Source organism: Anolis carolinensis, chromosome 1 (assembly GCF_035594765.1).
Source record: "Anolis carolinensis isolate JA03-04 chromosome 1, rAnoCar3.1.pri, whole genome shotgun sequence".
In the NCBI taxonomy this organism is placed as follows: Eukaryota; Metazoa; Chordata; class Lepidosauria; order Squamata; family Dactyloidae; genus Anolis; species Anolis carolinensis.
Window position 1 is genome coordinate 236797361 of NC_085841.1, and position 72089 is coordinate 236869449.

A 72089-nucleotide genomic window follows, 5' to 3' on the forward strand; every position below is an offset into this window, starting at 1 on the left:
GAACCAACATGTATAACCCAGGAACAAACCCAGATAAAAAATCCCAGGTTTTCCAAATGCAGGGACATACAGACATTCAAAGATGAGCATTTTCAGGCCAGAATCGGGATATTATCGCACCTGAAAATCTCGTGTTTTTTGCCGTTTGTAGAGATTCCTCCTACGTTTTGAGGGAACGGCGTCTGGCCACCCTCCATTTTGATGCGGGAGCTCCTGGGATAAAGACGCTGTCTGGCCAGGCCCCAAGTCACTTGTGGTGTTACTGTGAATGTATGAATCTCATAGGGGTTTGTTAGGCAATTTGCCTGCAAGGAGGTTTCCCTCCCTCTGCTATTCCCTGCTGGTCTCCAGATACTAACCACTCCTTCTCAGCATCTCCTTTTGTCCTGCACTGTGGCAGTGAGAAGAACAATATGCACTGTTTTGCCTGAAAATGTTGACATAATCCACATTCCACTTTTGCTTTGTTTTGCTTTATGCCAAATGAGGTGGTTTCGGCATTTCCAGGACAGATATTTTTGTCTTGCATGTGTACTAAAAATATTTCTCTTTTCTCACTTTTCCTCTGCATCTTCACTTGTTTATTTGGCAACCACATAAAGAGCTGAATGAGAAATAAATAGTTCACCCGACAGCTGCTCAGCCTCCTAAACACACAACGTTCTGACTTGCTATAAGGCAATTTCATATGGAAGAACAGCTGAGCAAAAAGTGAGCAGTTCCTTCTTCCAGCTTGAGACTCCATTGTTTCTTATGTCTGGGGTCTCCAAGAGAAAAAGAGAATGACAGGCAGCCCCTTCCCCAACAGCTGCTATCTTCCAGGAGTAGTGTATCATTTCTAGACTCCCAACATCTCCACACACCTCCTGCAGATGTTTTGCTCCTTGTACATCTATAGTACAGAAGTCTTACAGCAAAGGTAGACAATCTTGGGTTCTCCAGATGTTTTAGGCTACAGAACCATAGTCCTTTACCACTGGTCATACTGACTGGATCATATGCAGGTTGGAATCACGGTGGTGGGACAAAGGTTCTGTTCTTCATCCTAGACTGGAAAACCTATGAGCAAATGGTGGGAGGAGAAAAGGCCAGGGTTAGGATGGCTGACATCACATGATAAACCTTTTAGTGGTCAATGTTTTTGTAGTCAGTGGTTTAAATTCATTGTGATATTTTGGTGGTAAATTTGTAAATACAGTAATTCTCTCCTTGTGGAGAGAAAAAGTGGGGTATAAATAAACATAATAATAATAATAATAATAATAATAATAATAATAACGATCTCAGCCGGCATTTGGAAACAATAGACATTGACAAAATTACGATCTGCCAGCTGCAAAAGGCCACCCTGCTGGGATCTGCGCACATCATCTGACAATACATCACACAGTCCTAGACACTTGGGAAGTGTTCGACTTGTGATTTTGTGATATGAAATCCAGCATATCTATCTTGTTTGCTGTGTCATAATAAAATAATAATATGATATGAAATCCAGCATGTCTATCTTGTTTGCTGTGTCATAAAATAATAATCTATATATATAAAAGAGTGATGGCATCACGGCGATTCACAAAACAACAAAAGTACAGGCCCCCCAACCTCAAAATTTGACAACACAACCCATCATCCACGCCTCAAGGTTGATACAACAAAAAGAAAAGAAAAATAAAGTCCTAATTAGAGGGAGAGCAATAATTTTTTTTATCCAATTGCTGCCAGTTTAGAGGGCTAATCTCTGCCCACTTGGTTGCCTAGCAACCAAGGGACAGCCAGGTTTCAGTTAGGGGACAGGCAGATTTAGGCCTCACTTAGACGTCTTCCACAGATTATCTAATTTGCACTGGATTATATGGCAGTGTAGACTCAAGGCCCCTCCACACAGCTATATAACCCATTTATAATCTTATATTATCTGCTTTGCACTGGATTATCTTGACTCCACACTGCCATATAATCCACTTCAGTGTGCATTTTATACAGCTGTGAAGAAGGGGCCTCATATAATCCAGTTCTGAGCAGATAATATAAGATTAGAAATACACAGTAGAGTCTCACTTATCCAACGTAAACAGGTCGGCAGGATAAGTGAATATGTTGGATAATAAGAAGGGATTCAGGAAAAGCCAATTAAACATCAAATTAGGTAATCGTTATACAAATTAAGCACCAAAACATCATATTATACAACAAATTTGACAGAAAAAGTAGTTCCATGCGCAGTAATGCTACGTAGTATTTACAGTAGAGTCTCACTTATCCAACACTCGCTTATCCAACGTTCTGGATTATCCAACGCATTTTTGTAGTCAATGCTTTCAATATATCGTGATATTTTGGTGCGAAATTCATAAATACAGTAATTACTATATAGCATTACTGTGTATTGAACTACTTTTTCTGACAAATTTGTTGTCTAACATGATGTTTTGGTGCTTAATTTGTAAAATCATAACTTAATTTGATGTTTAATAGGGTTATCCTTAATTCCTCATTTTCCAACATATTCGCTTATCCAACGTTCTGCCGGCCCGTTTATGTTGGATAAGTGAGACTCTACTGTACTGTATTTACAAATTTACCACTAAAATATCACAATGAATTTAAAACACTGACTACAAAAACATTGATTATGAAAAGGCAGACTGCGTTGGATAATCCAGAACATTGTATAAGCGAATGTTGGATAAGTGAGATTCTTCTTTAATATGAAATAATTACTGGGATAGAATAATGCAGAACAATACAATCTCTAAAACCAGGACAGTAAATAAACAGGGGAATTCCAAACAGGAAACAATCAGGGCCAGCTAACACCTCCCAACAAAGTATTCCAATCATCAAAGTCTGGCAAATCCTGTTTTCTCAGGGCCACAGACAGTAGAAGCACATAAAATATTGCAAACAATACCACTCTGAAAACAAGGGAATTCCAGACAGGAAACAATCAGGGCCAGCTAACACCTCCCAACAAAGTATTCCCATCATCAAAGTCTGGAAAATCCTCTGTTTTCTCAGGGCCACAGACAGTAGAAGCACATAAAATATCGCAAACAACACCACTCTGAAAACAAGGGAATTCCAGACAGGAAACAATCAGGGCCAGCTAACACCTCCCAACAAAAAATTCACTCAGGGAGGAAACAGCCAGGCTTTAAAGCTGCAAGGCCATTACATCCTACTCATTTTTCCTAATTGCAGCATTCATACTTGCCTCCAACAAACAAACAAAAAACCAATCAGAAATATTGTATATTCACAACCTTTAGTAAATAATATCCCCTGATGGCGCAGCGTGTTAAAGCGCTGAGCTGCTGAACTTCTGGACCGAAAGGCCACAGGTTTGAATTGGGGGAGCTGAGAGAGCCCCCACTGTTAGCCCCAGCTTCTGCCAACCCAGAAGTTCGAAAACATGCAAATGTGAGTGCATCAATAGGTACTGCTCCGGCGGGAAGGTAACGCCGCTCCATGCAGTCATCCCACATGACCTTGGAGGAGTCTGCGGACAACGCCGGCTCTTCGGCTTAGAAATGGAGATGAGCACCAACCCCCAGAGTCAGACATGACTGGACTTAATGTCAGGGGAAAACCTTTACCCTTGACCTTAACTACCACCAATTCCTCAATACTTTATTTCCCAGACCACCAGACTTCGCCACAGCAACGCGTGGCCGGGCACAGCTAGTAATAATAATAATAATAATAATAATAATAATAATAATAATAATAATAATATGCTGTCACCCTAAGGCAGAAAGACGCTTGAGTGTAGGCATCACTTGGAGCTGAAAAGTCAAGGACGAGGGGACAGTGCTAGGCTGCCCTCCCTCATGATAGCTGTCCAGTGAAACTTGCAGCACTGCAGGCTACTTTGTGATTGCATACAGCATGAAGCCTGACCCGGATTTTGTCTTTTCAAATCAAAAAGCCTTTTGTGGAAAGTACAGAACTTACTATTTCTGTTCCTTTAATCATTCAGAAGTATGGCGGTAACAATCCTATAGGCATGTTTCCCTTGCTGTTAAGATCCATGAGCAGTTTTTTTTTCTGTTGAAACAAATAGGCATTGGGCTTTGAGTGATGCCTCCCCACCAGACAGGTAGTTAGAATTTAACAAATATGTTATGGATATGCCCTAGTCTTTTCTTAGACACATTTGGCTACATGTCTTTAGAAAATATTTTCTGTTTCTTATTTGTCTCCAAAAAGATGCATGCAGGCCCTAGGTAATTTTCAAGTGTAAGCGCAAACAGTATTTCCCCCCCGCCCCTCCCAAATGCAGTGAGAATGGAAGAAGAGAGCCATGGAGATATTAAATAGCAAAGATAATAGGCTTCTTGTGGAAGAATAATCACTCAATTTGTTGTATCCAGAACAGAATAATAGAGTTGGAAGATATAGATATGTGTATTAATGAAATAAAAATAAATCTCGTTTGCACTTGTGTGTCTTGTACTGTTAATCTGTGTCGTGTAATGTTTTATGTCTTTTAAATTTGTTTTAATGATTATTTTGTGGGTTTAATTCTATTATAATGCTTATAGTTTGTTTTGAAATATTTTAAGAGGGAAAAAGTGGTATACAGTATAAATTAATAGTAATATCAAAAATAAAATATAGTATCCTAATAATAATTCTAATACTATAATCAATATAGCACAACTTCTAGTTTTTAACAACATTTTCTACATTGTTGCTATTTTAATCCTTATGGTCTGCTTTGGAGCATTTTTAGAGGAGAAAAGCTGAATAAATAAATATAAGTAAAAGGTAAAGGTTTTCCCCTGATATTAAGTCTAGTCGTGTCCGACTCTGTGTGTTGGTGCTCATCTCCATTTCTAAGCTGAAGAGCAAGTGTTGTCCATAGACACCTCCAAGGTCATGACTGCATGGATCAATACCTATTGATCTACCCACATTTGCATGTATTTGAACTGCTATGAAACCCGAGAGGTTTCCTAAGGAGTCATAGGATCCTAGTATGGGAGAAAGCCCCACTCTGGGATTAACATAGTCAAGAGGTGGCCATCCAGCTTTTGCTTTAAAGCAGGCATGGGCAAACTTCAGCCCTCCAGGTGTTTAGGACTTCAACTCACACAATTCCTAACAGCCAGTGGGCTGCAACACGCCCCAGGTTTCCCTAGGCTATGAGGGCTCTACATTGCATACCTTGAAATAGGTGAACTCTGGAACCCCTGCAGCCCCCAAAAACAATGCTGCTCATTCACGTCAATTGCGCCCTCTAGAATTTGTGCGCCTTCTGCAATTGCGTGCTTTGCCTAGGACTTGAGTCGCCCCTGGATGCATGAAACCTTGGCTGAAATCCTATTGTTTGGAATACAGACCTGCGCCTGGTGTAGGTAGTGGTGGCAGCATTGGTACAGTAGTGAAGTAAATAGCCATAGACACTACAATGATGCATTTGAGACGACAGCAGCAACATCTGTTTTTGTTAGGAGGGAAAGTAGCTCTGCCAGCTTTTGAACTGCTTGGGAGCTGGCAGGACAGTATCTTTGGCCACAGAGATGGCTTTTGCTGCCAGGTCTCCTGATGCTGCTCTGTACTGTTCCAAAAAGTGCCAAAGCTAATGTAATGGTTTGTTAATGCTGGGATAAGGCACTGACAGAATTCTGGCCTAAACTGGGTACTAAATTATAGAATTACAGAATAATAGATTTGGAAGAGACCACATGGCCCATCTAGTCCAACCACCTGCCATGCAGGAAAAGCACAATCAAAGCACTCCCAAAAGATGGCCATCCGGCCTCTGTTTAAAAGTTTTCAAGGAAGGAGCTTCCACCACACTCCGAGGCAGAGAGTTCCACTGTTGAACAGTTTTTTTAGTTAGGAAGTTCTTGCTAATGTTCTGGTGGAATTGCATTTCCTGTAATTTGAACCCATTGCTCTGAGTCCTATTTTCTAGGGCAGCAGAAAATAAACCTGCTCCCTCTTCCTTACGACATCCTTTCACATATTTATACATGGCTATCAATCTTCTCTTCTGCAGGCCAAACAACATACCCAATTCTTTTTAAAAATAATTTTGAGAGTCTACTTTATATACACATTGTTAAAAACATAAGGAGGGTAAAGGGGCAAATAGAAAGAGTAGATAGGTGGAAATTTTAGATATTAAGGGGGGAGGGGTGGGGAGGTTTGGGTTTAGAAGGGTATGGTCTTCAATGGTGAAAAAGCGATTGAAGAAGGCAGGCATGTCCCCCGGCAGTTATCCATCACTTATATTTTTCCCCATCTTCTGCTAACAAGTGTATATTTTGGGCAGGGATGTAGCCGGGGGGGGGGGCCTTGAGGGGCTTCATCTCCCCCCCTCCCTGAAATTCTCAGGGTGGTCCGTGAGAAGGCCTTACTGGTACGTGGCACGGTGGCATCCTTGTCTGTGCCTGGGCCCTCAGCGCACTCTCTTTCCTTTTCAGTGCCCCTGGTTTCAGCCTTTGGTGCCGGGAGAGGAAGGGGAGTATGCCGAAAGCCCAGGTGCCACAGATGATGCCGCTGCACCACAGATAATTAGGAGGCCGCAATAGGCCTTCGTGCCTGTGCAGTCGGCAGGCCTTCGCAGGCCATGCATTGAAGTCTCGCCACACTCGTGGCTGGGAGTGGAGTGCGTCGAGCCCATCGGCTGCCTTTTGGGACTCTCTGGATCCAGGTAAACAACAACTCCCATTTGAAAAAGGGCAATCATTCCCCAATCCCTTTCTCTATGCATGGTTTGGCACATTGGCTTTATGTGCCAAGTTTAGTTCAGATCCAGCGTTGGCTTGGTTCAATGCCCTCTGGATAAGGGCGCACTGCAACTCCCAGATCCAAGGTCAATCACCCCAATCCCCGCCTGTCCTGTATGCACAGTTGGCCATGTTTGGTCCAAATATAATGGTGGCTGCCTTCAGTGCTTTCTGGATCCAGGTAAACAACAACTCCCATTTGAAAAGGGCAATCATTCCCCAATCCCTGTCTGTATGTGTGACACCTCAGGCGGCGTGAGCACTGGGAATCAGACACAAAGGCCAATAAACAATCTAATATCTTTATTAAGGAAATAAAGGAGACAACTAAAAATAAGCAGAGTATATAGTCCAGCAATAGACCTTTCAGGAAAGGTCAAATATAGTCCAGTAATATGAAAGTAGATGTCTAGTATTAGAGTTCAAAGTTTTAAATCCAATAACCGAAACACACTCAAACCTTTAGGCTGTTTGAGTGGGGATTAAGGCAAGATCTGTCAAAGGGTTCCAGGGCTCAAATCCAAGGCTAGGATGCAAGGCAAGGCAAAGTTAGTCGGAGTAAAGCTGAAACGCTGTCCAGGCTTGACAGGGAGACGAGATGCAACGCCGGTCTACTCGAGAGTAGCGCGCTGCGGGACTAGAGACGATGTGAATTCTTCAACTGACACGTTGAACACCGCAAAGGCCAGTTGACGCCCAGAATTTTTATGGGACTTTGCTCTCCCCTCCAGCCAGGTGTCTGAACTCTTTCCCAAGGGAAAATGACTAAAGTCAACAACTTGCCAGATGCAATCCTCCCTGAGAACTCTCAAGGGAACCGGCTTAATTAACACTTGCTCTCTCCGCTAATCGAGCGCTTCTCCTCAAAATCTGCTTCTCCGCACGCGAAGTTTCCCAAAACAATTTGCGGTCAAACATAGCGTTCTCTGGAGAACCGGGCTGTGAGTCAAGGCCCTTTTTAATTAACTGTGGGCTAAAACTGTCAACAGGGGACATCTGGAAGGGAGCGGAATCGTGCGGAAATGGCAGAAACCCCATCTCTTCTTCGGTCTGCTCTGTAATGGCAACGGGGTCATGACTCGGGGGTCTCTGAGACACTAGACTATGCACTGTTGGGCACATTGACTCAATGTGCCAAGTTTGGTCCAGATCCAGCATTGGCTTGGTTCAATGCCCTGTTGTTGTTGTTATTATTATTATTATTATTATTATTATTATTATTATTATAAAACAGTTCTTCTACGTTAAAATGAAATTAGTTATGCTACTAATATAATAATACTAATAAGGCAGAATATGTAATTTAGAGCCTGTATCTTTAAGAGTAGGGGAGGGGTAAGGAGTCCTAGTTTTAGAATGACAATTAGAATGACAGTTGGTTGGGGATTTCTGTTCAGTTTAAGTTTAAGGTTAGGCTTGAAAGGAAGCAGAAAGTTATTGGTAGAGCATTAAAATCCACATCAAGTTGAAGTATTAGAAATATGGTGAAAGGTTAGCCTAAGCCTAACCTTTCACCATAAGCCTTCACCATAACCCTACCCCTAACTGTAATGCTAACCCAACTACTAACCCAAACCCTCACCCTAACCCTAACCTATCCCTAGCTCTATGCCTAACCCCTAAACCTAACCCGAACCCTATCCCTACACCTAACCCTAGCCCTTCACCATAAGCCTTCACCATAAGTCTAACCCTAATCTATCCTAACCCTAACCTTTCACCATAAGCCTTCACCATAACCCTATCCCTAACCGTAATGCTAACCCAACCTATTCTTGAAGACAGGGACAACATTTGCCCTCCTCCAGTCTGCTGGAACTTCTCCTGTTATCCAAGAGTTCTCAAAGATTATTGCCAGTGCTTCTGAAATGACTTCTGCTAGTTACTTTAATACTCTTGGATGTACGAGGGATATCCGGAAAGTAAGGTTATACAATATTTTAAATACAATGAATGAATATATTTTAATAAAACTTCCATGGATTATAGCATAGGTATTACATTTTTTTTCCACATAATCACCATTCAGTTCAATACATTTAGTCATCTGTGGGAGGAGGTTTTTTTTATGCCTGTGTCTAGAAGTCTCCCACTGCCTTTTTCAGCCAGTTCGTCTCTTTGGTGGTGGTGGTGGAAGAGGGCGAGGAGGAGAAGGAAGCAGTAGCAGCAGAGCCGAAGCTGGGAACGGGCAGCAGAGCTGAGGCCGAGGCTACCTCTTAGCTGGAGGAGCTCCCCGAATTGCCAAGCCCCCTGACGAAATAGACATAAATAGTATTCTACTACATATTTCTTGAACAAGGTTTCCTTGACATCTCCACTGACCATGTACAAGGAAAGGTCTTTATCTTCATCTAGCTCTAATGCTCAATACTTTAAGACTGTATTTGTACTGTCAGGTAGTTGAGTTGCAATTATCTTTTCATCCAAGGATATGCGCACAAGGTTCATTAAAAAAAAATCACCTGAAAATGGTTCAGCAGAAAAAATGTCTATTTTGAATTTGCTATCCTTGTCAAAAAAGAAGATACCTTCAAGTGCTACTGATCTTGTGGACACAGGGCAAGTCTGGCCTTGAGTAATTTAGATGTGTTTCCCATTTCCCTATCCCATGGATTCCTTTTGAATAGTGTATGCGCTGGTAACCCCAAGGTTGGATTTCTGCAATGTGCTTTACATTGGACTACCAAGTTTGGAAACTCCAGTTGGTTCAAAATATGGCAGCCAGATTGGTTACAGGAACACCCTGGAGTGAGCATATTACATCCACACTAAAGTCACTTCACTGGCTGCCAATTAGTTTCTAAGCAAAGTATAAAGTGTTGGTTTTGACCTTTAAAGGGTCCAGGTTACCTACAGGATTGCCTTCTCCCATACAATCTGTTCTGAACACTTCAGTCCTCTGGGGGGCATCGACACCAACCAGCCAGAATACGATTCATGACTATCACCCAGAGAACATTTTCATTGGCCTCCTCAAGACTCTGGAATGTCCTGCTGGAAGATCTCTGACGGTAAATGAACTGTAGGAATTTAAAACACATCTGAAGACCTATCTCTTCCAGCAGGCCGCTAAGTCAGTAAATTCACATCTTGTGTTCATTACATTTTAATCTTCGTTCTGTGCATTTTACTATATGTGTGTGTGTGTGTGTGTATACATACAGTACAAATACATTTTAATATGTGTATTTTATATAATGTTTATGATAATGATGTGTATTAACTACGTTGTAACTTGCCTCAAACCATGAGGAGAGATGGATAAGAAATAAAATTATTATTATTACAGCACTTGATTACTTTCCAAAGGATAGTGAACAACTATATGCATATAACTAGAAAGGCATTTTGAAATAAGGATGTAATTTTATTTTTTAAAGGCTTTGCTAATAATATTCATGCTGTGTCTGCCTTGGATCTAACTTTTTAGAGAAAGCGAGGAAAGATATCAAACCACCAACCACTTTCCTGACTTTGAGAAGGGCTGTGTAACTTTCTGCATGGCCAGACTGCATCTCTGGATGGCTTGCTAGCTTGATGGCTACTAATATTAAATTAATTATTTAAATGGAATCAACATAATATGCAAATGTTGAATCTGTTATGACTTGGTATAATTTGATTCCTTACTTAACCCACTTCTTTTTCTCCCTTTGGGCTATTTTTCTAACTGATCTTAGCCAACAGTGCATATCAAATTGCTCAGTTTCTTCTCTTTCAGGAGGGAAATGATCAATTTTAACTGAGGACGAGTGCCATACACTCCCATAGTTTTGGATATGTGATGAAGGGTGCTCTTTCCTTCCAGTGTTTCTGAATATACATAATTGCAGGGTGTTGTCCGGAAATACATTTCTTGTATCTACAGGAAGAAATAATAACAGCCTCCTCTATGCCCCCATCTTTCTTTGAATATGTCATAGCAAATGACATATTTTGCAATGTTTCAAAAATTATTTCCAGACATTAATCTATAGTTCTGTTATGTTGTTGTTGTTTGTCTCCAAAGTCATTTTTCACTTTTGACAACCCTGAAGAGAACTTATCTTGGGTTTTTCTTGGCAAAATTTGCTCAGAGGCAGTTTGCTTTTTTAAAAACTTTATTTTGCTCTAAACGTGAGAGAATGTAACTTACCCAAGATTGTCCAGTGAGCTTTTATGGCTGAGTACAAATTCAAACCTTGATCTTTGGAGTTGCAGTCTAATGCTCAACCACTGAAGTCCTTATCATTTAGACTGTCCCAAATACAAATTATTGAAATACAATGTGTTGCATACTGGGTCAGAAACACCTTTTCCCCCAGCATCAATCAGAATCCAGCAGATGGTAACTACAGAAGTTTATTTACAGAAGGCAAATACAAAAGGAGAAAAAAGTATTTCCCGAAAGGCAGTAGAAAAGGTGCTATAAAATAGCAATAGTCCAAAATACCAAGATCAAAAGTCCAAACAGGTAATGTCCATGAAAATCCATGATATCAAAAGACAGAATATCCAAGATATGTGAGTGCCAATATAACAAGGTACATGAGAATCCAAGGAGTCAAAGCATAGTCAATAATCCATATCATGAAAACAGGAACTTAAGCAATGTAAAATCTATTCACCAACATAGGCAAAACGAGAGCTGTTCATGAACAAGATGGTTTCTCGAAGTTGTCCACTCTGAAGAGCTCAAAGAGACAGAACCTAATTTAAGCTCAAACCTGACCCAACAAACATGAGATCATTTTTTTCCCTGCTGGATCGCTCTTCTAAGGTTTTGCAAGGAGCACACCTTTCCCGTCCCAAAAAATGGTCGCCATAACCTTCCTTGCTAGCATTTGCAAAACAGAAGAGCATTCCAGGACGAGCGTGGGGGAAAGTTGAGTGCATGCACATGCGCAGCTGCGGGAAGGGACACCCGCCTGGTTGAGGACGCAAGCCAAGCGGCAAAGTTTGGTGGGGAAGGACTTTCCAAACTCTTTTATCGCTATGATAACTGCCTAGATTTCAATGGGGACTATATTGAGAAGTGGTATTTGGGTCTGGCTTTCAACTGCATATGGTAAATGTTTTCTCCTATACTTTGTTCATTTTTAATTCCAAAATGTAATCTACTTTCTGGATAGCCCTCATAGAAATGCAGCATCCCTGAGCAGGTGGGTAGCCATGAATATTAATAAAAATTGTAAGCATTTTTTTTAAAAAATGAGCCAGCATGGGATAGTAGTTTTAGCACTGAATTATAATCCTGGAGAATAGGGTTCAAATCCCTGCTCGGCCATGAAAACCCATGGGTGATCTTGTGTAAGTCACACATTCTTAGGCTTAGAAAACTTATGATAGGTTCACCTTAGAAGTGCCATAAGTTGGAAATGGCTTGAAGGCACATGGCAACAACACAGGGCAGTGGTGGAGGCCACAGAAAATATAGCAATACAATAATAACTCAAAAATGTGGAAGAATGACTATACACTTCTGCAGGTGGAAAATAGATGATGGTAGGGGGTTGGATTGGATGGCCCATGTGGTCTCTTCCAACTCCATCATTCTCTGATTCTCAGATTCTCTGATTCTTTGATTCTATGGGAAATGTTTCCTCCTGAGAATTCTCTTCACTGCATCCTTCACCTCCTTGTTCCTCAGGCTGTAGATCATAGGGTTCAACATGGGGATCATAATGGTGTAGCACATGGAAACAACCTTGTCTTCTTCCACTGTTGAACCAGAACTGGGCCTCACATAGATAAAGAAAAGTGTCCCATAGAATATAGAAACAGCAGTGAGATGGGAAGAGCAGGTGGAAAAGACTTTCCACCTTCCTTTAGTGGAGCGGATTTTAAGGGTGGCAACAAGAATGTAGATGTAGGAGATGATAACAATACAGCCACTAAGAGTACCTTGGGCAAAAGACAGTCCAAAAAGCACAGCCAGGTTGAAGCTTGTATCGGAACAGGAGAGTGATATCACAGCAGGGATGTCACAGAAGAAATGATTGATTGTGGCCTTGCAGAAAATTAACTGAAATGTTAAGCTGGTATGTACAGTACCATTCAGCAGCCCTAAGAGATACGGTACTGCTGTCAAAAAGATGCAAACGTTCCTAGACATAATGACTGTATAGAGAAGAGGCTTGGAAATTGCTATGTATCGGTCATAAGCCATGGAAGCCAACAGATGACACTCTATGGCGACAAAAAGCCCAAAAAACCACATCTGCGCTGCACATCCACCCCAAGAAATTGTGTTATTTTTCACTACAAAATCCATCAAGAGTTTAGGAGTCACCACAGAGGAATAGCAGAGATCAACAAAGGACAGTTTGCTGAGGAAGAAGTACATGGGGGTATGAAGCTGGGAGTCAATCCTGATTAATAGGATCATGCCAAGATTCCCCAGAAGGGTGAACAGGTAAACTACTAGGAAAAATATGAAGAAAGGGATCCGCAGCTGTGAGGAGTTAGTTAAACCCAGGAGGACAAACTCAAGCACCATGCTATGATTTTCCTTTGATATATCTTGTAGTCCTGTGGAGAAAATGAACAATTCTCTGCAAAGATTTAATATTACCTCATCATTATATATAATACTACAAATAGCACAGTATACGAGTGCCAGTGAAGCCTGTGCAACTGCTTCCGATAATTAGTTCTGAATTGACTTGATTCAAGCTAATTTGGGTTGGTTTATAGCTTGGGTAAAGAGCGGAAAGGCATATTACAAAGCAACGTGGACCAATTTGGACCATTCCAGAGAGGGAAGAGAAAACAGGCAATGTGTTTGAAATTACACTATTTATGGAAATCGGCATGCTGGGAAAATGGTGAGCTGGAAAAAACTCGGGACACACATTTTATCAACAGCCTCCAGTCACAGTACATGGGAAGAAGGGAGAAATGGTGTCAGGCCATGCTTTTAAAAATCTATTTCATCTTTTGGGGGGGGGGGGGGGGGAAAGCAATTTAATGACTTGTCCAAGAACATCTAAGTTACCAAAATTTGCAAGATGGTTGGAGGTTGTTATTGTGTCTCCAAATTTTATATACATTTAACAACAAACAATAAGAAAACCCAAAAATGGTACAGGTCTTTTGGTTCCCCAGTATAGCATAATGGGAGACTCAAAGATTCAAATTTCTGAATTTTACTCCAGATTTGGGATTCAGAACTGATGGTTCAGTCCACAGCAAGCAAGGGACCTATTCAAATAATCAAATCAGGCTGTGAACTACATTAGTAGATTCATGTAAACCATCAATATATATATATCTATACTATGGAATCTTCGAGAAAGTCCTACACGCTGCTCAGTAATAGTGTTATGATGCCAATTTAACTGTGATGACTCCATCCTGAAGACTGTTAGGTGGAATTTGAAGTATAGGGGGGGATACTTAGAACTGTCAGCAAAAAAGCTTCCTTAGCTTCTCATCAAACCCAGGATTTCATAAGATGTTGCCATGGGAGTAAAGTGGGATCATAGTGCTATACTTGTGAGACATGAAAGGGCCCCTTACTGGCTACTTCAACTTGCAGTAAGTAATTTCATAGAAATGTCATCCTCTGAATGGCTTCTGGCTGTTGCTTCCAATTGTCTTGGAAAGATGGTATTTTCTTTTTTCATTTATGGAACCAATCAACTATGATTTCAACATTGGAAAGGCTACTTAACAGAAACAATTTCAGGCTGTACATTTACTTTGCACAAATCCTAAACTGCAGTGGTTCGTTTCTGGGTGATTTTGCCCTTTGAAGGGTCTTCTTTGAAGTAATCTGAAAACAATTGGACTGCTGTTAAAATCTTCAGCCCCACTTTAAGAGTCCTAGTGATAGCTCTCCCCTTGCCTCGTTATTTCTCCAGAAAAGAAAAATATCAAGGGGAAAGAATAATTGCAATATTATAATTGAATCTTAATTGTCCTATCACTATGATTTTTAGAGGAACGTTAAAGTAATATCTCTAAACTGTGCTGCAATCTTTTATTGATCATTGCAAGTTCAATATTTTTGCCTTATCTGTTTCCTCTAACAAAAAGGAGTGCAGAAGGATCCTACATTCACATTCTGTTTGTATTAACAATAATATTATAATTATATGTGTTTGATGAATGTTAGTTATAATGAGGTTTCTTCCCCTTCCCCACAACTCCCAACGATTTGTGCCTCAATTATAGATACATTTGATTTGAATTCCATTGTCTCTGAATATCTCCCTATAGATTTCGAAATAGTAGTCTGACCTATGGTGACATTCAGCTCACTCACATGAAATCCCTGTGCAGTAGCGATTCGAATGTGGAAGGAATTTTTTTTTTGTAATTTGTACATATATAATGTGAGGGGGGTATGCATTTAAATTGTTGCACAATGTATGATGATAATAAAGTTATTCTATTCTATTCCATTGCTAGTGATTTGGGTTTTTTTTGTGTGTGTGTCAGGAGCGACTTGAGAAATTGCAAGTCGTTTCTGGTGTGAGAAAATTGGCTGTCTGCAAGGACGTTGCCCATGGGCAACGCCCTGATGTTTTGATGTTTTGACCATCCTTGTGGGAGGCTTCTCCCATGTCCCCACATGGAGCTGGAGCTAATAGAGGGAGCTCATCCACGCTCTTCCTGGGTTGGATTCGAACCTGGCAGCCTTCAGGTCAGCAAACAAACCTTCAAGTCACAAGGCTTTAATCCACTATGCCACCGGGGGCTCCATTGCTAGTGGTGAGAAACAATCAATTCTGATTTTAAGGTTTTCTTATTTTTAGGTAGTCATTTATTCTAATAGCCAACACAGATAAGTGTGGAGCCAAAATAGGGTCAAGGAAAACTAAGAGAAGATTGGCAAGCCCCTAAGAAAAGTCTTCAAAGGTTGAACTGAGGACTGAGGAGAACAAAAATATGCCCAGTGAGGACTGAGCATGGCCAGTAATCACAGATGGTGGAGAGAGTGGAATGGCCTACTGGAGTTTCTAACTAGAAATACCATGCTCATAGGTGTTGAGAACTCTTTCTTGCAGGTTTCACTTGTACTTTCAGAATTCTCAAAGTTTGGAAAAATTTCTTCTTGGACTACAACTTTCAGAATCTTCTAGCCAAAATGTTCAGTGATTATGCTGGCTAAGAAGATATGAGAACAAATTGTAAGTTTAAAAAAAAAATGAGAATTCAAATACTGGAAAAAGAATAGGTTTGTGATCTGTCCAATCCCATGAGCAAATTTGGCAAGCCAAATTTGGTTATGCACTTGATATCTTCATTGCTGCATAGGGTTCCCACTCTTGAGAGAATTTTACATATAAAATAAACCAGAAATTTCCTATCTCTTACCTATGTTCTCCAGTTTCATTTCCTCACCCATTGCGTATTCTGAAGCTTTCACCAGGCACATCTTTGCACATGTTGCAACTATGGAGCTTGCTGCTTCTTCTGTCACTGAGCAGTGTCTAGTGATGTTCCAAGGCTTGTATCATATGCAGTCCTCAACCATGAAGATCTCACTCTGGGAATCTGCAAAGTGGTCTATGGAGAATTTGAAGACTCTAGTGGCAATTGAAGTTCTTTCTGTTCCTCATGTTAAAAAACACAAATGCACAGGAGGAAATGTGTGAGATCTAAGTCATTCATGGAGCCAGGGGATGTGGGGAAAGACTATCCATGACAAATACAGTACATTTCTTAAGGTGGCATTAAATCTACTACAGTAGAGTCTCACTTATCCAAACTAAACGGGCCGGCAGAATAAGCGAATATCTTGGATAATAAGGAGGGATTAAGGAAAAGCCTATTAAACATCAAATTAGGTTATGATTTTACAAATTAAGCACCAAAACATCATGTTAGACAACAAATTTGACAGAAAAAGTAGTTCAATACACAGTAATGTTATGTTGTAATTACTGTATTTATGAATTTAGCACCAAAATATATTGAAAACATTGACTACAAAAATGGCTTGGATAATCCAGAGGCTTGGATAAGCGGGGCTTGGATTAGTGAGACTCTATTGTACTTGAAAAAAATTCTGAGAGGTGAGGATCAAAATTCTACTAAAGGGCAGGATCTGTCTTACTATCAGAGGCCTTCCATGGCCGGTATTTGTGTTTTCACTTCCTAAAATATTGTATCTTGGAAACTCTGCACACTTCATGAATTCATATGCATGCCAATATGTCTCATGTAAATTCTTGGAAAACATTCTGTGTAAAGTGCAGTGTCTGCTTATGTGGATATCTGCACTTCATAGCACCTGTGACTTCACATAGGGATTGGTCATTACAGTAAGTCCCTAATTTACAGACGAGTTAGGTTCTGTAGGTTTGTTCTTAAGTTGAATTTGTATTTAAGTCAGAACAGATACCTGTAACTCCAGCAATAAAAAAACATGTTTTGGATAGTACAGGGAAGGATTAACACTCCTGTAGTGTTTGTTTTGCTGCCTGTGCCCCTGTTCAGAAGATTTTGCCTAACTTTCTGTACCTGTGATAATTGGGTTTTGAAAAATGTGGCTTGTTGTGGAAACAAGGATTGGTGATAAAACTTGAGTGCAGACTCCTTTTTCCCATGATAACTCTTACAGGAGTGAACTTCCCATCCTAGGGATAGATTACTTCTCACTTCCCATTTTCTCACCCCTGCTCTTAGTCGAATGTAAGTGGGATGTTTGTAAGTTGGGGATTGCCTGTGCTCTTTTAAGAAAACTCAACATTATTATTATTATTATTATTATTATTATTATCATCAACTTTTATCCCAGTTTTCTCCCACGAATGGGACTCAAAGCAGGGTACAAAATTAAAACACATCTACATAATACAAAAACCCTCATCCCACACCCCAACATATAAACAATAAATCAACAAATTATATAGACCTAAATTAAAGGTAAAAGTTTTCCCCTGACATTAAGACTAATCATGGGAGCCAAAGAAGACCTTAAGACCATGACGGAAGGGAGGGGCTAGTAGGGTGTATCGAGATGCTGTTTTATGTTTTAATATGTTAATGTTAATGGTTTTAAATTGTATTTATATGTTGATTGTTTCTATTGATTTTATGTTATGTTTTATTTCCTTTGTATAATGAGGCATTGCATTTTTGCCTAAATGTATGTTGTAAGCCGCTCTGAGTCCCCTGCGGGGTGAGAAGAGCGGGATAGAAATGAAGTTAATAATAATAATAATAATAATAATAATAATAATAATGTCTGACTCTGGGCGTTGGTGCTCATCTCCATTTCTAGACCCAATGACTGCATGGAGTGCCATTACCTTCCCGTTGGAGCGATACCTATTGATCAACTCACATTTGCATGTTTTCGAACTGCTAGGTTGGCAGAAGCTGGGGTTAACAGCGGGAGCTCACTCCACTCCCTGAATTCGAACCGCCAACCTTTCGGTCAGCAAGATCAGCAGCTCAGCGGTTTAACCTGCTGCGCCACCAGGGCCTCCTAGATTTAAATTACATAATATAAATAAGCATTAAAAATAAAACACATATCATTATTCATTTAAAATCTCTACACCTTAGACCACTGAGGTATCCTAACACATTAAAACATTAAACTTGGGAGCCAAAGGTCAATAACAAGGGGGCTGAACATATCTCTTTGGGGAAGGAGTTCCAGTTCCAGTTTTTGGGACCAAGAGGAGGGCCTCTCCAGATGATCTCTGGGCTCGTGTGGGCTGATAGGATGGATTCTTAAGGATCCATCTCACCTTTAATATTAGTTTTTTTATTGTTACCATCTGGCAGACTGTATAGGATGATAAAAACAAGGACAAATAGGCTAAGAGATAGCTTTTATCCTAGAGCTGTGATTAACTATATTGAACTCTGTGGTTTCACACTGATGTGGCATTAGGAGTTGTGCACCAGTGATTGGAATATGAAAGGATGTGTGCTTTGTTTTGTAATTTGTACATATATAATGTGATTGGGAATGGAATTTAATTTCGTTGTACTATATACAATGGCAATAAAATTATTCTATTCTATTCTATTCTATTCTATTCTATTCTATTCTATTCTAAAGTGTTGCCCCCTTTGTTTGGAAACAGCTAGATGGAAAAAATATCCCTGTAAGGATACTACTGCAATGCAATCCTGAATTTGTTCCTTTCCTTCTTTTTTGGTATACGTTTTATTATGAAGAAGAAAAAACATACAATCTTCAAAATTCAACAATCGAGATACACATATTACATTAATAAATTCCTCATGCGGCTATTTCAAAATCTATTTTTTTGTTTTCTTTTTTAAGTACCTAAAGGCAATTTTCCATTTTCTAACAAATTCTTCATTGTTTCTTCCCCTTAAGCTATTGGAGAGCTTGGCCATTTGGATAAACCCAACTCATTTTTTTCCCCTCCAATCCTTAATGAGTAGTTATTTTTCCTCCTTCCAAGACTTTGCTATTATAATCCTCGCAGCCACAAAACTATATTGGCAAATTTCCTCTTGAAACAGCCTATCTTTCTGGGTTTTTCTTGATCTTTTTAGAAATCAATTTATTCCTTTCTTTTGTCACCTTTTTCCAGTTTTTTTTTTACCTCCTTACCTCTAACTTTGGATCCAGTCTTATTCTTTTTTATTCTAGTTTTCTGGACTGCTCAGTGGCAGATAGATTTATTATCAATGTAAACTGGAAGCCATGTCATACAACAATAAAGAGGAAGGCTTTCTGCAAATGCTGATCTTTTCAGGATCTTCTCTTCTAAAATGTGGCCTATATCACTTTATATAACTAAGATGTGAACACAACTTTGTGCTGTATAAAATATTAAAAGGGCCCAGTGCAGGATTAGTGGTGATTGGATGAACTCTCTCCTTGCAATAACTCACATTTCAAGTGATTTTGCAGAAGGATGAAATAAAAAGATCAAAGGACAAGGCAAAGGATGTATAAGGAAACATTCAACGAAAGTAGTTTTGAAAGTGTAATCTGGCCATTTTTAAGAAAGTGAACATTTTAAGTTAAAAATAGTTAAACTACCCAAACTTTTCCTTCTCCGACTTATTTTGTAATTCAGTTTTTTTTCACTTGATGTTTTACTGATGAACAAAAAGCTGAATATCCACTGTTTGTTCCCTTTAATGTTAAGAGTGTAGTTTCTGGGGATGAGATAGAGAAAAGGTTGCTGAATGATAGTGCTTGTATGACATTTACAAGTTCTTGGGTCATATTAAACTGCCTGCTTAGTAAGCATGGTCAAATTGTGCTATTCAGGAGGCACTTTAGACTGAGATTCTGCTGTTGAGAACTTTCTCCCCAAATTGTTTAGACCTCAAATGGCAATTTCACTTTAATGACTTCCAGTATCAAGAAATCAGTTCAATCGAAATGCTATTTGAAGATCCCCTTTCCAAGGAAACATTGTATGTTGTTTAAATGAGCCTATACTTTATATCTTTGAATGGTGATAGAAATAGTTCCCCTGGATCTCAGGATTGTCCCCACTGTCATTTTACAGTGGTTTGAACCCTTGCCAGATAGTTCTGAACAGTAAGGCAAACCTTGCCTAAAGAAATTATGAAAGCACCGTACAGGCAGTCCCCAAGTTATGAACAAGATAGATTCTATAGGTTTGTTCTTAAGCTGAATTCATAAGTTGGAACAGGTACATTTTTAAGTGTAACTCCAGCTACACACACACACTGATTCTTGACTTAAGAATTTAATTTGTTCCGTGGCCATGTTCTTAAGTCAAAATATTCTTACCTCAAAGTGAATTTTCCCATTGAAATGCATTGAAGTGCTATTAATCTATTCCGGGCCCCCCAATCTCTCAACACAAAGGCCATTTTGTCTTGGTTGTGACCGTGACTAGAGCTGGGCCATGCAGATATAAAACCCCCACAGCTATAGACAGTGAGGATGGCCATGAGGTGGGATGTGCTAGTGAAGAAAGCTTTCTGGCGGCTCTTGGCAGAGGAGAGCTTCAAAATCTAGGAGATAGATGTAGGAGATGAGGATTGTCGGACTAGTTGTTATTACATTACATTATTGTACATTAAAGCCAACAAATATGAACATTTATTTATTTATTTGTGTCAAAAGCATTGCATAAATAAGTATACAACTCATAAAATAGAGCACAAAGGGTTAAATTTTAGACCAAAAACGGGCAACAGCGGCCACATTGTCTGTAGCTTTAAACAATTCTTCCTCTGTGCATGAAGCAGGACATTGTGGGGAGTTGTTTGTTGTGCTCCACAGTCACACAAGGTGGAGGATTCTTTTAGGTAGTGCCATTTTGCCAGGTTGTCTTTTGATCTGCCCACTCCACTTCTGAGTCTGTTCAGGGACTTCCAACTTGCCCATTCTTGGTTTGTCCCTGGAGGAAGACCCTCCTGGGGGCCATCCATTTGGGATTTCCTGGAAGTTTGTGTTCTTTCATTTTGTGTGCTTTTTATTTCTGGTATGTTTTACTTCAAGAAGAGGGAGAGGGAGAGCAACAGAGGGAGGGAGGGGGGCAGAGAGGCAGGAATTAGTACTGTACTGTACAGTACGAAGAAAATGATGCTGTTTTGCCTTGCTGTTACACTGGCCAACACACATTTTGTTGCCTCAAATGGGATTCCTTGCCACAACTTGTGCTTCAACCATGTTAAATTTTACCTTTCTTTGTCTACTGTTGCATGTGAATGTGCATTTATACATTATTTGTTATTTATAAAGTACATTTTCTTATTTAAAAACACGTAACAAAAAAAATGTCATAGTCTTTTCTAGCTTGTGTGTTCTTTCTTGTTAATGACTTTTGCCAACTTGACTGCTCTCTATGTTTCTGGGCACACATATTCTGCTTTTTCAACTGTGAAATGTTGGAGCGTATGATGTCTGGATTACCACTCCCAGAAGCTTTCAACCAACATAGCCATGCTGATTGGCAGCTTTGGGAAGCTATAATCCAAGAAGTAACTTTTCAAGACTCTTTTTGAAACTTGCACCAGATCTTACACATATTGAATGCTAAAATCACCCCTCGAATACTCATTGCATTTGTGGAATCACGCAATGGTCTGATTTAGGTTCTTCTGCCATTTTGACAGGCCTAATAATTACAGTGGGTCAAAAGTTTTCCGCTTTGTGCAAAGTCCTAATTAGTCCTGAAGGATCTTATTTAAAAGGAGGCAAACAGGAAGAAAAAACATCATTGGGAAGCTGGCTACACGACACTGCTGCATTTAACTAGGCCCAAGGCAGATTGTTAAAATTGAAGTCAACAGTCTGAAAAGTCTCTGTTTCTTCACTGAGCTACAACACTATAATGCCACATTACCAAAGTTATCATAGATCTCTCATATTAGTGAATTTAATCACTTCTTTATAGTATCCAGAAAGAGGTCATTTGAGACCCTGAAAATGCTGACAAGTAGCACTTATCACAGTCTAACCCGACTGTATTGAGTTTTGGAAATCACTATGTTTTAGGGAAGAAAAAAACCTTATGATTTCATTTTGTTGCAGCTTATGACTGTATAAAAGAGACATTGCTGACCATGGTATATGCTCTCATCTCTCAGACTCTAAGTGAATTCACATAGCAATATATACTTTTCAGACACTCAAATGCTCCTGTTATAGATTTTTCCTTGTACTGCATAAATTCATATTCAATCGTCCTTACTATTCATGTCTTGTATCCTTTCAGTTTTCCTCCTGTTGCACAATAAATCTTTATGGCGTGTTCCCATGCACTCTAATGGGTGCAATTCTTTTCATAATGAGTTTGGCTAGAACTGTGTAGGAATGTGAAATGGCAGGGAGGTCCTGTTTCAGTACATCCCACCATTCTTTTCATCCATGTAGCTTGCAAACATAGAGCACTGCATCTTATTGCCATCATATAGATCAACACACTCCAGCTTCCTAATAGGTATTATGCGCAATATGGGTTATGATCCTTGTCAGGCTTCCAGAATGATCCTTGTCAAGTTTCCTCCAAGATCTCCTAATACAGTCCCCTTAGTCTCTGATAGTTGTCCCCTCTGATTTAGGGTGCATCTACACTGTATAATTAATGCAGTTGGACACCACCTTAACTGCCATGGCACAATGCTATAGAAACCTGGGATTTATAGTTTGGTGAGGCACTTGCACTTTTGGACAGAGATTTTGCAAAATGTCATTTATAACCTTTTGGAAAACCTTTTGGAGATCATAACTTTTTATAAAAGCATGACCTTTCAGAGAAGAGTCAAATACCATGTAGAGTAGAATCTTCTCTTGTGGTATACAACCAGGTATAATTATGCTAGGGCAATAGTTTCAGTTGTTAGACTAAATAACCTGTTATCTCTGATCTGTTAGGAAAACAGAGATTTGCTAGTGCATAAAAAACAGCAGTGCTTCAGAAGTGTTTTTGGGTGCCCAAAATATATAGTTTCTCATAAAACAACTTGTTTTATATCATTCACTCAAGAGACAAAAATGAAGTAGGCTTTGATAAAAAAATAACATATTTGGTTTACTTACAACCTTTGTGTATTCAGCATACACAGGCACAAAACTTATCAGTCCAGTCTCAGATATGTTTGAGATAATTCTTTGTGCCATCTGGCCAGGACATCTCTTACAAACACCAAGCGTGTGATCTGAGGTCTGAAGTAGTCTGAAGTGATCATGTGGTCTTGCAGCCCCTTTTATAACTTCTCAGGAACCATAGAGTAAAGGAAGCTGCATACTCAGAACATACATACAAACAGTAAGCAACAGGATCATAGATAAACATTTCTAGAGAAGGCTTGAAGAAGGGTGTCATTTCCAATAGAAGAAGGCTAAAGACCTTGTAAAACTACCATGATTCCATAGCACTGAGCCAGGACAATAAAAAGTGGTGTGAAATGCCTTTGATTTTACAGTGTAGAGATGCACTCTTAGGACCCTTCCACACAGCCATATAACCCAGAATATCAAGGCAAAAAATCCCATATCTGTTTTGAACTGAGTTGTCTTGAGTCCACACTGCCACATATCCCAGTTCAAAGCAGAAAATCTGGGATTTTATTCAGCTGCGTGGAAGAGGCCTCTGAGTCTTATAGTGCTTCCAGACTTCACACAATGTCAGAATCAGTTTTGCTGTCCAAAAGATCCCCCACAAAAACATATGATAAGGTAAAGCAGTTAGTGTTTGGGTGAGGGAATCTGTATTCTGCAAATTGTAAACATAGTTAATCTCTGGATGCCACCTTCTGGTAAAGAAAAAACATAACGCTACAATGCATTATGAAGTTTGCACAGCAATAGTATGGAAAGGTATAACATGAGTGTCTTATTTTAACCATTGAAAGTATAAAATTTAAAATTCAGGAACTTATTTTGCAGCTCTGCAAAACATAGAGTAGGGATGCCATGATAACAAAAGGTGGTAACAGCATTGATACATTTAATATGTCTGTTTGTGCTATAGTGAAACACATAAACCAGGAAGCAACTGTAGTTGAGGTAAATTTATGTGTTTTCCCCCTTTATCACAAAAAGGAATGCTGGGAATGATTGCATTTTCAAGTGAGGGTATATATTGTAAGGTAAGAACAAGGCGTGTAGAAAGTGTACTGTTTCCTTTGTTTGAATCTGCCACCTAATAAACAGTCATTATAATTTTTTAAAACCTGCAAAATGTGTTTGTTTCTTGTAGTAACAGGATAACGGTAGCAGATGAGTGGTGGGAATTCCTCCTGGCTACAAGAAACATTGTTCCACCACTATCCCTTTTAGTAATTCATTAAGTTTAAGTAACCAACTATGATATGAATATATCGACTTCAGTATATCTAGAGGTATAAACGATATACCGAGGAGCCTCCGGTGGCTCAGTGTGTTAAAGCGCTAAGCTGTTGAACTTGCAGACCAAAAGGTGCCAGGTTCAAATCCGGGGAGCTGAGTGAGCGCCTGCTGTTAGCTCCAGCTTCTGCCAACCTAGCAGTTCGAAAACATGCAAATGTGAGTGGATAAATAGGTACCGCTCCGGCGGGAAGGTAACGGCATTCCATGCAGTCATGCCGGCTACGGACAACGCCGGCTCTTCGGCTTAGAAATGGAGATGAGCACCAACCCCCAGAGTCGGACACGACTGGACTTAACGTCAGGGGAAACCTTTACCTTTACTATGAACGATACCATTTTACGATACTGGGTTCACGGGATATGAGCGACCTGGCAGTTGGACAGCTGATCCTGGGCTGTATCTGGCTGAGGGGGGGTTCTCCATTAGCTTTGCCAGAGCAAATCAGAATAAGGTAGCGGATCACGTGTCTTTTTGCAAAGCTGGTCTGTATATACCAGGGCAAGCTCCTCCATTTTTCTGTGGCATTCTGGCGTTTGAGAGAGAGACATTGTGTGCTAGCTAGCTCCGTGTTCTATCTCAGTGCCGTTGCTGCTTCTTAGTGCTTAGGGGATTGCTTTTTGAGAATTCCAACCTTTTCTTCTGCATTAAATTTTCTTAGTTAATATATTTTTATAGTTCTTTTATTTTACTTATTTTGCTAGGGAGTTCTTTATTTATTTTGTGTCAAAAGCATTCCATAATAAATAAGTTTAAAAGTGATAAAATAAAGGAAATCACAAGCAGCTAAATAGTTTTAGACCAAAAGTGGGCAACAGCGACCGCATTGTCCGTGGCTTTAAACAAGTCCTCCTCCGTGCATGAGGCAGGGCATTGTGGGCAAGCATACATATGCAGAGTTGTTTGTTCTGCTCCACAGTTACACAAGGTGGAGGGAGGAGTGAGTGGGCGTGTGTTTGGGGGGTAAGCTTAAAAAGGGCTTTTTTGTGTGTTTGTTTTAAAAAAAATTAACCTTTATTTGCTTTAATTTGACTGAGAGTGGGATAGGTTTAGGAAATAGCCTGACTCTTATGAGTCCCCACAGGGAGAATTTCAATTCTGATCCCTCCCCAGCCCTACTTTCTGGCTTCTGTACTCTGTCCTGCACCAACAACCTAAGTCCTCCCCTCCCAAAAAAGCCCTTTCTTCGTCTAGTTCACCTCTTTGACTCTCAGTCTCTGCTATTCCCAGCCCTACCTTCTGGCTTGTGAGTGTGTACTCCTGTACCAGTCCAGCAGCCCCCCCCCCCCCCCCCCGGTTAATTTACCTCTTTGATTTTCTTCTATTTTTTCGTGTTTGTAGAAACTTTAAAAAATTCCTTAAAATCAGTGGATGATCTAAATGTTCTGAAACTTGGGGGGCTTGCAGTTGTAAATGTGTCCTCCAAGGGTGGCAATTTTTGTCTTAATAGCCATAAAAATGACAGAAAGAGGAGCCTCACCAATTTGCCCATTGTCACCAATGACCTGGATCTTCCTGGAGCAAAAACAGAACTTCCAGCAGATGGGTCATGGAATGGTATTTCCCCCACTAATAGGGGTGTGAACGAATCGCACACCCCTATTATTATCCATGGTTCCTTCCTGACATCCACAGACAGTCTTGAAATATACCTCCCCAACCAATAAGGAGTTTTCATTTTATTTTAATTTTACAGAAGCAGCTGGCATTTCCTACTCTACTCTTACAGGAACAGATCACTTTGAACGCCCTTATTTGAAACAGTAAGCCATCAGTATCAACACAAGAGTAGTGAATGGAGTTATGGTGACCAGCTTCACCCTAATGCACACCTGCCCACCCTAACTGTTACCATTGGCACTTACAACCCAATTGTCTGCTTGGATGTCACACTGCTGCATATTCAAAAGCTTTCACATGCTCCAGAACTAGGGACTGTTTTCCTACATACGGTGATAGACTGGCCTGCTTTGTCCAGGGATTCCCATCAAGGTTTGGGTGAGATAACTTCCACTGAAAGTTTTAAATAGTGTAGGTTTAGAACTATAAACAGTGCTATAGTAACTGGCCATTTAAAAAAAATGTTCAGCATCATGGCTGGCAATAAACCATTAAAAGAAACCACCTCAACACTGACTTGGATACATTTTCAAGGTTTAAAATTCCTATAAAGTCCTTCACTCTTATAGAAGACTAGGAGCCCCATCACTTAGCTACTATCTCTAATTGATAAACTATTTAATATAGTTTAGTCTTTCAAAATTATTGTTATTTTTATTTACTTAGATTGATTGTATAGGTAAAGGTAAAAGTTTTTCCCTGACATTAAGTCTATTTGTGTATGACACTGGGGGTTGGTGCTCATTTCCATTTCTAAGCCAAAGAGCCGGCATTGTCTGTAGTCACCTCTACATGTGGCCGGCATGACTGCATGGAGCGCCGTTATCTTCCCACCAGAGCAGTACCTATTGATCTACTCACATTTGCGTATTTTCAAATTACTAGGTTGGCATTTTTAATTTCTGCCTTTTTAAAGGAAAGCTGGAGAACATGTGGGTAGGGCCTGACGGTAAAGCAAAATCTTTATTGCTCTACACAAAATGTGAAGGCTTTCTCAGTGGTGATGCTTACTGCACATCAGGATCGAATCCTTCTGTGCTCCTTCTCTTCTTTCTAAAATTTCTGAACTTCTTGTTTATTTGGAAACTCATAACTCTGGAAGCAGAATGGAAATTGTGAAATAAAAGGATAATTCTGAACTTTTAATTCAAAGGCGCCATGCACAGAGAACAAAATAGGATATTAGTTTAGATTTTATGTTATTATATAATTTCGTTTGACTACGTGTAGTTTAATTTATTGATGTTAGGTTTAATTTACTGATGTTAGGCTTTAATTTGATATTAGGTCCTATGCGGGGTTTCTCTGGGATTTTATGTCAGTATTAGTTTGTTTTACAGAGGCATTGAATGTTTGCTGTTGTATGTTAGAATCTGCCCAAGTCCCCTTGGGGAGATAGGGCGGAATACAAATGAAGTTTATTTTTATTATTGTTGTTGTTATTATTATTGTTGTTGCCCCTTTTCTTTACACTGGGCTGGATTCAGAGTTTCTCATCACAACCACTATCAACGGGAGTGTCTCTGGAACTTAGATTTGCCCAGAATATACACTTATTAGCAGAAAGCCAATGGGATTTTGGTCTGCATCAATAGGGGTATAGCGTCTAGATCCAGGGAAGTCATGCTACCCCTCTATTCTGCCTTGGTCAGGCCACACCTGGAATATTGTGTCCAATTCTGGGCACTGCAGTTGAAGGGAGATGTTGACAAGCTGGAATGTGTCCAGAGGAAGGCAACTAAAATGATCAAAGATGTGGAGAACAAGCCCTATGAGGAGCGGCTTAAAGAACTGGGCATGTTTAGCCTGCAGAAGAGAAGGCTAAGAGGAGACATGATAGCCATGTACAAATACGTGAAGGGAAGTCATAGGGAGGAGGGAGCAAGCTTGTTTTCTGCTGCCCTGCAGATTAGGACACGGAACTGTTGTCGACCGCGTTTTTAGGGGATCGGGCCCCTTAAGGAGAGAGCTGATCCGGTCCTGAGAGAACGGACCTTGGCGGAGCCAATAGGAGAATATGAGCCGCAATACAACCTGAAGCCGAAATGAAGAAGGTCCGCCAAAGTTGAAGGAAAATCCGCCAAGGAGTCTTTATTGAGCGATTCAGCTGAAAAGGACTCTAGTAGTGATCATTCAGTCTACTAGGGTACCATATAATCAAAATACAGCCATATTTATACAAAATTTCAGTCTGACAGCCCTTTGAATTTCCCGCCCCGCTCCCCCGCCCATCTGATCGCGGATAGGCTAGAAGGTTGAACGAGGCGGGCTTTCGTTTCCCGCCTTGCTCTGTTGGCCCAATAGGGAGCTGCTTTTTGTCCCCACTCGAGCCAATCAGGAAGGAGAAGGCGGGAGTTATTGAAACAATGAAGTGACAGGGCAGGAAATATCATATTAATTCCTGCTAGACCGATTTCTAAAGGGATTAATGACAGCAATCAAGGGTTCCTGTCACGTATACAGATTTTAGATATGCCTTGGGGTGTCAGAGGTGGAAGTAAGGATGGGTAGTAATGAGCCATATTTACAGGCTCCACAGGGCGCCTTCCTGAGGTGTCCTGGAATTTCCTTAGGATGAGATATGACAATGTTTGCCTTGGGGGCGAATCACCTTTAATTCGGCGACTCAAGCCTTATATTGTCCATGTAATCTGAATTAGATTGGGTTAAGCTGTGGCAGATTATCCTTTTGTTTTTGGGAAGGGAAGCCTGGGTCATAGAAAATGGGACAGGTTCTGGGGTTCAAGTTGAGTTCGAAATATTTCCTATTTGATTTCATGACTTGGCAATTATATGAAATAAAATGAAAAATAAAATAAAGTTGGAATATAAACCCTGCTGGGAAAAATACATATTTTCCGGGGATCCCAAAGAGTACAAATACATATAGGCAGACAGATAGATTTCATGGAAATAAGGGAGAATCCATAAAAGTGAGTTACATTGCATAAGGGGGAATCATGAATGATATAAACAATTGAAAAACATTTGACAAATACGAAGTTCATAACATCTGGGGAACCCAATATGGAAATTCATAAAAGTGGAGTTTTAGCAGCATGATTTTACAGTTCATGAAGTTGTTATCTCTTGCCTCAGAGTGCAGGGATAATCCACAGTAAACTCCAGTAAAAAGTCTCAATCACCTTCTACTATAAATATATGGAATATAGAACATAAAGTCTTGACTTTTGAACTATCTTTTACAAAGTCCTGGGGGGGGGGGGGGGGGGAGGGTGGTCATCTCGATCACAGAACAATGGCTTCAAACTACAGGAAAGGCGATTCCACCGGAACATCAGGAAGAACTTCCTCACTGAGAGGGCTGTTCGGCAGTGGAACTCTTTGCCCCAGAGTGTGGTGGAGGCTCCTTCTTTGGGGGCTTTTAAACAGAGGCTGGATGGCCATCTGTCGGGGGTGCTTTGAATGCGATTTCCTGCTTCTTAGCAAGGGGTTGGACTGGATGGCCCATGAGGTCTCTTCCAACTCTACTATTCTATGATTCTAGAAGAGGGGAAAAATATAAGTGATGGATAACTGCATATTCCTTACACATGTGTAATGAATCATACCTGGTAGGCCGAAAAGGGAGCCTGGGTAACAGTATGGCAAGCCTCCATGTTGGGAGAGAATGCCAGGGAGGCAGCCATCTTGAGTGAGGAAGGTTGGAAAAGGGGAGGAGTGAGGAGGCTCCTAGGATTGGCCAGAGGAGTGGGGAGGGGCCGAGAGGAAGAGAAGAGGAGAAGGTGGGAAGTGGAGAGTTCGGAGAGAGCTGGTGTGTGAAGGTGTAGGGCAGGGGTCCCCAAACTTTTTAAACAGGGGGCCAGTTCACGATCCTTCGGACAGTTGGAGGGCCGGACTATAGTTGGCCACTGAGTAATAATAATAATAATAATAATAATAATAATAATAATAATAAATAACAACAACAACAATAATAATAAAGAGGGTTGGAAGAGACCCTTTGAGCCATTGAGTCCAATCCCCTTCTGCCTTTGTGCACCGAAAGCACAAGCAAAGCACCCCTGACAGATGGCCACCCAGCCTCAATGTTAATAATAATAATAATAATAATAATAATAATAATAATAATAATAATAAAGAGGGTTGGAAGAGACCCCATGGGCCATTTAGTCCAATCCCCTTCTGCTTTTGTGCATCAAAAGGCAGATGGCCACCCAACCTCAATGTTAATAATAATAATAATAATAATAATAATAATAATAATAAAGATTGTTGGAAGAGACCCCTTGGGCCATTTAGTCCAATCCCCTTCTGCTTTTGTGCATCAAAAGCACATGCAAAGCACCCCTGGCAGATGGCCACCCAACCTCAATGTTAATAATAATAATAATAATAATAATAATAATAATAATAATAATAATAATAAAGATTGTTGGAAGAGACCCCTTGGGCCATTTAGTCCAATCCCCTTCTGCTTTTGTGCATCAAAAGCACATGCAAAGCACCCCTGGCAGATGGCCACCCAACCTCAATGTTAATAATAATAATAATAATAATAATAATAATAATAATAATAATAATAAAGATTGTTGGAAGAGACCCCTTGAGCCATTTAGTCCAATCCCCTTCTGCTTTTGTGCATCAAAAGCACATGCAAAGCACCCCTGGCAGATGGCCACCCAACCTCAATGTTAATAATAATAATAATAATAATAATAATAATAATAATAATAATAAAGATTGTTGGAAGAGACCCCTTGGGCCATTTAGTCCTATCCCCTTCTGCTTTTGTGCACCAAAAGCACAAGCAAAGCACCCCTGACAGATGGCCACCCAGCCTCAATAATAATAATAATAATAATAATAATAATAATAATAATAATAATAATGGTTGTAAGAGAATAAGAGACCCCTTGGGTCATTTAGCCCAACCCCCTTCTGCCCTTGTGCCGTGGGGGCCGGATAAATGGGTTCGATGGGCCGCATCTGGCCCCCGGGCCTTAGTTTGGGGACCCCTGGTGTAGGGTTTAAAACAACTGGGTTCACAGGGAGAGAGTAGAGTGCTGGAAAAGATCAGCAGTTTGATTTCTTGTGAGAGTTAACACAAGAGGTTGACTCTCCAGGCTGGGTTAGTTAACAGGAAGAACTCTAAGGTAGAGTTAGTTAAGAACTCAGGGGGCTAACTAGATAGATTAGTCAAACTCGTCATTATTCTCTGAAGTAGAGCGACGGTTTTGTTAATAACAGAACAGTTTCTTTAGATCTGTCTATAACAAAGTGAAGAGAACTGAACAAGCAACCAATTCAAGCTGAAGTGCTTTTGTAACAAATCACACTTTTTTGTACCTCTCAGGAGTGGTTAGTTGTCTGCTTTAAAATAAATAAATCTTATTCTATTTAACTGTCAAAAGGTCTCTACAGCGCATCATTCCATCCTCAAGCCTTTGTGATAGTTCCAACATTAGTAACATCCAGTTACTACAGAAAAACCTCTTAATAAACAGTTATTTGGGAACCAGGGGTGAAAGCAGTGTTGGCAGGAGTGGGAGCAGTTTACCTCAAATACCTTGGAAAATTCCTAAAACCTATTAGGTTGGTGGCAGCTTTAATTCAAAGGAAAGTTTAAAAGACAAGCAGGGTTCACTTTACCCTAACCCATATCCATTATCGTCCTGCTATCATATTGTAGGCAAAGGGGTGGGATCCTATAGGTGTGTGAAAGGTCTGCCCTGCCTTAATTATAGTTGTCCGTGATATCTCTTCCCCTTTGTCATAACATGCATCCATAATTCCTGTGAGAATGATAATGCTTGCTAAACCTCACAGCATTGAGAAAAGATAGCCCACTGCTCCTGCCCCACACAATCTGTGGAAAAATACCACGGTATTGTAAGCCTTGCACTGGTGGAAAGAGCCCCTGGTTTACAGTGGACCTTTTGCTGGAATCAATCTCTAGTCCTAAACATTTCATTTGCCGCTCTGAGTCCCCTCAGGGAGATAGGATGGAATATTATTATTATTATTATTATTATTATTAGTTTGCTATTACTTGCTGTTGAGTCAATTTTGACCTGTGGTGACCCTATAAGTGAGAAACTTCCTAGACCTTGTGTTATCACCTGCTGTTCTCACGCCTTACACATTTAGGTCCATGGCTTCCTTGAATGAGTCAATCCACCTTCAGTATGCTATCTTTTCTCAATGCTGTGAAGTTTAGCAAGCATTATCATTATCACAGGAATTATGGATGCATGTGTAAAGAATATGCAGTTATCCATCACTTATATTGTTGCTATGTTTACCCCACGCTTTCAATTAAAACAACAAACAACAATCTACATGGGTAAAATTTCAAGAGACTAGTTGGCTTACACTGCTGTAGGCAAACAATGCATTTGTAGTCCTGAGGTATATTAATGGAAGGAAATTGCTTATGGCATAAACTTTAATATACACAGTGGGAAATAAATGTTTGACACATTTGGTAATACACTCATTAACCATGTTGCGATTTTCACAATGTTCCGTGACAGTCAGATGCTGCTGGAAAGGGGAACAAGGAATGAAGCAATGAGACAGTATCTATGTTACCGGAATACACAATTTATTTCAAAAACATAAGTACATTTGTAGTCTTCAGCTTGGACCAGTTTGATTTGCCTAAAGGTATTAAGGAGAAGATGTTAGGGAAAACATACAAGAACAAATATTGATGCATGTGTGCGAATAGCAAGTAAGGGGATTGTTGGGTAGCAGAAGTTAGGTACATGTCAGAAAAACAATCAGACTGGATGAAGTGGTGAAAAATCATCTGAGATCTCACCAAAGATTAAAAACAAATTGGCATTGTACCATATACCAAGCTAAATCAAACCAACTATCCCATTGAAATATTGGTTTTGGATCCACAATTGCTGGTTTCTGTATGTTTTTTGTTGTTGTTGTTGTTACAAGTTTAAATTATTGCATCTTGATGATATAACAGCAGTCCTGCACCTAAAAGTCTCTTCAACATACAAAACTTTTAAAAAGCCAAATACAGGTAAGTGCTTTGAGAGTTGGAAAGGTGTGAGATAGACATTAATTAGAAAGAAAAATTGAGATGAAGATATTACTTATTTTCAAGGCGATGATGTTAGAAAGAAACTGCTCTTTGAGGGAGTCTTCTGTGAATGATAATCTTTCATACTGGGATATCGAAACCATATATATTTTTCCAATGACTAAAATATACTTGTACTGGATAGCAATCAGTTTTACCTACAAATACCCAAAGTTAAAGGGCCAGAGAAACCCATTCAAAGTCCATAGCACGTAATACCTTAGCTGTAGTACACATGACCTATTAGTTATGTATTTTGCAAGAAAATAGAGAAATATAAAAAAGAGACACTCTGGATGCAGAGTGTACAAAACATGAAGCAATTATTTGAAGTAGGCAGTATTCACAGTTGCTAGGCTTCAATAACCATATCAATGCTTTTTATTATTAGGAAGGCAGAAGCAGAATTACTTACAATATGTAAGTAAACATGTACCCTCATTCAGCCATTCTCTTCAATATGTGATAGAGATTTTGTACGTGTGAAATAGATGATCTACATAATAAAGACTTCATGAGTTTTTACTGTATTCAGAACAGTAGTGCCTTTATCTCTATACATAGAAACTCATAAAAGGATCTTGCCAGGAACAAGTATTACTGTATGTTCATTCACACAAATTGTCAAATGTATTTTCAAAAGTATAAGATGGTATATATGGTAATACTCAAAACAATATGCAATATGGATAGCTGGTTTATCTTTCTAGGTCTTAATATAGATGTGTTACATCTACATCAAAGTACTACATTGACTGCTAACTGTAGCTGTACTCTTTTATGAAGGAGAGAGAAACCAGTACAAGACAAGCTGCAGTCTACAAACTTCTTATTCTGATGTTATTTGCAGCTGACCTTATGATTTACTACAAATGAATATGAAATTGCAAAATAAATTGCATACGGGTAGTTACATGAGAAATCTGTGGTTGAACTCTTTTGCTCGATAGGTATTGGAATTCTGAGGATAATTTAGAAGTGGCAATAATAATAATAATAACAACAACAACAACTTTATTTTTGTACCTTGCCTCTATCTCCCTGAAGGGACTCGGGGCAGCTTACATGGGGCCAAGCCCGGATGGCACAGTTAAAATATAATTACATAAAAATGTGATTCAGCAATATAGACAGAATAAAACAACATTATAGCAATATATAAAAGAGCAGAAATAATGCAGAAAAACAACATTCAAATTATAGATCATTTTCTCTTCCTTTTTCCCTCCCTCTCTCCCTCTCTCTCTCTCTTTCACACACACACATACAAACACACAAGCAAGGGTTGGGATAAATATAGCATCTCACATTAGTAGAGTATTCAGCTTGTTTTTGATGACTTTTGTAAAAGCTTCTTTTACATCCTTATTCCTCAAGCTGTAGATCAGGGGGTTGAGCATGGGAATTACCACAGTGTAGAACACAGAGGCCCATTTGTCTCGATCCAGGGAATAAACAGAAGAGGGCCGTAGATACACAAAAATCGCAGTCCCATAGAACAAAATGACCACAGTAAAATGGGATCCACAGGTAGAGAAGGCCTTGAGTCTCCCAGAGGCAGAGTTCATTCTGAGGACAGCTGCTAAGATGAAGATGTAAGACACAAGAATGATTGAAAGAGAGCTCATCCCAACAAAGCCAGCAAATACAAACAGCAGGAACTCATTGACATGCGTGTCAGAGCAAGAAATTGCCAAGAGTGGAGGAACATCACAAAAGAAATGATCGATAAGATTAGAGCTGCAGAAGCATAAGTTGAAGGTAGCTGTTGTGTGTATGATGGCATTCATTGTGCCAGCAATATATGATCCAAATAAGAGCCGGATACAGAGAGACTTAGACATAGTAGAGGAATAGCACAGTGGTTTGCAAATGGCCACATAACGGTCATAGGCCATCACTGCCAAAATGTAACACTCCACATCTACAAAGACAGCAAAGAAGTAAAGCTGAGTAACGCAACCAGGGAAAGAAATGGTTCTGCTTTCAGATAACAAGTCAGACAACATTCTAGGGGTGACAGCAGATGAGTAGCAGATATCGCAGAAGGACAAGTGCCACAGGAAGAGATACATTGGGTTGTGAAGTTGAGCACTGAATGAGATCAGAAGAATCATACCTAGGTTCCCCACAAAATCAACCAGGTAAACCATCAGGAATACTACAAAAAATAGGATCTGCACATGTGGATTATCTGTGATGCCTAGAAGGATGAATTCAGTGACAGTGGTAGTGTTTCTTTCAAACATTTTCAGGAAAGATTAAGATACACTGAAGAGATGTAGGAAGCAGCTACTGTGATCCATGGATCTGGGAAGCAGGGTTGTTTTCAGTAAATTAACAATGGCAGATTCCCTCTTCTAATACTTTAAGTGTATATATAAATCTATGAAATAGTTGCTAAGTCCTCAATTATTCTAGAAGATTGATCATGTCAGAAGTTCACCTTACCCAGGTTATTTCTCAAGACTTTTCAACATCCAGAACAGCCAAACAAGCTTTCTTTTCTCTCTTTTCCTTGTCTAGGTGGCAGGTGGACAATCCAAGGTTTTGTCCATTGAACGTGGATACAAGCAAACTTCTGAGTGTCTTTAGATTCTCAGTCACAATAGGTACTGTTTATTAGGCACTGCATATTAATGATGTGGTTATTATGAAGAAAGAGATGCAGAGGCTAAAAGGTTTGGCCACCCAAGGGATCTCTGATTCCCTTATCAGAAGATTCATGTTTTGCATATAGATTGTTTTGGATGATATACTTATTCCATTAAATTGCCTTTCGAGGTCTTTTCATCATTGTTTTCCCTCCTTAATTGGCCTTCATACTCCTTGTGCTGGAAAATAGATGACAGTGGCTTTTTCATGGATTTTCTATGACATTTAACTGTCATAGCTACTTTTTTTGTCAGAAAATGGTTAACAGAAAGACACACATGGAGAATAGCTTAGTGGTACATTTTTCTATATAAAATGGTCCCACATCTTCTCAGATAAAAAGAATGGGAAATGCTATAACCCATATTGTCTGAGAAGGCTGGAAAATGTAATCTAATATATGTTGAGGGAACAAAGTTTGGGGAAATAACGCTAGAGGGTGAGTGAGCTGTGTCCTGAGCCCTATTAGAAAGGAGCTGGCAGCTGAACACAAGGGTCTGTAATATTGTCGAGGAAGGGATTGCTGTGCTGCTAGCAGCTGTAATAAATAGAGCCAGTGAATATGTGTGCAATGGAACTGGAAATACATTCACGTATACACAGAGCTGAAAAATTAGCAGTTAGAATCCAATTGCCTTTTGCAGCTAACTACTGAGGCACTCGGGGCCCCTGGTGGCACAGTGCGTTAAAGCGCTGAGCTGCTGAACTTGCAGACCAAAAGGTGCAAGGTTCAAATCCCAGCAGCGGAATGAGCGCCCGTTGTTAGCCCCAGCTCCTGCCAACCTAGCAGCTCGAAAACATGTAAATGTGAGTAGATCACTAGGTACCGCTCCGGCGAGAAGGTAACGGCGCTCCATGCAGTCATGCTGGCCACATGATCTTGGAGGTGTCTACGGACAACGCCGGCTCTTCGGCTTAGAAATGGAGATGAGCACCAACCCCCAGAGTCGGTCACGACTGGACTTAACGTCAGGGGAAAACCTTTACCTACCTACTGAGGCACTCACTGATTTTGTTTTACTATCATGAATGCAAATGCAGGTGGGAAAAATATGTCTCATTGGCTGCACACAACCACCAACTCTCCTTTTTGCAGCCCCCAATCCTTCTTGGCTCCCACAAAACACTGGATCCATCTTAAAAAAAAAAAACATAATTCCAAATGCCACTAATATGCCCCAAAATGCAGTTATTTTTCTTGGTCTATCCTATACTGCCCCCCTCGAACCACTGGCTGTTTGTTAAAGGTAAAGGTAAAAGTTTCCCCTGACATTAAGTCTAGTCGTGTCCGACTCTGGGGGTTGGTGCTCACCTCCATTTCTAAGCCGAAGAGCTGACGTTGTCCGTAGACACCGCCAAGGTCATGTGGCTGGCATGACTGCATGGAATGCTATTACCTTCCCATCAGAACGGTACCTACTTATCTACTCACATTTGCATGTTTTCAAACTGCTAGGTTGTCAGAAGCTGGGGCTAACAGTGGGAGTTCACTCCACTCCCTAGATTCGAATTGCTGACTTTTCAGTCAGAAAGTTCAGCAGCTCAGCGGTTTAACCCGCTGCGCCACCGGACACTCCTTCATTATTCTAAATCCAACACTAATCCCAACTGATTATTAACTCCAGTTTTTGATTCTGTTGAATCCATGACATTTGCCAAAGAGTTGATTTACCATTTACTAATGAGGTCAATAGGTCTACTTTAGTTGGAACTAGAAACTGGAATTAGATCATCAAATATGGTCAATGATTACATTAAACATGTGTAATGCTAAACACATTGGCTGACACTCTGTTAATGAGTTACGATGTTGTAAAACTGCTTTACAACATTGCAACTCACTTTTTCAGTCATTGTGTAGGTTTTGGGCATGCAATGACAAATCTACCCAACTCACTTTGCAAACCAGTTAGCCTCCCCCCTACTCAACATAGCCATTTTCAATTGCTGAAGGGTAAGTGTATCAGAGCAGCAAATGTAGCTAATATTTCCCTTTAGGTGAGCACACTGCACTGAATGGACATCCCAAGACCCTTCAAGGCTCTTACCTATGCCTCTTGCAACACATGCAGCTGGATGTATCACCATTGCGCTGGAGGACTATGTCTTCCCATGCAGGAGCTTGGCCATTAATTCATTTAATCAGTTCTAAGAAGCAATAATAAATTGTATCATAGACTCATTGAGTTGGAAGAGACCTCTTGGACCATCCAGTCCAACCCCCTAACAAGAAGCAGGAAAATTACAATCAAAGTACGTCTGTGACTGAGGACAAACTCAGTCTGTACTTTCAAACTTCTTACTGAGACAAGGGGTGCATCTGCACTGTAGATTAAATGCAGTTTGATGCCACTTTAACTGCCATGCCTCAACGCTAAATGATCATAGGAGTTGTAATTTTTACATCTCTACCAAAGAGGACTGGTGCCTCACCAAACTACAACTCCCTGGATTCCATAACATTGAACCATAACATTGAATTACAATGCTGTCAAACTGCATGAATTCTACAGTGCACCTCTGGAGACTTTTCAGCTCTGAGCAACAATTGTTTCTTTCCAACTATGAGGAGCTCGGAAACTATTCACTTTTGTAGAAGTATCCCACTTGAAGAGAATAATATTTTGTGTAAAATATGTGGGTGTTTTTTTTAAATCAATCTGTATGTGTCTATTATTCTTACTATCTATAATAACACAAATAATGTGCAATTTTATAGAACTGTAAATAGCATTCATAAATTATATCCCTCAATCTGTTTATTTGGATGCTTGAATTTGTGACTGTTGAGTGATAAGCTATCAACACATTCATGCATTCAAAATGGTAATGCAATCATCACTTTCAGATCATAGCCATTAAAGAATGGGACTATCTTCTGTTTTGCTTGCCAACTGTATAATTATATCAAATAATACAACAGGAAATAGGAGGCGAGATAACATGAGTGAATTCTCTCCAATATATTATTTTCCAAAGGATATGAAGAAGACAGGATTGCAGATCCACGAGAGAAAAATGAATTTCATCCCATGTAGTCTTCTCTCTGTCTCTCTGGCAAAATAGAGACCCATGGAGGCCATCCCACGACACGTGGCCACGTGGAATCTGTGTTGCCAGTGCGTTAAAATTGAGAAAAAACTCAATTTTCAGGAGTCAGGTGCTACACAACTCGTGACTCAATAAACAAGGAGGAAGTGGGGAAAGGATGGAAAAGGACATTGCGTGGCCAGCCATCCCAGAAGATGAGGAAAGACAGTAGGGAACGAATTCCTTCTGCTTTCCCCTGTGTTACAATTGCCAGTGTAATGAGGTCCATAGAATCCAAAATCACATTATGAAATACCTAAAACACCGAAATAATAATCATGTGGTACTTCATAAGCACTCTTGTTTTATTAGCACCTATCAAAATTATTTAAAAAAAGTGTGATGGAAAGTTCTAGAGCATGCAAAAACTTTTTGACATCCTTTTGTGATTGCTGTTACTTCAAATTGGTACTGGTAAAATCAGCACACTTTGCGATAAGAAATGCCAATGTTATTAAAAATGGATGCAGATCTTCCAGAATGTGTCAAAAAGTTGTACATGTATCTGTATGTGGTTGATATTGAATATACAAATGTTACTGAGAGTTCCCTGAGAGTTTCAGTCATGACATTTTAAATGCAAATCCCATTTTTTTTTACTATTCTGCTGAACCTCTTTTTACACAAAATCACAATTGTCATCTAGATTTTTAAACACGTTGTGCCAAGAAGTAGCAACTTGCCTATCTGATATATGCATGTTGTAATGTATTCTAATTTTTGGATATTTTAAAGTATTTAACTTGCTTCAAAATGCTACTGCTGCTGCTGTTGTGTGCTTTCAATTTGCTTCCAACTTATTGCAACCCTAAGGCAAACCTATTACAATGTTTTCTGGGACTGGGAGTATGTGACTGCTAAGATTTAATGGCCAAAGGGGGAATCAAATGCTGGTTTCCATAGCTGTAATCCAACGTTCAAACTTCTAAACACTACTATATGTCAAATATTAAGCTGTTTATGAAAATATGGACTTTAGTATGGTAACATTTATCAAATCTATAACGCTTGATGTATTAGGATTATCTGTGTGAGTTGTGGGGTATTTCCTACATCCATTAAACATCCCATTATAAGGAGGATTACGTATATAGATTCCTGACTCAAACCAACAGTGGGACCCACAGTTTAAGAAGCAATGCTATAGAGAACACTCTAATTATCCACTTTTATATTGAAAGATTCTTGGATGTTTTTCATGATTTCAAATTCTAATTAGGATTTGCTCGAAGACATTTTGTCAAACTTTCATTTTCATTTTCAAAATTGAAATGAAAAATAATGTTTCTCTAACATTTTCCTTAACCAATTTAGTACTCCCCTTTCCCAAAAACTATCAACCTAATAAATATTCATGTAGGCATTTACATGAGAGAGTATTTGGGACAATCAGTGAAACTGGGAAACAGAAGAGAGTGGAGTGTTAAGGCATGTATCCCTTATTAGGAACCCCCCCCCCCAAATTCTCAGATTTCCCCCAATAATGATAATTGGTTTGAGAAACATACAATTAAAATGTGACAAGTTATACAGAGTGCTGCCCTATATTCATGCATAATAGACATTTCAGTCCTTAATGTACCACCCCAAATAATATAGTATGCAAAGAGATTTCTGACTTGCATGACAAGTTTAATTGAGAAAAATGCATAATGTCATTTTTACTACTAATAGATACAACATGGCACCTGTTTTTGTTTTACTAAAGATGTATTTTAGTTGAAAAAGTACAAAAATGCAAACACACAATTATATATTTATGTTCCTCTACATTTCATATTTAGTTTCTTCAGGACATCTTTGATCTCCTTGTTCCTAAGGCTGTAGATGAGAGGATTTAGCATAGGGAATACAACTGTATAGAAAACAGACACCACTTTGTCCCTCTCCAAGGCGTAGCTGGAACTTGAACGGGAGTAAATGAAGAGGATGGAGCCATAGTACAAAGTGACAGCAGTCAGGTGAGCTGCACAGGTGGAAAAGGCTTTCTGCCTCCCTTTAGTGGACCGGATTCTCAAGATAGCTGCTAGGATGAAGGCATAGGAGGCCAGGATCAGGGCTGAGGGGCTGATTACATTCAAGACCAGGATAAAGTACAACACAGACTGATAGCTCCTGGGAACATTACAGGCTAACTTGACTAATGGTGGTAAGTCACAGAAGAAGTCATCAATGACTTTTCCATCACAGAAGCTCAAGGTGAATGTTTCAGTAGTCATTATTGTGGCATTCATGAAACCAAACAGATAGGAAAGGGCCACCAAACCCATACAGACCTTGTTGGACATAGCTGTGGTATATTCTAGTGGGTTGGCAATGGCTATATAACGGTCATATGCCATAGCTGCAAGAAGGTAGCATTCGCTATATGCGAAGCCAGCTGAGAAGAAGAACTGGGCAGCACAACCTCCAAAGGAAATGCTCTTGTCATCAGAGATACAGTTCATGATGATCTTTGGAGTATACACTGAGGAATACCAGAGGTCCAGGAAGGACAGGTTCCCAATAAAGAAATACATAGGGGTATGGAGACGAGAACTGTTACAGATTAGTGCAATTAATGTGATGTTCCCAACCAGGCTGAGGAGATATATATTTAAAAATACTACAAACAATATGAGTTGTAGTTTGGGGTTTGTTGTAAATCCCAGAAGGATGAAGTCAGTTCCTGCTGTGCGATTTCGTTCTTCCATTGAACTATGAATAAGCAGCTGCTAAAGAATTAGAAGACATATATTTCAGAATCAGAGTGGATTCAGCTCTCTCTCAGCTATAATCTGAGTATTTTGAGCCAGAAGAATTAAGCATAATCCATAGCAACAGTGAAAAATGATACGTTCCCATTTCATATGAGAGCTTCATTGTGGCCTGATAGTATGACTAGATCCAGTGTTGAGGGGCCTCTCAGGAAAGTACTAACTATTTATTTATTTATTTCTCACATTTATATCCCGCCTTTCTCACCCGAAGGGACTCAAGGCGGCTTACAACAGTGGCAACAATTAGATGCCCATACAAACCAATATAAAACAGCACATAAAAGTTAAAACTATTAAAATACATTATGAATTAAAAATATACATTTCAAACATAAAATCAGATCCGGAATTCTGTGTGCCACTTTGAACAGAGACTGGTTTGTCAATGTGCAAAGAGGAGGGTGGATGAGAAGGGAAAAAGGAAGAAATCTTGACACTTTGAATATAATTTTTCAGTATATACCTGCCAGAATAAAAAGAACAGCTGAAGGAGTATTTTTCGGTGCCCTACAATTGTGTTGTACCATAACCTACATTATACAAAAATCTAATTGCAGCACCTACTTATGGAATATCCGTATCTCCAGGAGGTCTGGCAGGCACTAACACTTGCTTCATCAGAGCACAAACTATCATTAGCCATAGCTTGGCTTAAATTTACCTTTACTCATACATTGGTACAGTTTTTACTGACGATCCAGAAATCAAATGTTATACTTCTAGACGAGATACTTTTATACAAACATACATTTTATACATAAACACATTCTGTTTCTTCCCCTTCATGTTTTAATCATTTTCCACCAGCCTCCCGTGAGAACCTAGGAAGTATGCTTGTTTTGCCTCAAGTCATAAGTACCCTACTCATCTCTTTATACTTGGTCCCCATCAAGTCCTAGATCATCCACTCAGTTCAATAATTTATCACGTTGATATGAATTTGTCCACATCTTTACTTACTAACTATAGCCCTCCTCCTGTTTCTTTGCCCCTTCTCTCTGAGTTTATCAATAACAAGAGATTGAGAAGTTTAAATCTTCACAATACCCCACAGCACCTAGTGTAACATCACCTCATTATTATGTGGGGAGTTTAAAACTGTAGTTTCTCACAACATCTGATGCAGAAAATCACTTGCTTGGTCACTGGTTGGTTTCATTTGGTTTGGGAAATTAATCTTATAGGAAATGGAGCAGCACGTACAAATGAAAATAGCAGAGGTTTATTGTACTGTGATCTTATTGTAGGTATATAGAGTGGAAAGTGATTAGCCAAATCCCATTGATTAGTCCCAAACAGAGTAAACCTGTAGAATCTGCTGTCAAAATGTGAGTTGATATTCAGATCAATCCCATTGATTCATGGGTCTACTCTTAAATCCTACTAATAGGATTTAAGCAACTGTTTTTGCAGCCTGAATAGTATTTTGGCGGAGATCTTTTATTATGCTGGTGGAGTATAAACTTCTACCAGAATACTTAAAGAGGAGGTCCAACCCAGCACATTTCCTGGTCAATGAGTGCCTATTTCAGCTAAGAATGCAAGGGGACTATTTGGCAGTCATTGAGCAGTTGGGGAAAACACATTATTGGCTATCTCCTTATGTGATGTCTCAAAATAATAATTATGCTACTGGCTGTTAGGAATGGTGGGAGTTGAAGTCCAAAACACCTAGAGGGCTGAAGTTTGCCCATGCCTGGATAACTCTTGCTTAATCAACATACGTCACCAAGAAGGCTTCAGTCATTGTCAGCCCAAAGTTTATGTTACTACCATATGATAGACAACATGAACATTAATTATGATATTCAAGATAAAAATAACCCAAATTCCCAGAAATCTACAATTTATGCCTCATCTCCCACCGTATTATGTCAAAATTGTAACTTGCATTAAGTGACAAAAATATATGATTTCCCTGATACGTCTCTCATTTTACATTTGATATCCCTCATTTGGACACCTAGAACTTTAGAAAAGATGTGTATCACAGAACATGAATAAAAAAGTACAGTAGAGTCTTGCTTATCCAACATAAATGGGCTGGCAGAATGTTGGATAAGTGAATATGTTGGATAATAAGGAGAGATTAAGGAAAAGCCTATTAAACATCATATTAGGTTATGATTTTACAAATTAAGCACCAAAACATTATGTTATACAACAAATTTGACAGAAAAAGTAGTTCAATACACAGTAATGCTATGTAGTAATTACAGTAGAGTCTCACTTATCCAAGCTAAACGGGCTGGCAGAAGCTTGGATAAGCGAATATCTTGGATAATAAGGAGGGATTAAGGAGAAGCCTATTAAACATCAAATTAGGTTATGATTTTACAAATTAAGCACCAAAACATCATGTTATACAACAAATTTGACAGAAAAGGTAGTTCAATAGACAGTAATGCTACGTAGTAATTACTGTATTTATGAATTTAGCACCAAAATATCACGATATATTGAAAACATTGACTACAAAAATGGCTTGGATAATCCAGAACCTTGGATAAGTGAGGCCTGGATAAGTGAGACTCTACTGTACTGTATTTACAAATTTAGCACCAAAATATCACGTATTGAAAACATTGACTACAAAAATGTGTTGGATAATCCAGAACGTTGGATAAGCTAGTGTTGGATAAGTGAGACTCTACTGTATGTTAAAAAGGAGAAGACAATAGAGAATGAGTCCAAAAGAATGAGTCCAAAAATGACATTTCCATACAAAGCACTTGTTTAACACAAGTTTCTTGAAATCAGAGCTGTTACAAATGCTTAATCATTTTAGTTATGTAGCTAGGACAGTCCTGTCTCCCAATTTGAACTTACTAGACAGCAGTTGCTATGAGCCACAGCAACCTGTTCCTCAATTGAACACAAAGTGACTGATTGATGTTTCCACTCCCTTCTGTGATCCTTTTCTGGTGTGACATCCAGAAGCAGAGTATTTGTTGCAATTCCCCCTTTCACCAAAGATCTCTCACATATAGTTAGGGTGGAAACCACTGCTTTTCAATAGAAGGAGAACATGCCCCTGTTGCTTGCGGTGTTTGCTATCTGTTGAGGACTGCAGGTCTTTCATGATCCCTACATATTCCCTAAACTAAGGAATATGTAAGGATCATGAATATGAACTAGTCATGAATGTATAATTCTAGTTTATGCCTTAGTGAATTCAAGCACATTTTCAAAGAAAAGTCCAGGTTTTGTCATGCATTAGAATAATAGAATCACAGAATCATAGAATAGCAGAGTTGGAAGAGACCTCATGGGCCATCCAGTCCAACCCCCCTGCCAAGAAGCAGGAAATCGCATTAATTGTATTACTAATGCACACAGGTGGAAGTTGTCTCACTTTGGGTTTAAAGCATCATTACAATCACAACCATCACTGTTGTCATAATTATAGTCATGGCCTTAATTTTGGCCCCAGACTCCATGAAATATCTCAGGCTTACCTTGTCAAGCCCAGGCAGATGGATGCATCACTAGCTGTATCCTCCCTCTTTTTTTCAGGTAATGTTCCAAGTCAAGAAGAAAAACATACAAAATGAAGAAGAAAAATATTAGTTTCACAACTTATTTTCAAACCACGTTTGTTCTGTCTGTAGGATTGGTGTTGTAATAAATGCATAAATGCATAAGTGCCATGAAGAGAAGAGAGAAATTGGTCTGCTTTGTGTAATTCAGATGAGCACACGTATACTCAATAAAACTGGACTTTCCATATGATAAGTCTGTTGAAAAAAGCTTAGCCCTCTTACTCCCAGTAAGCAACATAATACTGAGGATGCAGCATTATGGTAATAAAAATATTAAGTCTAGAACTTCATGATTGTACAGAACACTACACATGTACCAAAGCATCTCAGAATAAATTTATGAGAAAATGCTGGTGGGTAATTATTGTGCTCATTCAGCTGTCTCCAAAGGATGTTATCCCAGTGGCATCTTTAATTGTACAAAACAATTAAAGTGAGGTGAAATCGGAACAGGGGCATAGACAGCAAAACAAACAGCCCGGAAAACACACAACGTGGGTGTTAGCCCGTCCCTATGGTATCCAAAGCTTTATATGGAGTTACACTTAAAACTTCCAACTTGCATACAAATTCAACTTAAGAACAAACTTACAACACCTATCTTGTTTGTAACTTGAAGACTGCCTGTAATGTGTTGGGGTGGCATATTCATATTTGATTATTTTTTTCTAATTCTTTAGGAACTATCACTATGGCAGGTATGAAATGGACTACAGCCAACATTATTGTTTACATGCTAATTATCACAAAGGCAAGAACTTCATCATGTAAGCTATTACATATTTTTGATACCTTTTCACATAATTGGGACATGCTATGGAAAGGCCCTTCCTAGGTCTTTTCTCTACATATGATATAGGGCTGGCATGATGGCCCACCTGTTATGGTTGAGCCTTCTGGCTCCGGTACTAGGAGACGGGGTCGTAAGACTCCTCGAGAGTCAGACTCTTTTGAGGAGCGTGAAAGGAAACGGCTCCGGGACTTATTTGCAGAACCAACAGATGAAGACTCATTTGAGGGTTTTCCCGAGGGAATTGAGGAAGAGATAAAGCTCAGAGGAGGATGACATGGAGTGGACTCGTGTGAGGGAGGATTTGGGTGTCACCGGCAATGATAGCATGGGAGGCGATTGGCGGGTTGCAGGATCAGACCCATGGACGGGCTGGAGGGATGGAGCGGGATCCACAGCTGGGGATGCTGTGGGGCGTAGTCAAAGGTGTTTTAGCTCTGATGAGGATGATGATGATGAGGCACCTGGAATTAGGATAGCAGCTGACAGCGATGAGGAGTTATGAACTGGGATAAAATGGGGTTTAGGATCAATGGCTAATTGCGTTGGGCAAGGTAATCTGGACGAACGCTTGGGCTCTTGTTGGGGAACTTCCTGAAGACGGGTGTGATTCGTTGCTGGATACGTAAGTTACCAAGGACACTGGGCATAGACGGCGGGAGGAACTGTGTGGGGTTTTTCTGTGCAACTTGTGTTTAATCTTGATAGCTTGGACCTCCGTCGTCTTTTTGACGGACATTAATTACCTACTCTGGATTGACGCTGGACTGACTGACTGACTACGACCTCGGACTATCCCTTCTGTGGCTTTCGGTGGAACTTGTGGAACTTTAGACGTCTGCACTTGGCTTTCGACCTTGGACCGGATTGGGACCCTGCTGACCGCCGTTACCCTGATTGATGTGCCTGGACCCGGATTTCGCTCGTTGCACGGAGGAGTAAACAACCTGAGTTACTCATCTGTAGTTTTTGAGTAGCAGAGAGGAATCTGCTGCCAGTTTTTTTGTGTTCATTTTGACCTTTGTTTACCAACTTTTGTTTGTTTAAATTGCCAGGCTGAAGTAAGCTCTTTTGATTTAATCCAGATTAAACTCCTGTTTAATCCGTTTTATCCTTTCGAACCGTTTTAGTTCAAACGGAGCTGTTTCTGTTACTTTTCACACTGAAGTCAAGTGTTTGCCTAGTCCTTTGTTTTCTACGGGCATTTTTTAGTTCTGTAACTTCAATAAACTGTGTTGTACTCTATTTGGTGGCGTTCTGTCTTTGACAGATTGCCCAACGCCCGAAAAGAAAGTTTTTCTAGTGAGGTATCCACGTCAAGAAGACGATGGAGGAACTTAAGGCCCGTTTTGACCAGCTGCAGGCTGCATTTTACGCTGCACAAGCAGCACAGCCAGCAAAAGGACATGTAATGACTCCTGAACGTTTTGATGGGTCTCGAAACAAATTGCCCACTTTTTTGGCACAAATTGAACTTTATTTTTCTCAGATTAGCGCACAAGCTTTTCCTACAGACACTAGCAAGGTGGCATTTATTTTGAGTCTATTGACCGGTCCTGCGGGACAATGGGCAACTAATTTGATTCTGGGAAATGACCCAGTCAAGGACAATTTAGATGATTTCAAGAAATTATTATCAGACACTTTTGGGGATCCCCTCCGTATGGAAAATGCTAGCTGGGCTCTTTATCGGTTAAAACAGGGAAAAGGGTCTGTTTTGGACTATTTAAATAAGTTTAACTCTTTTCGTCATCAATTAGACTGGGGAGAGAACGCGTTTATGCTTTTGTTTATTGCTGGTTTGAATGATTATCTCCAAGATGAACTGGCGCGATTAGAGCCGGCAGAAAACTGGGACGCTTTGGTGGCTAAGGTTTTGCATTTGGACGCCCGGTTTGAATCTCGTAAACAGTCTAGGGCTATGTATGCGCCATCTGTATCTGCGCCTAGGGCACCTGTGGCAAAGGGGGAGGAGCCTATGGAACTTGGGGTGTTTAGAAAATTGTCAACGGCGGAAAAAGACCGTAGAAGGCAATTGGGATTATGTTTATATTGCGGGACTGCTGGGCATTTTGCTAGGAATTGTAACGTTAAGCCTTCTCAGCTTTCGGGAAAAGGTCAGCCCTAGTGCGACGTGAGTCCAACGCATTAGGGCTTATAAAGCAGTCACTTGAAGGGAAGAAACATGTTTTTGTACCCATTTCTTTATCTGTTGGGGGAAAAGAACTTGCTTCTACTCTGGCACTGCTGGACTCAGGGGCTACGGTCTCGTATGTGGATGTTGGGTTTGCAAGGAAACATAGGCTTCCTACAGTACGTAAAGCATGCGATATATGGGTGGAAGGAGCGGACGGGAAACTACTGGAGTCTGGGGTGGTTAATCGTGAAACCACAGAAATAACGTGGGAGGTACAAGGAGTAACTGGAGAATTTGTATGGGACATTACACGGTTACCAAGATACAATGTAATCCTGGGAATGGATTGGTTAACTTTAGTAAATCCTCAAGTGGATTGGGTGAAGCGTACTATAGCTTTTAAAAGGCAGGGATGTTTTGCTTTAAATTCTTCTCAGATTGACATGGAGGGTGTACCTACTGAATATAGGGAATTTCAAGATGTGTTTTGTAAGAGGGAAGCAGATAAGTTGCCACCTCATAGACCATACGATTGTGCGATTAGATTGGTAGAAGGCGCTAAGTTACCAGCAGGAAGGTTGTACGCTCTAACGGTACCAGAAAGACAAGCCTTGAGAGAATTTCTTGACGAGAACCTAGCCAAAGGGTTTATTCGCCCATCTAGCTCTCCAACTGCTGCACCTGTGTTCTTTGTGGCTAAAAAGACAGGGGAGCTTAGACTGGTATGCGACTATCGGGTTCTTAACAAGCACACCATTCGTGATAGGTATCCGCTACCTTTGATTTCGGAATTACTATCGAGAGTGCAAGGGGCTAAGATCTTTACTAAACTTGATCTACGGGGGGCGTATAACTTGATTAGAATACGGGAAGGTGACGAATGGAAGACGGCATTTAACACGTGCTTCGGATGTCACGAGTTCCGTGTGATGCCTTTCGGATTATGCAATGCACCTGCTGTCTTCCAAAGATTCATAAATGATGTATTTAGAGATTTAATTGACCAATTTGTAGTGGTTTATTTGGACGATATATTAATTTTCTCTAAGGATGAAAAGGAACATCAGCAGCATGTGAGGCAGGTGTTACAACGTTTATGGGATAATGGGCTTTTTGCTAAAGCCTCCAAATGTGTGTTTCACGTGTCTGAGGTTGAGTTCCTGGGACATGTAGTTTCGGGAAAGGAACTAAAAATGGACCCGCACAAAGTTGACGCCGTCAACTCTTGGCAAGAACTCAAGTCTAAAAAAGATGTATAGCGATTCTTGGGGTTTGCTAATTACTATCGGGAGTTTATTCCAAACTTTGCTAAACTTACTGTACCTTTAACACAACTCTTACGTAAGAAGCAACCGTTTGTGTGGGGACGGGAGGCTCACGATGCGTTTATACAGTTGAAATCTAGTTTCCAAGCTGATAATATACTAATACATCCAGACATTGATAAACCATTCATAGTAGAAGCAGACGCTTCTAGTTATGCGTTGGGGGCTGTATTATCTCAAAGGGATTCATCAGGGACCTTGCGTCCCTGTGGATTCTACTCCAGACAACTAACACCTTTTGAACAAAATTACACCATCTGGGAAAAGGAATTGTTGGCTATAAAGGTGGCTTTTGAGGTGTGGCGGCACTGGTTAGAGGGCGCACGTCATCAAATTGTGGTCAGATCTGACCACAAGAACTTAGAACATTTACAAACTGCCAAGAAATTGAATCAACGCCAGATTCGATGGGCCTTGTTTTTCTCTAGGTTCAACTTTAAGGTTCAGTTTGTGGAAGGGAAGGTAAATCTACGGGCGGATGCATTATCTCGTAAACCTGAGTTTAAAACTTGCGAGCAAACAGTGCGTCAGACAATATTGCCTACTGCTTCTTTATGCGTGGTAGAAAACGAGGCTGGTTTACACACTCAAATTCTAGAGGCTCAAAAGAACGACAACTGGACTCAAAAGCAACTCATATTGCTTTCGGTAGGGACTCGTACTGTGCTGCCTCATTTACAGGACCAGGAGGGGGTATTGGTACGTAATGGACAAGTTTATGTACCGGCGGGTGCACTCAGGCTGGAAGTCATTAGGGCACATCATGATGAACCGATGGCTGGGCATTTTGGTAGGTTTAAGACTGTACAACTTATTACCAGAAATTATTGGTGGCCTAAAATGCGACAGGACATTCTCCGTTATTGTGATAGTTGTGCAGTATGTCAGCAGAGCAAGATGCCTGTCGGGCGCCCTAGGGGATTATTATCTTCATTGCCTGTTCCTGAAAGACCCTGGCAAATTATTTCTATGGATTTTATTTCTGACTTGCCTAGGTCAGGGGGTTATACATGTATTTGGGTGGTGGTGGATCTATTTTCTAAAATGGCTCATTTTATACCTTGTTCAACGATTCCAGCGGCTCCTACATTGGCTTTACTTTTTACCAAGCATATTTTCCGTTTGCATGGGGCTCCTGAGGTTATTATCTCTGACAGAGCTCCTCAATTTGTATCTCGTTTTTGGAGGCATTTCCATGAGTGTTTGGGAACCAAGTTGAATGTCTCCTCTGCTTTTCATCCACAAACGGATGGACAATCTGAGAGAGTTAATGGGCTGTTGGAGCAGTATTTGCGTTGTTTTTGTCTAGAACAACCGAGTGCTTGGGTAAAATGTTTGTCGGTGGCTGAGTTTGCTTATAATAACGCTGTGCATACGTCTAGTCAACACACACCATTTGAGTTAACTTATGGCTTCCATCCGCGGGGAGGGGTGGCGCCGTCGACCAATGTGGTTTCCCCTGATCCGGTGTACCGCTCCTCTGAAATGGCTGCCTTACATGATGTCGCTCGTCGGTTGTTATTAGAAGCTAAGGCAGCTCAGAAGACTCAAGCAGACCGCCATAGACAAGCAGGGGAGGAATTAGATGAAGGGGATCTGGTTTGGTTATCCTCTAAATATATTAAACATACTGGGGGAAAGTTTGCACCACGGTATTTGGGACCGTTCCCTATTGTTAAGAAGATTTCTTCTGTGGCGTTTAGATTGCGCTTGCCACCTTCTTTTAAGATCCACTCTGTCTTTCATCGCTCTTTATTGAACTTGGATACTTCTGGGCGCCGTAACGCTGTAGCCGAGGATGTCACTGCTGTATCCCCACCTTTGGAGGAGGAGGCCTTTGTGAGAGGGGATAGTGTTATGGTTGAGCCTTCTGGCTCCGGTACTAGGAGACGGGGTCATAAGACTCCTCGAGAGTCAGACTCTTTTGAGGAGCGTGAAAGGAAACGGCTCCGGGACTTATTTGCAGAACCAACAGATGAAGACTCATTTGAGGGTTTTACCGAGGGAATGGAGGAAGAGATGGTTAGCTCAGAGGAGGATGACATGGAGTGGACTCGTGTGAGGGAGGATTTGGGTGTCACCGGCAATGATAGCATGGGAGGCGATTGGCGGGTTGCAGGATCAGACCCATGGACGGGCTGGAGGGATGGAGCGGGATCCACAGCTGGGGATGCTGTGGGGCGTAGTCAAAGGTGTTTTAGCTCTGATGAGGATGATGATGATGAGGCACCTGGAATTAGGATAGCAGCTGACAGCGATGAGGAGTTATGAACTGGGATAAAATGGGGTTTAGGATCAATGGCTAATTGCGTTGGGTAAGGTAATCTGGACGAACGCTTGGGCTCTTGTTGGGGAACTTCCTGATGACGGGTGTGATTCGTTGCTGGATATGTAAGTTACCAAGGACACTGGGCATAGACTGCGGGAGGAACTGTGTGGGGTTTTTCTGTGCCACTTGTGTTTAATCTTGATAGCTTGGACCTCCGTCGTCTTTTTGACGGACATTAATTACCTACTCTGGATTGACGCTGGACTGACTGACTGACTACGACCTCGGACTATCCCTTCTGTGGCTTTCGGTGGAACTTGTGGAACTTTAGACGTCTGCACTTGGCTTTCGACCTTGGACCGGATTGGGACCCTGCTGACCGCCGTTACCCTGATTGATGTGCCTGGACCCGGATTTCGCTCGTTGCACGGAGGAGTAAACAACCTGAGTTACTCATCTGTAGTTTTTGAGTAGCAGAGAGGAATCTGCTGCCAGTTTTTTTGTGTTCATTTTGACCTTTGTTTACCAACTTTTGTTTGTTTAAATTGCCAGGCTGAAGTAAGCTCTTTTGATTTAATCCGGATTAAACTCCTGTTTAATCCGGTTTATCCTTTCGAACTGTTTTAGTTCAAACGGAGCTGTTTCTGTTACTTTTCACACTGAAGTCAAGTGTTTGCCTAGTCCTTTGTTTCCTACGGGCATTTTTTAGTTCTGTAACTTCAATAAACTGTGTTGTACTCTATTTGGTGGCGTTCTGTCTTTGACACCACCCTTCTGTGAACTATTCTTGATGTCCCAGGATCTTGGCATGAACCATCTAGATCTGATGTCTACTGACATTACATTCGTTATTATGAACTTGCATAGAATTGTGACAGTTGTGTGGTGTGTACACAATAGTCAGGTCATTTTAATATCTTCCTTTAGTTCCATGTGATTGTCCGTTACACTTTTATGGGTGGGGAAACATTACCAAGGTGCTCTCATTCACTGAGCCATCAGATAAGTTTCCAAGCGTTGCAGAAAAGAGATATATTTTCCACATCATTTGACTTGCCTTGAGATGCAAGATGATGAATTACAGTTAGAGGAAGCAGTGGCTCAAGGTTCAAGCAGGAAGGGCATTCACTGCATCATTTCAGAATGAAGTTTCCTCTACTCAGAACATGGTTCACTAGGGATGGATGACTGTATTGACGGACTACCAGAAGTCCATAAATGACCTATTTTTGTTGAAGAAACATTTCAAACAATAGTTGTTGCTGATTAGAATATAATGCCATATTCCCCACAGATATCAATTGCTGCCATTCTGGGTATCCCACCAAAAGAAATGAAGTTACATCCATTCTTTTCTTCTTTCCATGTGTATCTTGAAACATGGCAGTCTTCCAACAAAGTATCTGAGAAACTCCTGTGATAGCCTTTTCAGAATTTGTGGTCTCTTTTACTTCTTACCCACAAAGTTTGTCAGGGCCATTAGTAAGAAAGACAAACTGGCAATTAATTGAGCTCAAATTTGTCTAGAGGGATTCTCATTAAGATGCACTTGGCTGAATGTCAAAATTCATTTGGATTTTTATCTCTTTAAAAAACATGGAAGAACGTCCTGTTATTGCTATGTAAAATTACTTTTTAATGGCATATTGTAACAGAAATTCTAGGAATAATTTTTCTTTAATGGCAATCCATTTTAAAGTAACTTCGAAGTCAGTTTTCAAACCATCTTATGCTTCTGACAATTCATGCATACATTTATTCATTAGTCTATGGCACAATAGACAAACCATTTTAAAAACATATGCAAGCTGGAATTTGCTCAGGGAGTAACATCTTTGCAAGCGGAGATATGTTTGTGGGAAACAGAAATAGAATCATGCACTTTTGCCACATTTGTATTCAGCAAGGGGCTGCTACTGTGGGTGTGCATAATGGGGCCGTGCAGAATGGAACCAATGTGCATCAGGATACTAGCTGGGTAGTTCTGGAATGCATTTATGGAGCCTGATACACATTAAGGCATTCTTGCTTGTGCCAATATTTGCATCTAGCCAATTCACAGATGGCCCTTCCACACAGCAATGTAACCCAGAATATCAAGGCAGAAAATCCCACAATATCCGCTTTGAATTGGGTTATCTGAGTCCACACTGCCATATATTCCAGTTCAAAGCAGAAAATGTGGGATTTTATTCAGCTGTGAGGAAGGGGCCTGAGTCCACACTGATATATAACCCAGTTCGAAGCAAATAATGTGGGATTTTATACAGCTGTGTGGAAGGGGCCAAAGAGGGTTCCTTGACAGCTCTACTATGTAGCCAAGTATCCCCAGAATTAAGCAACGGATAGAATTACAGTCTAAATAAATAACTCAAAACCAATTTTAAAAACTCAACGCTTATCTTAAATGACTCTAAAACTGTTTTACATTTTATGACCCAAAGGCCTTCCAAAACTTTTAAGACCCAAAGGCCTTCCAAAACTTTTTCATTTGAATGAAAACTGAACAAGAACAGATACAGCTTCAATTTTGAATAACGAAGTCTCATTATTTGGGTTGGATGAGTATTTTGTAACCCTCCAGACATTGTTGAACTCTGCTTCCCATCGTTCTAAACATGGTCAGTGGAGCTGATGGGATAGACAAAGCCATCTAGGACCAACATTGGCTCTATCCACCTTTAGCATCTCTGTGAAGCTTTTCTCTATGGTAATTCTCTCAAGCAATCTGACTCTATGAGGTATCACCCTAATATCCCCCACAACATCAATTTTGGTCAGAGGTGGAAACCAAGTAGGTTATCTTGTGCAAATGTTATGCTCTCTTGCTTCCATCTCTTCCATTTGAGAGCAGACTGGGATTTTGATGATTTCTCATGCTTCTCTTTCCTGTAAGAACCACATCATGAGTGGAGGACATGAACTCTTCTGTTGACTTTTGGTTCACAAAGCTATGACTGGCTATGGTCTCTGCAGTACCCTGTTTGGCTAATATTTTCCAGATTTCATTTGCTATTTTAATTCTGCTGAAGCAAATATTCTATGGGTGACTGCTGAAAAAGGAAGCAACAATTCTGTTCATGACCTGAGATTGAATCTATTATAGATGCTTTTCAGTCATTTAAATCAGACTAGTCAGAGGAAGGAACAGACAAAACCACTTGTGTGTATTCCTTGCCAAAAAGCCCCCAAAGAAATTCATGAGGCCCTCATATCTTGGTGACATGATAGAACACACATGTGAACAATATCCTCTTGGAATAATGCAATTCTGTCAATTGCCAGAATTCACTTTGCTTGTCTGCTGTTCACCTTTCATCCATCATCCAGTATATGCTTACGAGACTTGAGCCAGCCTTCTGACCAAGCTAAAATCCTTAGTATGGATTTTTAAGTTGTGTGTGCGTGTGTGTGTGTGTGTGTGTGTGTGTGTTTGTCTTTGCTGCTTCAATTGGCAATAAGGAGAAATCTCATCTTCTTTGAGTTTCTAGATTTCTTCAGAGTTTTAACCTCAAAACCTGATGACCTGATGACCTTGTGCGACTGTGGAGCAGAGCAGACAACTCCGCAACTATATGCTTGTCCACACTTGTCCTGCCTCATGTACAGAGGAAGAACTGTTTGAGGCTATAGACAATGTGATTGGCTGTTGCCCGTTTTGGTCAAAAGAGATTTAGCCAAGTGTGCTCTTTCTATTTTTTTAAAATCAGTTTTATACTAATTTAAGCAATGCTTTTGATACAAAATAAATAAATAAACCTCAAAACCTCACTCACTTTGAACATGTTTTTGACCAAGAAATTGTAGCAGAGATTTTCAGTCCCTAATCTGGATCACTCAGATGCTCAACCCAAATTCTTTTCACAGCTGTCTCCTAAATATTGCCAACTTGGCAAATCATAGGCATGCTATTTTTTTATCCAGCTCAAGCTCCCAGAAAACAGATGCAAGTATTGCATTGTAGTGCTCGAGAAAAAAACATAAGTAACATATTTCCCAAAGGTTTTCTTCCTTGTCACTCCTTACCTTCCATCTTTACAGAGACAATTAAAGATGTTTATTACAGCTATACTGAAACTTTTCCCAAAGCAGATCATAGTACAGTATACAGAAAGCCATTCGCAGCACTGGCAGTCCCCCAAGTTACTACAATCAGCATCCTCAGCCAAATGCAGAAAAATGCTTGCTTTGAGATGGTGACACTTATGATTCCCTTCTCCCCATCTTCAATATCGGATGTTGACATTTTTCGTCAATTACTATATCTCTTAAGAAATACTGTGACATTATTATTCCATATAACAGTGTTCCAGCTCTAAAAATATGTGAAATTGCACACGTATCCTGATTGTCTTGCTGTGTTGATTTGACTGTGAAAGCCTAAGTGATTCCAATTTGCTTCTTTTCAGAAACAATTTGACGCTATTATGCTGTCCTCACTGCAAAAACAATGTGATTCTCCATGCTTATCTTGTAGCCTGCAATAATGGAATGAAGGAGATATGAAAAAAAGATTGCATTTGTAATTTCTACTAGAGTTACTAGCTCATATGTATTCTTTGTATTTCTGTGGATAGAGCAGTTGATGTGGACACATAAAACACTTCCTTTTCCATTCCATCGGAATAGAGACAGTCAGGGAAGCTTGGTGGCCTGGCAAGTATGGCAAACATTGCGCACTGGTTGCTTTAGCATCACTTAACCTAGACTCCAAGTGCAACAGATGGCTTCAGAGAACGTCTTCTGCATTCCAGAATTCTCATCTAATCTTTAAAAAGACATAATTCAAAGAAATAGCTGTATTAGTCTAGAATAGCAGGATTCAAAAGGATCTCATTATACCACCTTTGAGACTACCTGTGACAAAGAAGTCACAGCACAAGCTTTTGTAGACTTAGAACATACAGTATCTAAACTGGGCAGTTTAGCCCAGTAAATACAAACTGGAGCCTGCCTAACTATCTGTCTTGCTAAAGAGCTGGGATGGTGATATCTACCCTCTTGTCTAGGTTGTAGAACTGCAGCTGGAAACTGTCTGAAAACTTCCTGCTCTTCCCTGGCCATTAAGATAGTTGTGTGGGCATGTATCAACATCAAGAAGCTCTCTTGCATATAGGGAGATGTTGTGCAAAGAAAAACGGAATATTTCCTTCCATTATACCCCCAGTTAAACCACTGAGCTGCTGAAATTGCTGCCTGAAAAGTCAGCGGTTCGAATCCGGGGAGTGGGCTGAGCTCCCACTGTTAGCTCCAGCTTCTGCCAACCTAGCAGTTCGAAAACATGCAAATGTGAGTAGATCAAAAGGTATTGCTCCAGCGGGAAGGTAATGGACCTCCATACAGTCATGCTAAGGCAGGAATGAAGGGGTAGGAGGAAATGGCCATATAAGGAGGTACGAGCAGGCCAGGAACACAGTCGATGGGTTATCACATGATTTCCCTGAAATCATGTGTTTTGAGAGAAACGAAAGTAATGAAATGTAATACTGCACCACAAATATGCACCAATGGTTTGATATGTGGGCGGTCGTAAACCGAACCCATTGAATTGTATAAATAGACACTTGACCCTGTCGGCGGGGTTCTCCCTTTTCAGCATCTAGTTGTGCGTGGGATGAACCTCTGCAGCTGCATGAACTTTAGTAAACTGCTTTCTTTGGAAAAAAACTCCAGTTGTCTGTCTCCTACTTCCACTGCGTCCGCACAGACACACGAGAAGCCGAGAAGAGGGGAAGTCTGGCTTCCGCTACATTTTTTGGTGACCCCGACGTGATCCCACAATAAGACGGGCCAGGAGATCGGAGACGGATCCCGTTGGCGGGACGGTCCCAACTCGGCGGTGGGGGCCAGAGGCAACTACCGTGAGACGAGAAGGGGCCCCTGAATATTGCAAGACCGGCTGTGGTACTTGCCTCTGATGCCAACGCCGGCCGACGGTGGGAGCCGCAATGACAGCGAGGTTCCAAAGAAACCAGCCAGGAGGAAAAGGATCCAGGGAAAAGTCCAGGGGCGAAGGTTGGTCCGACGTCTACAGCAATCTGGCAAGTATAGTGGTTAAATGAGACACTAAGGGAACACAGTTACCGGCGCCGGGAGGGACACACAAAGGTTCCCAGGGAGGTATAAAGGGGTTCTGTCTTGTGATTCCTGACGCATACCGTTGAGTGTCCGGGTGCCCAGGCCAAGGCAGTCCCCTCTATTAGGCAGGATGGGAGGCAGTGGGTTCAAATCCACCACCCCATTACAGTGTATGTTAGACAATTTCGGCTCAGTTGCAAGTAGAGCCGTAGAAGGAATTCCCCAGAGAACAAGACTTGTGAGGGTGCCCCAAGACCAAGTCGTGCAGGGCTCATGAGGAGTCGCAACTCCCGGGGAAAGGAAAAAAAAAAAAAAGGAAAAGAGGGAAGGTGGCATTCCCTTTTGAAAAAAAAACTGTTTGATTTCTTTGTCATGTGTGGGGAATAATGAGTTTCAAGTTCTGCATGTTTCGTGGTAATATTGAAGTGAAAATGAAAAATGAGTCTATAGATTTATACAAAAAATGTTGAGCACAAATATCTAGAAATGTTTTATTACGGTTGAAAAAATCTGATTCGAAGAGGGTCTGTCTGTGTTAGTTTGCTTTTGCTGACAAGCTGCAGAGAGGCCAGAGAAAGGGAGGGAGGCTGTTAAAGTTGTGTTGAGGTTCAGAAACTGTCCTTCAAAAGAGTTTTCCTTGTTATTTCTGAGAAACAAAGGCTGTTTTCTTAAAAAGTTTTCTTTGCATCTGGGCCTCATGCCAAAAAAGATAGTGGGAAAATCTTGGCAGACAGTCCAAGGTAAAAACGATAAGTTATGAACTTGTTAACTGTGTCTTAAAAAAAAAACAAAAAAAAACTCATCCAAGTTTGTTAGAATGTTTCTTCCCTGTCATTCTTGTTAAACTCAGGCGAAATGCCCAGAGAAAGATAATGGAATTCCAGTGGACAGCCAAGGTCAAAGAAAGCCGCTGTGAACTAGTGGAGTTTTAAAAAATGTAATGTGAATTTAATATGAGGAAAAAAAGAAATAAATAAAAATGATGATAAATGAGTGATGATGTAAATGTATATGTGTGTGTGTGTGTGTGTGTGTGTGTGTGTGTGTGTGTGTGTGTATATATATATATATATATTAATTATTGGGGTTCTGTCTTTCACCTGGATCTTAAATCCTTGCTTTGGACTTGTTTTGGGACAACTGGGTGAGAATGTTTCATGAGCTGAGAGAGAGTGTGTGACTTTATCTAAACAACTAACCACTAATCAGAATTCCTGTTGACCTTGTGTGAATGAGATGTATGTGTTGAATTCAAAATGCATAAAGAGTTATAAACAATGTTAGTAGATTTTAAAATGTATGTTGGACATGTGAATTTAATGAAAAAAGATGACAATTGAATGATGTGATTCTAAATAAGAGAAGTAGAGTGATTTTGGTTAAATCATTCTGTGTGTAAATATCTGCTATTTCCTGAAATGAGAAAAAAAATCCTGGTTTCTGTGTGCTGTCTTAGGCTTGAAAAAAAAAATTCCTTGTTTTGAAAGAACAATGCTTCAGTGTTTTTGGAGAACATGGTGATACAACAGATAAGAGCTGGACATTTGCCCAGAAATTGAATCTCAAGAAAAAAAAAATGAGCCTGAACAAGTGTACTTTTGAAAACTCAAGCCTCTGTGGGCTACTTCCCCCTTTTTCTGTTCGACAGACTGTTTAAACCCCTTACAGGTTATAGGGAAATATTAAAAGTTCTTTTTTGCAGCACTTTGGAATACAAGTAATCTTGGTAAGTCAAGAAGGAGAAGGAATGTGAATGAATGTTTTGGAGAGGACAAGGAGAGGAGTTATTAGTTGTGGAGACTTTGTATGGAAAACTGTCACAAGGTGGCAGTGCAAAAAAAATATATATTTATTTTTGAAAAAAAATTGATCCCATATTCCTGACACAGAAGGATTAAGAACTGACATTGATTTTTAAATTTTTGATTGACATTTTATTCAAAAAGGGAGCTAGTGCCCAAGTGATAAAAAGTTATCCTTTTGAGAACCAAAGGCATGATATAATTGGCTACATCTCATGTTGCTTCATAATAATTTTGTGAGATTTGGATTCTGGACTTTGTGATTTTGGCCCAGCTCTTTCTAAAGGTTACAGAAAGGGAGGACTAGGACTTTTGTAAACGGGACATTAGATCATGCAAATAGGGGCATTTTTTCCATTGCCCCCAGCCTGGATTTTGCCAGATTTGAGAAGCGGCAGGAGGCTTTTCAACGTGTGTTACTGGCAAATTTTGATCTGTTAAAGCTGAAGAATAAGAATATAGCAACGAGTCGGTGTAAAAGGGGAGTTGAGTAAGTTTAACACTGCAGCAGGACTGGAGTGGAAGATTGCATTGCAGCAAGTGGATAGATGTGATGACTCATGGGCCATGTAGTCCCGTTCCTAGTGCTGTTGTGACAGAGGAAGAGGAAAACTTGGGTTTCTCACCATTTCAGCCAGAAAAGGAACTTTCCCAGCCGGAAATGGAGCCCTTGCACCTGCAGGAGGTTTGTCTTCCAGAAATCTGCCAAACAAGCCCTGAGTCAAAATCTCCCCCTTTTTCTCGCCGTAATTATTATCTCCAGCAAAAAGGAGTGCAGCAGGCTAATCGCAGGAGCTTGAGAATTGCAGCAAAGCATTCAGATGATTAAGCCTGCTTCCGTGAGAGATTTTAGGGAGTCATACATCTGGACACAGAGATTGACTTTCGTTTCTGATTCCCCAGAGAAGTGTTCTCTGGTGGGAAAACGAGGCCTATTTAGGTTCCTTGCTCCCGAAGGAATCTTGCGGAGTCAATTCATCAGCTACCGGAGCAGCGTGTGTGGACAGCTACTCCTGCTCTCAAGCCTTTGTTCCTGTTCCAAGCCTTCGTTCCCAGCCTTGTTTTTCTCCCCGGATCTTGCCTTGTTTCCCGGACCTCGCCAAGTAATTACCACGGATCTTGTTCTTGCTCCTCGTTTCCTTGTTGCCTTGAATCAAGCTTTGTGTTCCAAGAATCAAGTTACCTTCTAGCCTTGCTCAAGTTCATGGACTAAAGGACCTTGTCATCTCCCCTCACTTTGCTTGGCAAAGTGAGTGTTTCGGTTATTGGATTACAACTTTGGACCTTAATATTTCATATTGGACATTGTTTCTTGGGACTAATTTTGACCTTTCCTGAAAGGACTAATTCTGGACTATTTCATACACTTGCTTTTATTAACTTTATATATTCCTTCAATAAAGATATTAGATAGATTCTGGCCTCTGTGTATGGTTATTGGTGCTCTGCAGCCTGGGTCGTGACAGTTTGACTCCGCCACCCTAAGCACCAATTAACCTAGGCCAGAATGTCTACCGGAACCGTGCCGGGTGGCCAGCCACTCAGCTACACCATCGACAAGGAAGAAGTGGACCGCATCCGTGACAAGCTCAATGCGCAGGATGGGGAAATAAGGGGTTTGAAGGAGCGCGGAATCCGTCTCCCGGCCATGGCGTTGCCAACCAAGTTTTCTGGAGAAGCTTCTAAGGTTCATGTTTTCCGTCGCCAATGCCAGGCTTATCTAGAGGCCCGTGCTGCCGAGTTTCCCCAAGAAGACATCAAGGTGGCGTGGATTTACAGTCTCCTAGACGGGCCAGCGGCCAACTGGGCGACGGCACTGTTCGACCAAGCCCCCCCCACATCTAAGATCAGCGCAACACTTCTTGGACCACCTTAAGGCGACTTGGGGGATCGAGGACAATTTGGAGGCAGCCGGCCACAAACTCCGGCGCCTCTCCCAAGGAGACAGACCCTTGTCCCAGTACATAGCCGAGTTCCGAGTGCTGGCCCATAACACCGGCTGGAACGATATAGCCCTCAGAGGACAATTTCGGGAGGGTCTCAACATTGAGATGCTGGAAGAAATCTCCAAGGTGGATCCTCCACACTCTCTTGAAGCACTCATTGATCAATGTTTACGAGCTGAAGTCATGCTTGCCAACAGAAAGCAATGGATCCGAGGCCAGAGCGGTAGGGCTGGAGCGAAACCTCCCGCCCCCACCGGCGTCCAGCCACGTCCTGTGTGGAGACCCCCGCCACCAGCCCCATACCCCAGAGGAAGCGAGGAGGTGCCAATGCAGTTGGGCAACGTGCGTCCCAGACTAGATGCCGCCGAGAAGGCCCGCCGCCAACGCCTAAATCTCTGTTGGTACTGCGGAAACGGGGGCCACTTTGCCAGAGAGTGTCCAGCCAAAGGGAAGCCCGCCGCCCGTCTGGCGGCGGCGTCCTCCACGGAGACAAAGACATCTGAGGCGGCTGGCGCGCAGCCGGCGGGGGAAGCCAGCGACCGGGCGTAGAGAGGCTCGCCAACCCGGTCAAAAACCCCACTCAAGAGCCGCCCACCGGGGTCCTATTTCTCCTAGTGGTCACCTTGTGGTCGGTGAAAAAAGGACCCGTCATGGTCCATGCCATGATAGACTCAGGAGCCACAAACAATTTCATTGATAGAGAGTATGCCGACTCTCTGGGATTACAATATCATGATTTCAAGAACGCCCGTGTGGTGCAAGCCATCGATGGCCGCCCCCTCAAGACAGGTCCAGTAAGCCAGTGGTCGGAACCCACCAGAATGTGGATAAGGGAACACATGGAAGAGATTTCCTTCTTTGTTACCGAGGTACCCCACTTCCCTGTGATTTTGGGAATTCCATGGCTGACACTCCACGACCCAAGCATCTCCTGGTCCAACAGAGAACTGCAGTTTGCTTCAAAATATTGCCAAAACCATTGCCTTGTAGCCAAGGTCTGCCATGCCACAGACGCTGAACCCATCATCACCTTGCCCAAGAAGTACTCAGAATATTGGGATGTATTCAATGAAAAGGAAGCCGAGAGACTACCCCCTCATAGACCTTATGACTGTGCCATTGACTTGGTGGAGGGGGCCCCGATCCCGCGAGGACACCTCTACTCCCTGACTGAACCAGAACAAGAAGCTCTCAGGGAGTTCTTAGAGACAAACCTCCGCAAGGGGTTTATTAGACTCTCTCAATCCCCAGCCGCTTCCCCAGTGATGTTCGTGAAAAAGAAGTCAGGGGACCTACGCTTGGTGGTGGACTATAGAGCATTGAACAATATCACTAAGCGAAACCGGTATCCCCTGCCTTTGATCTCGGACCTCTTAGACCGGCTTCGAGGGGCTAAGGTTTACACCAAACTGGATCTTCGAGGAGCTTATAATCTAGTCCGCATCAGGGAAGGGGACGAGTGGAAGACTGCCTTCCAGACTAAATTCGGTTTATTCGAAACCCTGGTCATGAATTTCGGTTTATGTGGAGCTCCCGCAATGTTTCAACATTTTGTCAACGATATCTTTCAGGATTATCTAGACCGGTTCTTGATCATCTACCTGGACGATTTTTTGGTGTTTTCTAGATCGCAATCAGAACATGAGAACCACGTCAGAATGGTGTTACAACGATTGCGGGATCATGGACTTTATGCCAAGCTGGAAAAATGCGCTTTTGATCTACAAGAGGTAGATTTCCTGGGTTATCGTGTCTCGCCACTAGGGCTCACCATGGACCCGGCCAAGGTAGCGGCAGTATTGGAATGGCGGGCGCCAACCAACAAGAAAGAGGTGCAACGCTTCTTGGGGTTCGCGAACTACTACCGCAAGTTCATTCCAGACTTTGCCCGCTGGTCTGACCCAATCACCAGCTGCATCCGTGGGAAACAGCCCTTCCGCTGGACAGATCAAGCAGAGAAAGGGTTCCAGCAACTAAAGAAATTATTCACGTCCCAGCCAATCCTTCAGCACCCAGATCCTAAAACCCCTTTTGTCGTGCAGGCGGACGCCTCCGATGTGGCGATTGGGGCTGTACTCCTACAACCAGTGGGAGATCATCTTCACCCTTGTGCCTTTTATTCCCGTCAATTGACCGCACCAGAGAGAAATTACACTATTTGGGAAAAGGAACTTTTAGCCATAAAGGCAGCCTTTGAAACTTGGAGACATTGGTTAGAAGGGGCCAAATTTCCCATTGAAGTCCATACTGATCATCGGAATCTAGAGCATCTAAGAACTGCCCGCAAGCTAAATCAGAGGCAACAACGCTGGGCTTTATTCTTTGAACGTTTTAACTTCCAAATCCATTATGTAACCCCAGCCCAGACCAAGCAAGCAGATGCTCTGTCACGGAAACCGGAATATGCTGCAGGGCGCAAAGAGACCTTTGAGTCCCAGCTGCTACAGCCCGAGAACTTTGCCACGCTCACAGTGGGAAACACCAAATCCACTCCCATTGAATCAACTCCCTCTACTCCAGGGCCCCTTTGTGCTCAGGAAATCAGGGCTAGTCAGCAAGCAGATGCCTGGGCTCAGGACCAACTTCGCCAAGGACTACATTTCCCCTTTTCGCTTAAGGATGGGCTACTTTGCTATAGAAATCATGTTTACATCCCTCCAGGACCGGGCAGGGAAAAAGCACTTCGTCTGTGTCATGACTGCAAGCCAGCAGGGCATTTCGGACTATTCAAAACCATGCATTTGATCCTAAGAGATTTCTGGTGGCCCAAGATCCGCAAGGATGTGGAAAAATATGTCAACACCTGCCCAGTATGCCAGCGCTCCAAAACAAGAAGGGAAAAGCCCTCAGGGCTTCTACATCCCCTCCCTACCCCATCTCGCCCATGGGAAATAATCTCTGCGGATTTTATCACTGATCTACCACCTTCCTGTGGATTCACCATGATCCTAGTGGTGGTGGACCTTTTTACCAAGTTAGCCCATTTCATTCCCTGTGATGGCCTTCCCACGGCCAAAGAGACTGCAGATTTATTCCTTCAACATGTCTTCAGATTGCATGGATTGCCCAAGAGTTTGGTCACAGACCGTGGGTCCCAATTCACCTCTCGTTTCTGGAAAGCACTACAAAAACTATTGGGCATAGACTCTCGTTTATCTTCGGCTCACCATCCCCAAACGGATGGGCAAACTGAGCGTACCAATGCCACTTTGGAACAATACCTTCGCTGTTATGTGAACTACCAGCAGGACAATTGGGCTTCCCTGTTACCGCTGTCAGAGTTTGCCTACAACAATGGGGTCCAGGCTTCAACTAAAGAAACCCCGTTCTTTGCAAACTACGGCTTCCATCCACGTTTCTTTCCTTCTGTCATTGAAACCTCAGAAGTTCCCGCAGCGGAGGACTGGCTGCAGGAACTCACAGCGGTGCAACAACTTTTACTCCAGCAACTGGACCAAGCCAAGGAGGACTATAAACGCCACGCTGACAAACATCGCCAGCCGGGCCCCGAAATCAAGGTAGGAGACCGGGTTCTTCTGTCCACTCGCTTTTTGCCCTCCCATCGCCCTTGCCGGAAGTTAGATGCCCGTTTCATTGGTCCCTATCCAGTGGTGGCGCAACTTAACCCCGTGACTTTCAAACTCCAACTTCCGCGCTCAATGCGCATTCATCCAGTGTTTCATCGCTCCCTGCTCCTTCCGGCGGATGGTGTGCGCCCTGATGCAGACCGGCCGGCCCCCACTCCTGTTTTGGTGGATGGGGAGGAGGAATTCGAGGTTCAGGACATTTTAGATTCTCGCTTTCACCGCCGCCGCCTACAATATCTCATTGACTGGGTGGGTTTTGGCCCTGAGGAACGCTCTTGGGAAGACGCTTCCACAGTCCATGCCCCCGATTTAACCCGCCGCTTCCATCAGACCTATCCCGCCAAGCCGCGGCCTCGCGCCTCGGGGAGAGAGTCCCAGTTTGAGAGGGGGCTTGAGGAGGGGGATAGTGTGATGACTCATGGGCCATGTAGTCCTGTTCCTAGTGCTGTTGTGACAGAGGAAGAGGAAAACTTGGGTTTCTCACCATTTCAGCCAGAAAAGGAACTTTCCCAGCCAGAAATGGAGCCCTTGCACCTGCAGGAGGTTTGTCTTCCAGAAATCTGCCAAACAAGCCCTGAGTCAAAATCTCCCCCTTTTTCTCGCCGTAAAAGGAGTGCAGCAGGCTAATCGCAGGAGCTTGAGAATTGCAGCAAAGCATTCAGATGATTAAGCCTGCTTCCGTGAGAGATTTTAGGGAGTCATACATCTGGACACAGAGATTGACTTTCGTTTCTGATTCCCCAGAGAAGTGTTCTCTGGTGGGAAAACGAGGCCTATTTAGGTTCCTTGCTCCCGAAGGAATCTTGCGGAGTCAATTCATCAGCTACCGGAGCAGCGTGTGTGGACAGCTACTCCTGCTCTCAAGCCTTTGTTCCTGTTCCAAGCCTTCGTTCCCAGCCTTGTTTTTCTCCCCGGATCTTGCCTTGTTTCCCGGACCTCGCCAAGTAATTACCACGGATCTTGTTCTTGCTCCTCGTTTCCTTGTTGCCTTGAATCAAGCTTTGTGTTCCAAGAATCAAGTTACCTTCTAGCCTTGCTCAAGTTCATGGACTAAAGGACCTTGTCATCTCCCCTCACTTTGCTTGGCAAAGTGAGTGTTTCGGTTATTGGATTACAACTTTGGACCTTAATATTTCATATTGGACATTGTTTCTTGGGACTAATTTTGACCTTTCCTGAAAGGACTAATTCTGGACTATTTCATACACTTGCTTTTATTAACTTTATATATTCCTTCAATAAAGATATTAGATAGATTCTGGCCTCTGTGTATGGTTATTGGTGCTCTGCAGCCTGGGTCGTGACAATAGACGATTGTTAAATCGTTTGCGGAAAAGAAAAGAAAAAAGATGCGGAGAAGAAAGATTTTGTTGGATTTCAAGACAGATGAGTGTGTTGTCGAAGGCACAACCTCTGAGGAGGCCTGCCGTGGATGTGAGCGAAACGACTAGAGAGAGTGCTTCAAGAGCCATACAGCCTGGAAGGATGAGTATTTCCCTCCCCTTCTTTTCCCTCTCATTGTTTTTTGCTACAGGTCCTGAACTCCTGTATGGGATAAACCCAGAAGTCTATGAGACATGTTTATTGAGAGGCCTGGGAGGGCCTATAGGTGTTGCTGAGTGCTAAGGCTGTGATGGAGTGTGGCATCAGTCTGGAGGCTGTAAGGGCTGACCAACTCAACAACATACAATTTTCTATTTTGACCCAACTCTCCTGGTTAGGACCTTTTGTAACGGGACATTGCAAATAATTCGGATTTTTGCCGGATTTGAGAGACAATGAGGGACTTTTTCATATGCCATCTAACAACCTTGCTTTTTAAGCCAAAAGGAGGATATAGCACGGAGACAATGTGACAAAGAATAAAATAAGTTAACCATTGCAGCAGGACCAGAGTAAAAAGGATTACTGCAGATCGCGAAAGAAGGCCCATGGAGGAATCGTTTCTCAAGATGCCATGGAGGGGTCGTTTGGGAGCTGAATAGTGGCCTACCTGCCCCACCCGTGGAGAGACAAGGGATTTCAACAAGATTGGCTGAGACAAAAGCGATGCTGAACAGGATGATCGACAGATGGGTAATCCGTCCCCCCCCTTCTCTCTCACTATCTTCCTGCGTTCTTTTTCAGCTTTTTGGACTCCTGTTCCTAAATTGGAGATCCATAAGGCATTGTTACTGAGAGGCCTGTTTTCCAAAATGGAGATCCATAAGGCATTATTACTGGAAGGCCTGTTTTGGAATCCAAAACCCGCAGGGGTTAAGTCTACCCCACACCACACGCTGGTTATACTGGGTATGACAGCTAAAGCCCTGTGAGAGATGGAGATTTTCTTTACAGACTTTTCTTTACACAGAGACTATTCTTAGAGACTAGAGACTTGATTGGACGAAAAGAGACTTTCTTCAAATTAACTGAACATTATTCCTTTGATCAAGGAAGAGGAAACACACCCCCAGTTTGACTTTATGCCAAAGACTGAAAAGACCTGAAAGTTGGACATGTATGTGAATGGCCACCTCTGGCCATAGCAACAAATCCATCATCAGAAGAAGCCAAATGACTGGGCTAGATCAGAATTCTACTGTGGACTATATCCTTTCTAAAACCTGATTAATATTTTTAATCCTCATGTGTTGTTTACCTCTGGTGATGAAACTATGTACAAATGCTATTCTGCGCTCATTTTCCACTGAAAAGATAGCTTGGCTGCAAGCTAGAAGGGATTGGAGGGACCCATAAGTCTGCTCATTTGGTTTGCTTCAGCTTTTGTATACACGCTTCGCAAAAAAAAAAAAGGGGGAATAAGGCAGGAATGAAGGGGTAGGAGGAAATGGCCATATAAGGAGGTACGAGCAGGCCAGGAACACAGTCGATGGGTTATCACATGATTTCCCCGAAATCATGTGTTTTGAGAGAAACGAAAGTAATGAAATGTAATACTGCACCACAAATATGCACCAATGGTTTGATATGTGGGCGGTCGTAAACCGAACCCATTGAATTGTATAAATAGACACTTGACCCTGTCGGCGGGGTTCTCCCTTTTCAGCATCTAGTTGTGCGTGGGATGAACCTCTGCAGCTGCATGAACTTTAGTAAACTGCTTTCTTTGGAAAAAAACTCCAGTTGTCTGTCTCCTACTTCCACTGCGTCCGCACAGACACACGAGAAGCCGAGAAGAGGGGAAGTCTGGCTTCCGCTACAATGCCGGCCACATGATCTTTGAGGCGTCTACGGACAACACCGGCTCTTTGGCTTAGAAATGGAGATGAGCATCACACCCCAGAGTCAGACACAAATGGACTTGATGTCAAGGGAAAACCTTTACCTTATGCCATGATAATCACATACACTACCTCTCATCACCAACAGAAACCTGATCCACACACTACATACATGTAAATAAATTGCATTAGTCACACTGAGTAAATGGCCCTAATCCGCTTGGTGTCTTACTAGACATAAGTTCTATTACATAAGGAGTATGACATTAACCCCCAATGCAAAACAACCATATTCTGTTCAAAGTTTTAGAGATAGAAATGAATGTATATAACATGGTTGTACATGAGTGTCCATTAGTCATGCTCTGAATGCATATTATGTGGATGTGCATATGCATTTGGTTGACCATATGTTTTTTAAACAAAACTAAGAAGTGTATGAAGGTCATCTCAAAATTAGATCATTGTAACACACATTAGGGTGCTCTGAGGACATTGTCTTCACGTGCAGCTCACACGTGCCCCCCCCCCTTATTATAATGCACTGTATTTACAACCACAATTGAGGAGTAGACTGTAGTGCAGAAGGAGAGGAGAACTGGGCAGAGGCACTTCCTAGAAACAGTTTGATTTGGATTGATCGCTCTTCTCTCCCAAACTACTGTTTCATGACCAAGTCTGTTCTGTTTAGGATGACTCTTCGATATGTCACCTCAAAGGAGTGCCGAGAGAATAAGGAGCTGGTGCTTCTTCTACTGGGATGGACTAAGCTAGGCATGGGCAAACTTCAGTCCTCCGGGTGTTTTGGACTTCATCTCCCACAATTCCTAACAGCCTCAGGCCCTTAAGCGGCTGAGGGGAAAAGGGAAAGGGCCTGAAGCTGTTAGGAATTGTGGGAGATGAAGTCCAAATTACCTAGAGGGCTGAAGTTTGCCCATGCCTGGACTAAGCAATCCTCTTTTGCCACTCTACTCAGAAAATGTGATGGTTCCTTTTTGTTGCTATTAAGAGTTGATTCTGTAGCTTAACTTTTATATATGAAACAGGAACCATTCTCTTTCTTGGATAGAGTGTTGCTGCTCTCGGTCCCACCACCTTCACAGGCTCAGTTGATGTGGATGAGAGATGGGGCCTTCTCAGTGGAGGCCCCTCGGTTGTGAGACTCCCTCCCAAGTGATGTCAGGTCAGCCCCCTCCCGCCTGGCTTTCAGAAAGAGAGTTAAAACCTGGCCTTGGGAGCAAGCCTTCGAGAAGTAGTTGTGCAATAAGTTTACTTGAAATCGTGCAATTGACTTCGAATCAGCCTTAGACCTTGTTTTTGGATGCTGTGTCTTAACATTGGATTGTATTTAAATATGTTTTTATGTATGCTTATTTTAATCTTAATGTAACTTTTTTATGTTTTATGTTGTAGGCACTATGTAGTGCCATTTGTAAGCCGCCTTAAGTCTCCCCAGGGATTGAGAAAGGCGGGATATAAATATGGTAAATAAATAAAATTTTAAAAGCATTTTTGATTTCCTGGATAGGAAAATGAGAACAGTGTTCAGGGGCAACTGGCCCCGTGAGGTGGCAGTGGAATTTTCTCCTTGATTCATCCATGTGTCATATGAAAATTTATAATTTTGGTCCCCAAACCTTCCCTCAACTTAGATATGAGATCGACTTAAACAGAAGTACTGTATATACTCGAGTATAAGCCTAGTTTTTCAGCCCCTTTTTTAAGACTGAAAAAGCCCCCCTCAGCTTATACTTGGGTGAGGGTCCTGGTTGGCTTATATTTGGGTCAACTTATACTCGAGAATATATGGTACATTTATTATTTTCCTCTATTGTTATTGGTATTATTACATTTATTATTTTTCTCTGTTATTGTTGCTACTATTACATTTATTTTACTCTATTTTATAATAATAATAATTATTAATACTGTAATGCATTTATTATTTCACTCTGATTTTATTATTATTATTATTATTATTATTATTATTATTATTATTATTATTGCATTTATTATTTTACTCAATTTATTATTACTCTGGCAGGGAGTTCTGGCGTGGACTGGTCCATGAGGTCACGAAGAGTCGGAATCGACTGGGTGACTGAGCAGCAGTAGCATTATTACTTGTATTATTTTCCTGTATTTATTATTATTATTATTATTATTATTATTATTATTATTATTATTATTATTACATGTATTATTTTACTCTATTATTATTAAAAGGATACATAAGCACATTTACATTGAAGAAGAGAATAATGATTTGATCAGAGTTGGACAGTCTTATCTTAAATTTGAGCTTTATGTAAATATTCAAAAACATTTAACCTACTAATGCCTCAATTAATGTAATTTTATTGGTATATATTTTTATTTCTGAAATTTACCACCCTCGGCTTATACTGGAGTCAATGTTTTCTCAGTTTTATTGGTGGTAAAATTAGGTGCCTTGGCTTATATTCGGGTCGGCTTATACTCGAGTATATATGGTATATATGTTATTACTGGCTTGGGAAAAAATACTACCACATGGAAAAGTAAGTTGTACATACATTCATTAGATACTGTAAAAAAAAATAGGAGAATACAACCCACTATAACAACTAGTTTCACCTCAAAATTTAAAAAGATTAGTCTTGGGGACCGCTGTTTATTGTGGCTGGGGGATTCTAGGACACATGACCTAAAAGCTAATCTGTCCAAGTTTTATTCCACTCTATGTGCTAAAAGCATGTTGGCTCAGATTATCTTCTGGTTGTGTGATGTAGTCTGCTATGTGTATGTAAAATGAGGTCAAATTAGTAATATAAGCAATGACTGGGAATGACACGATAAAGTGATGCCAAGAATAGCTTGACTTTGGAGCAAGTTTGTTTGCCCGAATGTCTTTCTGTACCTTGCCTGCTGGGGGAGCCAAGTTTTGCAATTACAGTAGTTAAACACAAGTATAAAGTGTATCTTACAATATGCTGCTCCATAGGGTAAAACATTCTCTATGGGCCATTTTGTTATGGAGCAAAACAAACTGCATTGGGAATATGGATAAAGTTTGTCACACCACTGCAATTAAAAATAATAGGACTTTATCAACAAAGAATATCAGCTCTCATTTTCTGGTAATAATCTTCTCTGTACACAATTATTTATTCACTTGCTGGTCTTGTCTGGAGTGAAGCAAATGACTGGATGCAGTCATACATTTGTTTTCATTAATCTGCCAACAAGCCACTGGGGAAGATGCCACTAATGAGAACCAATGTTGTTAACCGTAGCCTAAGGCTACAATGGTTGACTGTAGCCTAAGGCAAGTTTCTTTGCTCCATTGGTCAAACTCACTGTCATGAATGCTATCACGCCAATATGTTGTCTACATGTCACTGTCTATATGCAGTGTACAGTTTTAAGGGATTGCTAGTGATTCATAAATAGTAGTGTTGAACTGTTCATTATTAAATGTTGCTCTTCTTTGCATTGTACTTTCCCCCACACATTATTCACAATCCCATTAACTATATTTGTACCAGCGTCTTCCTTAGAACCAGGATTCAACGTGGCCTTCAACATTATAGGAAAAAATGCATGCAAATGTCATTAAATGTTGTGTCATGTTAAAAAAAAATTTAAAACATCAATTTAAGGCAGTTTAAAAGTTGATAAGCACACTAGTCTATGATCTCTAAAGTTTAGGGCAGGG

General features: G+C 41.1%; 3 protein-coding genes and 1 long non-coding RNA gene across 4 annotated transcripts; all 4 read right to left on the bottom strand.

Annotated features, from left to right (window-relative positions):
* Positions 1–558: 558 nt before the first annotated feature.
* Positions 559–4081, bottom strand: LOC134295283 (uncharacterized). Its single transcript, XR_010001808.1, has 2 exons — positions 3955–4081; positions 559–1059 (listed from the first exon to the last, which is right to left on the bottom strand). It is a non-coding gene; the product is annotated as an uncharacterized LOC134295283 (long non-coding RNA).
* Positions 4082–10393: 6312 nt separating this feature from the next.
* Positions 10394–13366, bottom strand: LOC100551850 (olfactory receptor 5G29-like). The gene has a single exon (XM_016993929.2). The coding sequence runs from the start codon at positions 13216–13218 to the stop codon at positions 12307–12309; it is 912 nt and encodes a 303-aa protein (XP_016849418.2). The 5' UTR covers positions 13219–13366; the 3' UTR covers positions 10394–12306.
* Positions 13367–32540: 19174 nt separating this feature from the next.
* On the bottom strand, positions 32541–35813 carry LOC100552047 (olfactory receptor 5AR1). The gene has a single exon (XM_003215021.4). It carries the CDS (start codon positions 35435–35437, stop codon positions 34493–34495), a length of 945 nt encoding a protein of 314 aa, XP_003215069.2. The 5' UTR covers positions 35438–35813; the 3' UTR covers positions 32541–34492.
* Positions 35814–40690: 4877 nt separating this feature from the next.
* On the bottom strand, positions 40691–43179 carry LOC100552243 (olfactory receptor 9G19). Its single transcript, XM_008112357.3, has one exon. It carries the CDS (start codon positions 41624–41626, stop codon positions 40691–40693), a length of 936 nt encoding a protein of 311 aa, XP_008110564.2. The 5' UTR covers positions 41627–43179.
* Between the last annotated feature and the right edge of the window lie 28910 nt (positions 43180–72089).

Coding starts and splice junctions, on each gene's coding strand:
- LOC100552243 (XM_008112357.3), bottom strand. CDS start 41,626: ATGGAAGAACGAAATCGCACAGCAGGAACTGACTTCATCCTTCTGGGA.
- LOC100551850 (XM_016993929.2), bottom strand. CDS start 13,218: ATGGTGCTTGAGTTTGTCCTCCTGGGTTTAACTAACTCCTCACAGCTG.
- LOC100552047 (XM_003215021.4), bottom strand. CDS start 35,437: ATGTTTGAAAGAAACACTACCACTGTCACTGAATTCATCCTTCTAGGC.